The 72,089-nt window shown below is 38.3% G+C and overlaps 1 protein-coding gene across 10 annotated transcripts; it reads left to right on the top strand.

The window, feature by feature from the left end:
- The first annotated feature begins 12,585 nt into the window (after positions 1-12,585).
- WDR20 (WD repeat domain 20) lies at positions 12,586-58,294 on the top strand. Of its 10 annotated transcripts, none has more exons than XR_008965321.1 (5): positions 12,587-12,895; positions 40,561-40,743; positions 45,495-46,772; positions 48,504-51,489; positions 57,555-57,597. XR_008965321.1 is itself a non-coding variant. In XM_057365772.1 (5 exons), the coding sequence occupies exons 1-4, from the start codon at positions 12,647-12,649 to the stop codon at positions 51,762-51,764; spliced, it is 1,800 nt and encodes a 599-aa protein (XP_057221755.1). In that variant the 5' UTR covers positions 12,587-12,646; the 3' UTR covers positions 51,765-51,805; positions 57,555-57,618. The 10 variants fall into 10 exon arrangements, 7 of the variants coding, with proteins under 7 accessions (XP_057221759.1, XP_057221760.1, XP_057221755.1 ...); XM_057365772.1 differs by lacking the exon at positions 48,504-51,489 and adding an exon at positions 51,675-51,805 and having other exon boundaries at positions 57,555-57,618; XM_057365775.1 differs by lacking the exons at positions 12,587-12,895; positions 48,504-51,489 and adding exons at positions 13,056-13,099; positions 51,675-51,805 and having other exon boundaries at positions 57,555-57,618.
- Positions 58,295-72,089: the final 13,795 nt, after the last annotated feature.

Raw genomic sequence — 72,089 nt, 5'->3', positions numbered from 1 at the left:
GTAAAAAAAGGGCAAGAAATTAATTTAAATTTGTCCATGTTTTCTGGATAGACTTTTTTTTTTTTTTTTCATATTCCAGATAGTACTTCCATTTTATTAGCAAGATACTGTTGGGATAAAAACCAAGGTACTCAAATTATGGAGTGCTTTTCAATGATCACAGATTATGTCTTAACAGCTATCTGTGATGAATAGTCTGCTTAGGCACAGTTTAATGTTATTTTCTTGTTGTGTCAGACAGATAAAAAGATTTATTTCTTGTGAAAAACCAGGAGGGCTCTGAATCCCAGCTTCCTCTCCACAAAAGACTGCAGAAAAAAAAAAAAATAGAGCAGTAAGATATTCTGATTAAAGCTGACTGTGASTAGGTACTTGGAGAAATTTTGTCAAGAGCTGTGTAAGTACTTGATTAATCATTACAAATTTATCTGTGGGCTACAGGAACCAGGCATAGTGAATTAGAGGGAAAATCGGTTCTCATCTCTTTCAAGGAGATGCTTCCTGCCACACTGAGGCAAGGCAAATCTTCTGATGTAACTTGGCTCTCTGTGCTGAAATCCTGCTTTGCAGTCAGCTGAGCCGAGGGTATTCTTAGCCAGTTAATATGCAGGTCAGTATAATGCAGCTGCTCTGCACTGTGAAAGTAGGACAGACCACAGTTACTAGAAGACACCAGGTTATTTCTCAACCAGAGGAGTGCTGGCTAGCACTTGCCAGAAGACACCTCTGCCTTTTCCCCCACATCACTGACAAAACAAAACAASAAAGAAAACCCCTCCAGAATGGGTCTTTCAGCACTGTGGGAGTTGCAATGACTCTTGTGATTGACAAACTTAAAAGTACTTCAAATGCTGGCAGCCTAGGATTTCTTCATTTCTGCTTTATTTGGATTAGRTATATCTGGAAGAGTGAAAGTACTTTTACTTTGTCAGATTCAAGTCACTTTTTAAATGTCTAGAGTTTAAAATAAAATAAGCAAATTCACTCTAACCAGCAAAGTTCTTTATTATAAAATAAAACTACCAAAAAAAAAACCCCAGAACAGAATACATTTTCTAWGTCTTGTTTTGACTGTCCTTCACAGGAGATGTACAAAGCTAAGTTGCAGGAAGGGGCATTAAAAGGGATAGTAAAAGAATTGATTTTTCAGCTTTTCTTCCTCAGGGCATAGCTGCTCTTTCTAACGACTTACCTAAAATTGTGTTTCCTCAGTCCATTTGTTCAAAATGAAATMTCTCTCTTAGCTGTGATTCTACAGAACTGTTCAAGTTTGTTTCACCTTTGAGACAGAAACACAGTTCTGCATTTATACTAAAAGTRATCATGATGGCTTGGCTTCCTTCTCCTTAGCAGTTAAAGACAGAAAATTACAGGGAGCCATTCTTTTTCTAGAAGCCTCTGCAGTCACATTCCTATTATTTAATTTGCATGTTATTTCCATCTTGATGAACGTCCCTGCATGTCCCTGGTTTTGTATGAATAAACATAATTACAGGTCATATGAGAAGTATTTCCAACCCTGCTTTGCAGTTTTGTAGAATTAATTCATTAAATAGTACTGATGCACCTGGCATTTGAAGTACCTTTCTAAATTGCCTTCTGCTCATCTGTTCTCACTTTTGGAACTAGAGCCATGATAATTCTGGCTTAAAAACCAGTATTACCAGTTAGTCACTGCCAACCAGACCTCTTTCTAGGGCATATCTCTATATGTGTCAGAAGATTTCTTTGGCCCTGAAAGTACAACTTCAGAATCTATCAATTTAAAATGCACAATCAGAGTTTGTTGCTTCACCTGCATAATTAGGAACTTCAGCTACAAGCATACATTTTCACTGTCAAGTAGTCCAGATTCGAACAAAAGCATGAACTGTGTCTTACTAAATTCACCGAGATAAATGTTGTCTTTATAAAGTGTCCTCTGGGTTGGTGAATGAGAGGCTCAGCATCTAGACTGATACATGGTAAAATTCTTTCCCACACAAGCAGTACTTTCCAGAGTTCATTARGAAAGCAAACCAAGAAATTACCACACAATATAGAGTCCTTCTTGCAAATGTTAATTCTGGCTTAGTTAATGCTGTACTAGTAGCATCTGGGAATGATGCAAGGACATTAGGTATGCAACTAGAGTTTCAAAGCGTGTACAATTAGCATCTCAAACAAGGCACTTACAAAGAGTGTAATTGGATAGCTGATGAATTGAGAATGCTTCTTCACAATTTCTTTGATTTGCCTTTTCCCCAAGTATTCTCTTTGGTCTTCCTTCAGATATAGGATAATCTTTGTTTTACAGTCATGTGGTTCCCCATGAATGATGAGTTTTAGTGTCAGCACAAATGGATAGATAGCAACCTTTTTCTGCAATTAAGAGTTAATATAATTGTAATAAGAAATTCTTAATCATCACTGACTACCTGATGATGCTGWGCTGGTGTTTTATCCCTGTTTTGTGCTCCAACAAGTGCAACAACTAAAGCAATTATGCCATTTCAATGTATATTTCCACCAGCTTTCAAAACCCKCATGAAGCACTGCAATACAACATATGAACTGCAAGAGGGAGTCTATAATGCAGAAATTCATTAAGTTTGACCTTTCTCTTTAAATGTTACACATACTAGAAATGGAACACAGCAGTGGTGCTGTATTGTGTGATGCACATTCATTCTCTGCTACACAAAGTTCAGTCGATGGTTATTAYSCAGCCAGGCAAATTTGCTGCTCAAKGCAGAGACCCTGTGTYATCAGATTGTGCACCTGTGCTCTCACWCTGTTCTGCAGAAGGTTCACTTGACTCTCAGCAGCCATGAGACAGACAACAGCGAATTCTGTGCACATTTACCATTATCAATGACAGCAGGAAGCCTGAAATGAAGGTACAGTCGTGCTGCCTGTCCTTGCTTTGTGACCACTGTCACGTTTGCAACCAGGGGGGCAGACAAGAAGCTGACCCCAAAGTGACCATKCCCAGAGACACCAGCACAAGCAATGTTTCTATAGAAGCTCCACTGCTGGACCCCACAGTAGTTGTGGCATCAGCTTTGGTCATCCTGTGCCTGAATCCATGATGGTCAGAATGCAATTGTGCTTGCCAGGCCCATCATTCCCAGATTCCAGCTTGCTTGGATCAGTCACAGCCTCAAGTCTCATTCTGTCCAGGCATGACAACAGAAGGCTTGAGCATTCTAAGGCTACACTTAGGAACCCATGCAGTGTTTTACTGGCTGAGTCACATAAATAACCACATTAATAGCCAGTGATTTGCTAACTGCCTCCCTCAGAAAGCTTTTCTTGCTGGAATAGAAAGTGTTAATAAGCAACTATTTCAGCCTGGAAGGCAARAGTCTTCTCCTCTTCATGCATGGGCTGATATTCAGTTTGCACAGACCCAGCTTTAATAAAGATGCACAGAGTTGAAATGTCACTACAAACCCAAACATACACTTGACTATGGCACATGTGTTTTTAAASTGAAAAAATASAAATAATTTGTCTTGAGAGCATAGGCAGAGAAATTTAATGATTGTTTYAGGTGTATCATTAACAATCCAGTAYACATTTTAGATTTTTCACTTGTCTCTGCTTACTTAAGATGAAGATAACATGGGATGAATAATTGTTTAATCAAATCTATAGGCTTTTTAATATATTCATGCTAGATTGTATTATGAAATAAGAAAAGTYATCACAGGATTTGATTTGTTATCACAAACTGATTTCCCATATACATTCTGGGACATCCCAGAGATAAAATTTTGYGGTTATGACAAAATAATAAACATGAGAYTTTCCCACTCCTTTAACTGAAACACTACCTCAACAGAAATACTCTGAGGTAACCCTTTAGTTTTAAAAATAAGCTTGAAACTTCTTGGGGGGAATGAGAGATATTGGCTTAGTTGGTATAATGATGAGACTRATATAGATTTGTTTATAGTCCCTTCAAGTCTGAATAACACTGCAAGGAAACACAATTTATTGATGGAATACGTTATAATGTAAAGCCCTTTTTTTGATCATTTAACCAAGAAACCAAGTCTGAAACTACTTCAGGATGTCAATTTCTTCCTTAAGATAAGCTCTTATTTCATGTTCCTATTTGAGCTTAAAGCCCCCTTTATTCACCTYTTAYGAAAAAAGACCACAGGGCCCTTGTGTCTGGCTACTGGCTGCTTTTATTTTGYCCCAATTCTTTCCTGTCACAGCTGTGGCAAGAAAAGTAGACAAGAAACAGAATAAATTATAATTTAAACTGACTAGAAATATTATGATGAGATTATGTTCGAATTTTCYGAAGGGAAGTGATGGAAAGAAACAMACTGTAGCCACATTTCAGCTTACATTAGAAGAGCAACTAATCTTCATCAGCTAAGTCTGGCARTAAAAGAATCCCTGCCATCACTCATCTTTCTGCAGAATTTATTTAGGTTACCTTCAAACCACAAAAACAACCAAACCAAACAAACAACTGAGAAATTGAACAAGACTCCTTAGGCATGGAGCAAATCAAGACGGCCAGGCAGAGAGTCTTATTGTGACCTATATATCAAAGGCTGACTGGGTTGGCTAACCCATATATTAGAGGCAAGCAGCCTCCTCATTTCTTGTTTTGAAATTAACATCATGATCCTGCACTTCAAAAGAGCTTTTATAAAAAAATTATTCTTAAAGAAGGTAAGCAAGATGTTACCTACTCAAAATAGTGTTGATTTATATTAATATTGCACAAATATAAATGACAATGTTAAGGGTAAACTTACAGAATCACAGAGTTTTCGAGGCTGGAAGGAACCTCTGGRGGTCATCTCATCTCTCTGTGCTCAAGCAGGGCCAGCAGGATCAGGTTGCCCATTACTGTGTCCACTAACAGCTGCYCTGAAATGAGCTAATTGATGGGTGACAGCCCACTGCAATTACAGAAAGTGRACCACAGCTCTCCCAGAAAAACACTTAAAGGTGAAGTTTTTATAGGAGTAGTTGTTTTAGTCCTGGGATATTTGGCCCTAGCTCAGGCTGCACCGAGGAAGAGAAAGGGAACATTTCTCTGTTTGTGAATGGGGGTGACTGAAATGCACCGATGGGCTGTGCATGTTTCTGGATGCAAATKCAGGGAGTAATACCCTGACTTGGGAGATTAATCCGTTAAAGCAACACAGAAGCTGATGAACCGTGTTACTGCTTCGCTAATGAGGATTCCTCCTGGGTGTTTGTGCTGCTGCTGCAGTGGGCAAAGGGACTCTGTACAAGCCCCACCACCCACTTAGAACTGGGACGTGAGAGTGCAGCACCAGGTCTGTTCAGTTTGCAATGCTGGTAGAATTCACCAGATGGGGCTAATACAGCAAATATAAATATTCTCTATAGGAGTCAGACTGAACAAATATATAGAGATGGGTAGAGAGAGCAATATATTTGTGCATATGGCTTAGAAGTTTTAACCCTATAAAAGTTGTTTGGGTTTTTTTAAAGTTGACCCCTTCAATAAGTCCATTATTTTTAATAGCTATTTTGTTGCATTGATTTTCTGGGAATCGTATGTTTAAATCTTCACCCATTCCCTCTGACCCCACAAACCTATAGCTATCTCAGGAAATCTGCAGGTTGCTTATTTTAAAATTTTTGAAAACTCTAAGCAACTGTAAAACCACATGCATAAAAGCTGAAGGTTTATGTTGAGATCAATTCCTAATTATTATGCTTTTATCTATGTTTAAATAAAAACATAAATGAAAGATGTAAAAATCAGTTTGTTTATAAATATGCACAGTTTTCCCTTTTCCTGTGGTATGTTGATGCAGACTGATCCTGTCACGTAAGTCCATTCCCCAGATTTATTTTCCTGTAGGGACTCTGGACATATTCAGACATCACAGTAAAATTTCAGTTAACTGATTAAAAAAAAAAAAAAGGAAATACCTGTATGCCAGTCAAATGTCCTCATCTGTGTCAAATCACTGAATCTGGAAGTTAGTATTTGAAAATTGAAAGTAATTGCCTGTGAAGGATGTCAGACTGATGCTCTCTGTATTTTACCATGCCTACAACAAGCAAGTCTATCATTTTTACTATTGAAAATGATGAAAATGTATGAAGGTTTAGTACACATCTACCTTATATTTGATTTTAGCTTGTTACACCTACTCATGAAAAGAAAAATGACAGTGAACAAATAGACTTCAGATGGGATTTAGCTCAACCAACAGGGCAGCTATTGGAAAACAACATAAATCATGTTATACCTAGCACATGGCCTTAGAAAGATGGAGGCTAAAGACAAGGCTGTGCATACTTGATTACATGATTACCGGTAAGTGCATGTTACATAAGAACTAAATTGTGTGAGCTGCATCACGATGACAGTTTCAGGTAAACCAGAAAAGCAGGGCCCAAGAGCCACAGATAATCCTTTAAACCACACTTTTCTTTAATAACACCATYCCCTGCTTTATGTATGCAGCAAGAGAAAGAGAGCAGGGGAAACTGAACAAGTCTCATTAGSCATGGAGAAAGTCAGACTTCCCTTTAGACAGGCATTTAGGCTGCTGAAAGCCTGAGTGAGGATAATTTTTTATGATGAACTAAATTTTATGTGTGATGAAATTATAAGGTGCATATGGTAATGATGTAAGAATAGATACGTCATAATAATAAATACCCTCTCTCCTCAGCCAGTCTGTCTCGCAGATGACAAAACCCCTATCATAAATAACTCTCCCACTTTGATAAAAAAACTGTGTTGGGAAGTTTTGTCTAAAAAGTTACACACAATCTTCCACTTCCTATATATGAGTAAGTTCTGGACACCAGATGGATAGCAAAGCCTTGTGAATTTAACTTATGCCCTTCTTGACTTGCAAATGAAAATCAGTGACCGCATGACCATAATGAAGCCAGCACATAATGATGACCAGAATGGAGCCAGCACATAATTCAGAGAAATAACCTCTCCTTTCTTTAAATGTGCAATGATTCAACCAGCACTGAATGAACAGCCAGTGCTATGCAGTATCCAGAGCTCCCATGCTTCAGTGAGCTTATGGAACAACTCATAAAAATTCCCATTAGACGATCATTTATCTAAAGCTTCAATGCTTCATCTAAAACAATTTGGAGACAGTCATTCCAGCCATGGAAATGAAATTATGCTTATGACACTGATGGAGAATCTCTTCCTATGACTGGACAGAAAGCAGATAGCCATGTTTTTTCTGGAGCTCTCTGCAACCTTTGAGATGTAAGAAAGGTGATAAGGGAATGAAGAATATGCTAACAAGTTTCCAGTTTCTCTTTGAGTAATACAGCACAGTAATAGAGAAAGATCTCACTATTATCTAGGTAGATGACCTGGGGGAGACCAAAGAATCCAGGATGAAGTTGAAGTATACATGCACATACCTGTCTTAAATGCAAAATGTTCAGAGGCCCCTGAATCTGGTCAGTTTTAAAACCCAATCACTTCTTTTGTGTTTGTTTTTGTTTGTAATTTTCACAGGCTGGTATGGCTTCCCTTTTCTTGGCTGTTAAATTCTGTTCTTTCCAAGGACACCTTTCCCAGCTTTCCTTACCTCTTGYTCTGCTTAGGGACTCCTAAATCATGCACTGGCAGCCCCTTTTCTTGCATGGGTGACTGTTAACTCATTGTTGCTCACACCAAATGCAGGTTGCTTGGCTGAMCTGCAACAAGCATCAATAACCAAGCATGCATTATCATCACTCTCATCACCAGAAGCTTCCCAATGAAAACAAGCTGAGTGAAATAGCCAGTTCTGATGAAAGAGAAAATAATTTTGAAACACATATTTGCAGAATCTGTTGTTTCTYAAGTTACAGACATTCAAGAGCCTATTGCAGACCACACTTTAGGAGTGCTTGTTTTTCTCAGTGACACTACATTCTCACACTGCAACGCTGTCTAGAAATTCCAGTTTTGTGAGAGATTGAGTCATTGGTGCTGGCCAACAATCAACCCTTATTTATTCACAGGTTGTCATTACTCAGCTGATTACAGCAGTACTGTATGTATGGATAATACTTATTCCATATTTAGGGAGTTTTGAGAAGTACATAATGCTGTAGCACATCTTAGAAACACAAGCTATTTGTAGGTATATCAAACYAATCTCTCCAGCTTTCCATAGGATTTAAATTAAATTCATTATCTCAGTCTTATCTTCAAAGAATATAATTTCCAGGACAACTACAGCCTCAAGATAATAACTGTTGTTGACAWGAACAGCACTCTTGGCTATGGAGGCAAGGTAGTTTTTTTCAGGAGACAACTCACAGRGAGCTGATTGCAAACAGAATGAAGTTTTCCAAAGACACAACAGAGTTCACCATCATAGAATCCCAGCTGCAAAGCAGACTTCTTTTATCTTGCCTTCCTCAATCCAAATGTCTGTTTTTAGGAATATCCATTTGTTTCTCAGCAACTAACCTCCCAGCTACAAAACAAAAATGTTTCATATGCTCTTCCTCCTCTTGTGGAGGGATGTGAGTACAAACAACATGCAATGTATCCTAGGAGTGCAAAGACTTCCTTGATAAYACCCTTTCACTTTATAATACATAATGCATTATCTCATGCATTTTATGTTAGATGTATGCAGTRGTTAAGAAGAGATTCCTAATGCAAATAAGGAGCTATGAAACTATGCCAGAAACAATATTTTCTCATGATGAAAGCAAGTACTTTAAAGACCATGTAAGTACTTGGAAACATATTTCCAACACTGCCATTCTTTTTCTTTTCCCCATATTAAGTGRAGCTTGCATGCCATCCTCTCACCAGCACCAATCTTTTGCCTAGTTCAGATGTGTCGCTTACATATCTGTGTACCTCTGTTAGTAACTCACACACATCTGAAAGTTGCTAAAATTTGACACGTTGCAGAGCTTTTGACTCTCTTGACTCTTAAGCCAGTCACACACTAAATGCCTAAATTGGTTTGGGCATCAGAAGTCCCAGAAAGACTTGAGAGGCCTGCTATAATTGAYACAGTGCAGAGATGCTCTCCTGATTTCTGCAGCATAATCTGCAGGCAGTGCATGCTAGAATAGATAGTTTGACTGATGGAGTATGRGTGTAATCACCATCCTCTTTTTTTCTTTTTTTTTTTTTTGTCTCAGAAAAGCTGATAAAAGCATCACTAATACCAGTTGTTGCACTTTCTGGGAAGTAACAGACGGCGTTCAATTTCAAGCACAGGAAAGTTTTGTTCATAACTGTACTTGGATTGCAATTTTCTCATGTCCAGTAAAAGCACTATTACATTCTGAAATACAATATACAATTGAATACAATATTACATTCTGAAAAGATGCAGGACCAATTTATGCCCTGCATAAAGCAATCCCAAAGGACCACACTATTTTATTGCTGTTAGTGAATTTTGCTCGTGTCTGTTTTCCAATTTGCCAAAACAATTTGCAAAAAGTAAAGGCACGATACAGCAGTGATTGTGACTGACTTCAGTTTATTGGTTGTGTGGTGCATACAGAACAACTAATCTGGGATATCCTCATGGGATCATTTCAGAACTATCATCTTTGGTTAGCTTGAAACAGAAGAATTTACAAGCGGTACAGGAAATTTTTTCATAAGACTTATCTCTGTAATCTCTTTTTCCCCTAGAATTTGATGAGCATTGTTGATGGGGCTGTACAATAGTGTTCTTGTGACTTGCAGCTGTGTTTTTCAAATGAATATTTGTCTTGGATTCTCYGTGGAATTTCTCAGCAGCTTTTATTGATGTTTCTTGTAAATGTTAAACACTACATCAATTCTTTGACTTTCTGCACCATCATGTACTGCTGATAACCAGGTACTTGTTAACTTTGTTTATTCCTTGGATCACACTCATTCCATCAGTGACAGATGGCCTGCTGTGGTTGCAATGTGATTTGCATTCCACACAGTCACTCTACCAAAGTTGCCTGCTTTCTTCTTCAAAGTGATCTATCCAATGTTGTCAGTGGGTAATGAATAAGACATACTGTGTATGCCTGCTTGGAGCAACACTTCTTTTTTCTTTAAATATTGTTGTTGTTGTTACATTCTTATCTGTTTTGAATATTGCTATTCAGAGATCCTTGCTATTCTGGCTCTTTTTGGGTGGCTGAAAATATTCTGATGTCTCTGGAAGTCCATTAATGTAATTTCTGGGTGAAGCAATCACTCCTGATATGATTTAAAAAAAAAAAAAAAAATTGCAGGTCTGCTTACCTACTTTATGTGCTTTTAGGAGGTCATCAATACCATCTGGCAGGACTGGCTGATACACTGACAAGATCTATTGGTCATTATTGATTTGCTTTATCTTAAGGATTTCAAGCAAGTCTTCAATACCTGGCCATTTAGAAGTCTAATTATCTGTGCTTGTTCAGATATTCGGTCAGATACATACTCTGTTCTGGAGATCTTTCGCTGTTTCATGTCTCTTAGCTACCTTGTATTAATATTTTGATGGTCAGCAGCAAGACAGTATTCAGCTACAAACAAAATCTCTTTGAACTAAATTGACTTGAAACTAAATCCCTTTAACCCCCTGCAGTCTGAGTGGACTTCTTCAGCTGAGCTGMTCTAATGGAAAGAAGGAAAGTCCCACTTCCCTCTGGTTCTGCTCTCCATTCCTGCCCCCTCCCTTGAGTGCTTGGTGTTTTTAATTTAACCCTATTCATTTCACATTTTCAAGGAGTTTAATTCTCTATCAATTTATCTTTCAGAAATGGCTCCTCTTGAGGTCAGGGGAGCACTGCTGCTGGTAAAGGAAGGAGTACCAGCAGACAGTCATATCCAGAAAGAAAAGAATAGGACAATGCCTTTGGAAGCAGCCACATTAAGGCCACACAGCTACAGCAGGAAACTATACCTTGAAAATGTGTTTTTGATCATTAACATAAGATGATCTAACTCTGTSCTGCTTATCTTCCCCTAGCTGCAAATTCCCAACTCCTTACTCTGCTCCAGCAATTCTGTGGTGAATTGGATCAACCTGGTTGCTGATCACCACTTTGCTTACCTGAGAACTCATAATTTCTGTGTGTGTGTTAATTTTCAGGTGGATCTGACTCACCTTTTGGTTGCATGATTACTAGAACTGATGCAAGGCAGGTAATGGAAATACCTGTAGAGGAGAGGTCAAAGCCTTTCTTCACAGCTGGAAATCAGTCTTAGATCAGTTTGAGTCAGTCACGAGGCAGATTGTAGTCAGAYAAACTTAAACTGCTGTCAGAAGCAAGAGTCCTGCCCCCCTGCCCAGCAAATACAATCCTTCCCAACCTGGTGCCACCTCCACCTGACATTGATCTGGTTCACTATGCAACACAGCTGCCTCTGTGAGTGCAGGATGATGAGAACAATGAGCTGAGTGATCCAACAACCAGTTTGTCAGGTTCACACCTCAGGCCAATTCCCAGGTCTGGCTCTGCCTGCAGCAGGTTGGAGGCTGGTGCAGAGCAGGAGGGRTGGAGATACAATCCCCATCAGGGACAGCATGAGCTTGGCATGAAGTGTCAAAGTACAGCACACCTGGATTTGCTGTTCCTGAACTGACGGACTCTCACAGCAGAGTACACAGCACACATCACCAGGCTTCCAGGCACTTTACCATGTGGGCAAAGCTGGCCAGGGCCATGGCAAACGAGCCAATGCAAGTGGCCAGGATGGTGATGCCTTGCTTTGATGGTCCCATGGCAAATGGGGGCTCCCATTTGGGAGCCCCCAAAACAGTGCTGTCCACTGCACATGGACAGCACTGTCTCTAATTTGGCACCTCCAGCAGCGGGCACCACCTCACCCCACGCAGTGTCAGGGCAGACACCCACATCCTGAGGTGGCAGGTCCCTGTGGGCACACAAAACCCTTGTCCCACTCTCTCTCATCCCTCAGAACAGCTGCCCTGTGGAGCCACCACGTTGGTGACCCTGCTGTGGCCACATATGCAGGGCTGTGTCCACTTYTGGGTTCTGCAGSATGAGAGAGACATGGAGCTCCTGGAATGGCTCCAGCAGAGAGCTACAAAAATTATTTAAGGACTGGAGCATCTCTCTTATGAGGTAAGGCAGAGGGAACTGGGCCTGCTCAGCCTCGAGAAAAGCTGACTGAGACCTCAACAATGAGTGCAAATATCTAAAGGGGGCGTGTCAGAGGATGGAGCCAGGCTCTTCCCGGTGGTGCCGAGAAATAGCACAAGAGGCAATGGGCAGAAACTGATGCCCAGGAAGTTCCACCCGAAGATGAGCAAGAATTTCTTTCCTGTGCRGTGACCGTGCACTAGAACAGGCTGCCCAGGGAGGGTGTGGAGTGTCCCTCACCGGAGACATCCAAGAGTGCTGTGGCTGCAGCCGGTGCTCCGGGCTGACCCCGCTGGCCGAACACTGTGTCCCACTGCTGTCCCTCATTCCGGACCCCTCGGCCACTCCGCGACACCCTGGCCCAGGCCCCGCCCCCAGCGCCCAAGCCCCGCCCCTTCACCCGCCCCGCGGGTGCGCGAGCCCGGCGCGCGCGCAGTCGCGCGGTAAACAGGCCGGGCCGGCCCCGCCCCCCCGCCCCGCCCCCGCGCGCAGGAGCCGCGCGCGCGCCGGCGGCTGCGCAGTGTCGGCACATCCGGGCACTGGGGCAGGATGAGCGCTCCTTTCCAAGATGGCGGCGGAGGGAGGTGGGAAGGAGATGAACGAGATTAAGACCCAGTTCACCACCCGGGAGGGGCTGTACAAGCTGCTGAGCCATTCGGAGTACAGCCGGCCTAACCGCGTGCCCTTCAACTCGCAGGGCTCCAACCCCGTCCGCGTCTCCTTCGTCAACGTCAACGACCAGAGCGGCAACGGGGACCGGCTCTGCTTCAATGTGGGCCGGGAGCTCTACTTCTACATCTACAAGGGGGTCCGCAAGGTACCGGGGCTCCCCCGCCGGGATGGGGCGGGGAGTGGCGGGGGCTCCGCGCCGCCCGCTCGCCGGAGTGTGGGAGCCCCAGGGCCGCGGGGCCGCGCCGGGGGCGGGGGGCAGAGGCCGGGCCGCCCCTCCCTCGCTGTTCCCCCTCCCCGCGGCCCTGGGGCCGGCAGCTTCTCGSCTCCAGCCGATCTCCCGATTAACCAGGTAGCGGCTGGGGAGGGGAAGCGCAGGCCTGGGCCGAGGGCGGTGTGAGGACATCGGCGCTGGGTCGGTACTCGGGGCTGATCCAGATACGGTGTCACCGACGGGAGTTGTGTGTGTGGGCCCTGTGCAGGGATGCGATCGCTTGGGCCTTGTGCGGGAATGAGGGTTGGCTTTCCCTCTCTGGGCCTCCTTCAACTGCTGCTTCAGGTCAGAATTTGCTGGACGCACTAATGCCTGTTGTGATTATGGTGGTGTCAAATCCCTGCTCCCAGGATCTTTCTAGCTTTGGCTGCATAGCTAAAGCATTCGCTGCAATTTTAGGCCTTTGTTGTGACTTGGAAGTGTGGGTTGATTTTAGGATTGTTTCTAAATGGGAGCGGTGCAATGAGATGAGTCTTAAATATCAGATARTTACCAGAGAGAAAGTTTGCTTTGCAGGAAAAAAAAGAAGGAAGGATTGATTTATTTGAAAGAGAGACTCCTTTGCTGTTATTATTGGAAGCAGGACAGTGCATGCATTTGATCTCTTGGGTCACCATACTTATGAACAAACGCTTGGTTTTACGGGATTGAGAGAATAATTTGGAATTTGTCATGTCAGGTGAACATGGGTCACTCCCAATAGGTGTAAGCAGTGATATAATGAATGTCAGCTGTTTTGTTTTAAAAAGTGGGTGTCCATTATTTTACATGTTTGGGCCTCAGCTGCTGTCATGTGAGTACCTTGAAATCGTCCTCCTCTTAGCCCTCTATTCAACATGGGATGAGGGCACAGAGAGCTTGAGACTCACACAAGGTTGTGCAGGAAGCTCGTGGATGAGCAAGGAATTCTACCTGAATCTGCTGTGTCCTAAGGTGGTGCCCCTAGCACTCCTTTGTATGAAATGTCAGCCACCAGCAGGAGTTTAATGTCTTCGTGGTTATTTGTTGACTGGACCTAACAGATCTGATATGTCCTGTATAATTATATAAAGAAGTGTGTCTGTGTGTATTTTAGTTTCACTCTTTAATGAATTTTAATAATCTGGTTAAGTTTCAGATAGTGCTTGGACAATGGCTTCTTTAAGCATACAAGGAGTATTTAGCATCAAACTGTATTTGCTATTTACAGTTGCTGTCTTTATAAGGTATCCTGAGGAGTACTATCTCTGAAAATCTGTATCTTAAGTTGTTGTGTTTGGGTTCTGCTATGTTTGTTTTTTCCATGCAAAGTAGCTGCAGTGTTCGCTCAGCTCACAGAGCGGGCCTTTATGTAGTTTAGTAATGGTACATGTGATTCTTGCAAGTTCTCTTAGTCATYTCTTGCCACACTTCTGAAAAATAAAAATCTAAAGCCTGGAATTTAATTGAAAATAAGGAGCAGAATAATTATATCAAATTATGGAAATCTCCTTGAGCTGAGTATTTGGTTATGTTTTTAGATGCTAAAAGCTACTGGTATGATATACAGTAACTGAGAAATTTGAGTTTGTGAACTCTTGAGCTCTGAGGCATTTATACCTATTACAGTCTGAAATGCGTTTTCTCTGAATAGAGTAAAACATACAGGTTAGGACAGATTTAATCTCAATGACTTTTTACAGTAYTAACAATCTAAAATAATACTGTGTATTCTATATGTGTAATACATTAGTAAGGTGAATCTAAAGAAAGAGCTGAGATGGACTGGCCCCCTCTAAGGAAAATGCTTTAAATGAGAATGGGAAGATGGTCTGTCTTAAATCTGCRTTACGTTTGGAATTTATTTGGAAACTTCATTTGGAAGTAACTGTTTTGTCTGTGTATGAAAGTGAAACAGGAGCGGGCTGACAGTCTGTCAACTGATCATGTGAACTTTTCAGGATCAAAAGTTCTATTTTGTGGCTATCATAAAGGGAAGAGACCTATTGTTACCTAAACAGACAGGATGTAATTCTGCCTTAGACTGAGCAAACTATCACATTCTGTGTTCCTTCCTGTTCCTGRGGGCAGGATGGACAGAGGGACTTGATCTGTTCAAGACCAACCTATTTGTGCTTCTCTGTGTAATACGGATGCTGATAACATCAGTTTTAACTGTTAGTTCATAATTATTTAAGTATACCTTGAAAAACTTTCCCTGATTACTTTAAGATTATGATTTTCATTCTGGCTAAGTCATAYTAGAGTATTGAGTTGAATGTAATGAATCTGTGCTGTGTGAATATATCAGCTAACTGTGATTTTGTGCTTTTATTTTTTTCTTTTTAAGTTTTTTTATGACTTCTTTTCTTGATGGGAAAATGCTATATTTTTCCTAAAATGTGTGAAAGAACCACCGGGACTTTATTTTAAGTGACTGTCTGTTAGCGATAATTCTTGCATCAGTAATCTATTTCATATCWGTACACATTAGGGCAGAGTAACACTTAAGTCATGGATGAGACTTAAGAATAAATAATGTAATATTGAGTCAAAGATGCCATTTGAAAGGATATTTCTTGACATCAATAATGCTAATCTTTCTTGTTTTAATTTCCCTTAAATCCTAAATACSTTGTGTCTTCTATGTCTGGTTTGTAAGTCAGCTTTTTAAGTGAACTGCTCATGTGTGTGTTGTATTTAGGAGATTTAACTTATATAAAGAAAAMTGTTTCCAGGTAACCTTGATCCTTCTTCCAAGACACTTGGTGGAGAAGTTAGATCTGGCATCCAGGACAGTAGTGTGGAGATTGGAGTACAAACAGACAATTRTAATGGTTTGGTAGAGCGACAAGAGACTTTTGTACAGCATTTCAAGCTGTCTCTAGAGACTTTTTGATACAAAAAGGTATTTGCTCCCAATTTTGTTCTTCTCCTCTTCAAGAAGGAAGCTGAATTTTTACTGTTTAATGTTTCCATGTTACTACTGAATTTTACTATTGTCATGAAACGTGTTACTGTGTTTTATGTTTTCTGTGTCATAGAAAGCACATCAATTATGAGCCAGTGCATTATTTTTATAATGAAACTTCCCAGCTCTCTTTGTGTTTGTAAAGCAATGCAGACTTCCAGAAAACTACTGTTTTCTGATTTTTTAGAGAAAAAAAAGAAATGGACCTATWATTTAGTAAGAAGTTAAACTGTGATGGAATGGTATGTGGTTGCTTTACTTAGATAARTGTATAATTGTTCTTAACTGCACTGATTGTCAGTAGGCTTTCCCTTTCAGTCCTCCTTTACTTTGGCTGTAAGGTTAGATGTGTGCCATGAATCTCATATTAACCAGAAGGGGTAAATTTTCGTGAACTCARCTGACCTAGCGACAGCTGTAAATGGTGGACTGGCAGTATAGGATCCTCTTGGCAGTGTGTGCTCCTTCCTATCTTCTTGTCTTTGGCAGTGCTTAACCTCTGGTTAAGCTGGTTTAGCTTGCTAAACAGCAGCAAAGAACTTACTTGCAGTTTTTCTGAGCAGATTTTCTCTTGATTTGGTGAGTTGATTACTGTCATCTTGGGGTTGATTATTAGCAGGTACAGTGACAGCAAGGAAAGGGTTGCAGGGGCACTACCCCATTCAGTGGCCTGGACTGTCTGCTTGGATCCACTGTCTTATGAGTTCTCTCCTGAATAAAGCCTCTGCTTCAGCCTTAAGTCAATTTTGGAATGATCTGTTCCTGAGGGATCAGTTTGGGAAGGATCTGTTCATGAGGGATCCTTAACTTAATTTAAGAAAGTCATAGGTGTTAAAGGAAGCTTTTTTCTGTTGTTTTAGGTGTTTCCCTCTTCATGGTGTGAGGTTATAATGTAATGATTCAATAATTGTTCAGATTATGATGGTCCGATGCTCTGGGCAGGTTGCTTTTTCCTGCAGCCCCTAATCAGGAGTGAGGGCTGTTACTTGATTTTTGTTTATGAGACAGTCTTGAAKTACTTAAATATGGTTTGTGGCTAGCTTTGCAAAATGATTTATTAGTTGATTCATTAGGCTGGAAAAGGAGAATGCTGTATCATCTTCCTTGCCTTAGGAATGACTGACAAGACAAAGCTTTCCAGATTGCTGCTGACATTAACCATGAAGTCCTTTTCCCTTCTTTCTAGGAAGCTTGTGCATTTTCCTTATATAAGTTGTGTGTGTGATGATGTGTTATTCTCTATATGTCGTAAAAGTTCTTGGGTGAATTAATCTGTAGCTGTCATTGCAGTACAATTACATATTAGCAATAGTGTTGCATGATGTGTAGTCCTAGTATTTATATACTATATTGTCAAGTTATGAAATTTTAATGTATAGTTTATTTTATTACTTGAMATAAAACCTTTTGTATTGTATTTAAATACTCTTTGGCAATGTTTAGCAGACTTTCTTAATACTGGTTATTTCATTTTTTGAAATCACCTTGTTGCAAGAAGAGGCTTTGTCTTTAGTTCATCTTTTTCTTGCAGCTACCTAAAGCAGCAATTTGTTAATAACTATGGAATATTATAATATGTTGCAGTAGTTTGGATATATAGGTGATAAGCACAGGTTGATGGAGACATGGAGGGCAGAATTTGTTGACTTTTTAAGTTCATGTTGAGCAGGTGTCTTGGAAATGATATTTGTACTAAGATGAAAATAATCTTGTATGTCAACTTTTATTGAGTGTTAGCATATTGGTAGTCCCTGCTTATCAGTAAAATACTGATGTTGTAAAGGATTCCTTCCTTTGCAGTTCTCAAAATTGCTTTTTTTGTAATGTTTGGCTTGATTTGTTGTACAGTTGAGGAATGTCATCCTTGGTGGTGACTTTCATTCTATAGACGCTCACCTGGGAACTTGTTCAACAACAGCATGATACTGGGTGATGTTTGTCACTATGCTTAATATATTGGTATAGGAAGAGCAGTGCAAGGCAGTTCTGGGTTGGAAGCTGGGATCTGTGRAGAAAACCATCGTGTTTGGTTTTGCACAGAAATGTGCATTTTTATTATTGTATACTTAGAGATCACTAGGCTGTGTCAGGCCTCTGAAAACTATGTGTATTTTAATAGCATATATGAGCTGTAAAAATACAGAGGTTTGGAAGGATCTTGGAAAATACAGTAGCTCTGAAGCAGAGAGAAGTGCACCTACATACTAAGGACTAGTTTTTAAACTTGCGGTAACAAGAATTCCACAGTTGCCTTCAATAACTTTTTTTTGGTGTTAAGTTCTCTTTCTTCTTCCTCCAATATCTGACTAAACTTGTTCAGGGAAAAATGAGAAAGCAAACCAAGTTGAATTCAGTTACTTACTGTGGATGTAGAGAACAGTTGACTATTGCCTTTGGCTTTTGCATATTTAAAAACTTGTTAATTTGTCCTCTCAGTTTTCCTAAGGTAAATAAATCCAGCTCTTAAAATGGTTCTTCTCAGATCATGGGTTCCAAATGTTTCATTSCTCTCTTCTGTTGGCTTCTTTTCTGTCCTGTATTTGTGGTACTTAAACTAGACCCAGTGCTTGTGCTGTGGGTGCAGTACAGAGCAAGGGAGAATTGTTGCTGTCTCTGTCTTCTAATATTCTCGTTAACATATTGAAAAGTGTTGACATTTTTGAATCCTGCTTATAGTGATGACTCACTTAGATTGTTTCTTATCATGTTGCTGCTTTTCTCCATTTTTATCCATGCCTTAAATTATGTTGATGTTTATAAATGCCATGTAGCATTTTCATGGAATTTTGTTCTATTAAGATTATTAGAAAGTGGTTGTATTTCCAGTTCTGTGCTGCATAATGCAAAAAATCCTTCCAGTCTTGATGTTATTTACAGATTTGATGTGTACTCTCGTCTATTAATGAAAATCTCTCATAGAACTTAAAAATCATGTCTTGGATTTGCTGCTGTTGTTTTGCATTTCTCCAGTCTGTTGGATGTGACTCTTTTGTCCCTCTTTAAGATGGTGTTGTAGATTTCTTCAAGGATTTTTCCCTTAATTTCTTGCTGAGTTTTTTTTCTTCTCTTTGTTGTGGATATTAGTTGTTATTTTGGTACTGGATTAGCYAGTCTCATGAAAGTATTGTGGCTAGATTAGTAATGCTTTACCTCTTGATCTGTGGTTGTGAAGGTATTTGAGAGCCTCTTGGAAATTTGTTTTAGGTGTTTAATGGATGGATATATTTACCACTTTGAGTTTTGTGATGCAGATGGATGCTTCCTTTCTGAATTCTAGCTGGATTGTACTAGGGACAGACATATTACAAAATACTCTCAGAGACTTTTCTGACGGGTAGAATTTTTAATAACGCTTTATTGTCAGTGACACTGCTGAAGGAAACACTGAAGAGTTAATGTAGATTACAGATGTGTAGGCAGCTTTCAGTGTTTAATTCTGTTATAAGGCTTATGTAGAACAGCAAGGACTGGCTTGAGTAAGAAGAAAGACTAAAAAGCTGCTTTAAAATGACAGTTACACTGTTTAATGTTTCTTGCTCTGGAAGAAGGTGAAATATCTATGGTTGACAGAGTTTGCAAGATGATTTTTATGTAGGAAGTGGTATTAGTCTATAGTGCTTTTTCTTGTCCTAGTCTGTGCATCAAGCCCATATCACAGCCATTTGACTTCAGTAAGCTCTTGCAGTGTGTTCGCTGAAGGATTGCTCTCTGAGGTAACTCTTCATTTATCTATTACTGCCGGTTTAGCTGGCATGTTTGACTCTGAATGCTGGGCTGTGCTGGCCAAACGCCCACACTGGGGTGCAGTTTTTTATAGGCAGTGAATTTCTGTGTGTGTATTTGRTTGGGGTTTATTTGCCACAGCAGTTACAATTTTGGAGTTTTTGTTTTGTATTGAAGTGCATTTGTGGTAATATCGCCCTTACTTGAATTCAGTTGGGGAAATTTAAGTTAGTGTAAAGCCAATAATTGTGGCACTAATTCTTTGCAGATTGACAAAATTTTAGCCATAATGCTTCACAGATGCAAATAGTGGTTATTTGTAACAAACACTTCAGTGCCTGTGGTGAGTTTTATGGGGCAGCTTTGTCAGAATATTTTTAAAGTGTTGTGCTATGTGCTTAAATTACAAGGAGTTTGTATTATACGTTGACATCCGGAGTCTGTAAAACAGTTAAATAGTTAACTGTTAATAGTTAAAATGTACATTGAAGGTGCCTCAAACTCTAATTACAGGCTGTCTAGACCCACCTCTGAGAGGATTGCCAGCCATAATTGTCTTGTTCGACATTCTAGAATCAAATTTAATGCCCTAGTTTGAAGCATTATTGTAGTTTTCTGGCTAAAGGGAACCATCTGAAGTACTTTATTTGAAGGACATGTACCCAAAGACTACTTGCCATCCAGTTGTCATGACTATGAGTTGACACACATGGACAAATTACTATTTGAAAGTGGTGCCATTTAGTGCAAATAGTGCCTAATATTTGCATTAACTGTCATCTTAGAAAGCTTAAGGAAAAGGAACAGTAACATTAAATGTGCTGTACTTTAAATAATAATATTTCATTGTGTCCTGGGAAATATTTTTTCTTTCTCACCTCAYCCCACTTTTAGGCCCAAGTGTATATGCAGCCCATTTTTTAGCATCTACATCCCACCCAGTTCTTGCTCTGTATAACTTAAAACAAAGCAGCTGCTGTTGCCTGTTCGGCTCCTGTTGAGCAGCTGTTGGTGCAATGCATGCAGCCCTATGGTCTTTGTGGGCAGGACCACCAGCTGCTGCAATTGAAACCTTTCCAGTGGCAGTGTTGTAACTTGCACTGGGATTTCTAATGCATTATTCAGTCCAGCTGTTCATAATGGAATGATAGATTTCTAATAGATACTTTCTGCAAGTTAATTTCAGTTTTGGTTTATGAGCTATGCTCAGTTTTTAATTTCTTGAGTAAATCATAATGTTTACATGTGGCTGTAATGGTAAAAAGATATTTATAGTTTTTTATTATTACTTTTTAACTCCMTGTGAGATTGGAAGGTATTAGGAAGTTTTTGGTTTAGTAATGTATAATTTTTGTACAACTAGAGATTGTGAAGTGCTGTTAGACAAAATATTAGTCTAAGTAAGAAACTTAGTTTAGGAGCATGCTGGTGTAGGGACAAACCATTGCTTGTTATGAACAAACTTCATTATCCCCAGTTTCCTGGTAATTAAAAATGTTATTTAGCAGAAATTTTAGATATATTTTTCAAGGAAGAGATATCTGTAAGTTGGAGAGGACTCAAGTTTATGCTGTTAATGCTTCCTTTCAGCTAAAGAAAGGGGGAGCAATGACAACAGRAGAGAAAATAGATAGTAATACACATTGAACTGTGTGTTAAAAATCCACAATTCTGGTGAAAGAAACTATTCGAACAAAGCCTTAAGGATGCTTTAGCCTACACAGGGCTACAGTCACAGGGATAACTCTGTGAATCTGAGTAACATGTCTTCTTTTCCTAACTTACAAATGTAACCATAACAAATGCAGAATCATGAAAGTTGTAGTCTCATCCTCTTTTAACTGTGGCAGTTTGTAAGGATTTTTTAAATGGTTCTTTTAAGACATCCATTACGGTTTTTTCCAGGTTTTCTTGATATTTTTGAGGTGGGTGTTGGAGCATGTCTGGGATACAGGTTTGAAGYTGTCATTGAAATGACATTTTGGTGGAAGTTGTAAAGGATTTTTTTGTTGTTGTCTTGATTTTTCTAGTTTTCTGTTGGTAACTGTCAGGATTACAGAAAAATAATGTTGCAATGATTTGTTTTTAAAGTCATGTTGCTAAGATTTAAATTATAGTCTAGGTGTTTGGATTTGCATATTTTAGTGGTTTGAATAGCAAATATTACCTCTTACCATCAACTTAATACTGTATTGTGAAGCCATAGATGAAGGCTTAGTGTGCATTTTTATTCAGATTTTTGCCTTTCCTGCAGAATAGCAAATAGTTGGATTTCTTTTTCAGACTTTATTTTAAAAGGAAAGTGTTTAGAGAGGTTGTTTTTCTTTAGCCTTTTTAATAAGAGCGTGGGCAAGAGACCTTCAGTAGCCAACATTTTGCACTTAAGGTGTTAGGAGGGTCTGTTTTTAAAAAATAGTTTATGAGGGCAGGAATAGTTGCATGGTTAGGCAATACTACTTTTGAAATTTGTTATCATATACTGCTAAATGCAGTAATTCTTACCTGTTTTACAGCCCATTTTGCATTGTCATTTTGCATGACTTTGAATTATTACTTTACTGCCCATAAATAACTAAATAAGTCTTTTTAACTGTACCTGTTCCGTATGATATATTGATCCAGGAGTTTGTTTTTCTTTTTCCCAAGAAGAAATACAGGGTGCAGCTTATAAGAAAAAGATGCTTGTGTTGATTAAAGAATTATTGCTATTTAATAGCATTAGCTGTATATCTCAGCAGGTGACTTCAAAAATGTCTTGCTGTTACTTAGTGTGAATTTACTTCAGTATGAACTTAACGCTGCCTTCCCTCTAAAGGTAACTGTCCAGCTACATTCRCATCAGTTTAGCACACAGGATGGCCTCCTGCCTTCAGCAGTGGAACTGTGGTCCTTTGTTACAGAATAACTTGTGTCTGTGTGTCACGTACTGTTTGCTAGCACCTTCAGAGTTTTAAGATGCTGTTCCTGTTGATGTTTTTGGACTAACAGTGTTGGCAGAGTAGCTTCTGTGCCAATGGAAGTGACTGTTCAAGTGTAGTTCTGTGCTTTAGCCAAAATGCTGCCTCTGTAAATTCAATAGATGGAACTGAGATGGTTAAGCATGGGCACATATTAGCTCTTCTAAATCAGAAAGGTGAGGCRAACGACTGTTCTGAGGAACTCAAACAAATGCCCAGGTTAAGCTACCTTCATAGTGATGCTCAAGGTGATCCATAGTCTTTATTGTTAGCAACAAAGTACTTGTTACCAATCAGCTACTGTGGCAGCAGTCCAGTGGCAGCTTGCTCAGCTGCTCTAAATGTTGCTTTCTTAACGTCCTCTGTGAACACCTTGTATTGGCTTTGCATGGCCAGATTTTGGGGGGCTTCAGTTAGAAGCTGCTGTGAGAAGCCCAGGATGGACTTGCTGCTGTTCAAGGCTGAACCAATCAGGAATGGTAGTAACACTTCTGTGATAATATGTTTAAGGAGAGAAAAGTTATTGGCAGATGTATTTGCGGCCAGAGAAGAGCAGGGTGAGACTGCGTGAGAGGAACAGCCCTGCAGACACCAAGATCAGTGCAGAAGGGGGGGCAGGTGCTCCAGGTGCCAGAGCTGAGATTCCCCTGCAGCCTGTGGTGAAAACATGTGAGACAGGTTGTACCCTGCAGCACAATGAGGACCACAGGCATACAGAGATCCACCTGCAGCCCATGGAGAAGACCCACATSGGAGCARGTGGATACCTGAGAGGAAGCTGTGAACCTGTGGGATACCTGTGCTGAAAGAGGCTCCTGACCTGTGGACCCATAGAGGGAGGAGCCCGTGGAGAGCAGTTTCCTTGTAGGACTTGGGACTCATGYTCCAGTAAGCTGTGCCTGAAGGACTCATATGAGAGGTTCATGGAGAACTCAATCCTGTGGGAAGGACACCATGCTGGAGCAGGGGAAGGCCTCCTCTCCCTGAGCAGTGGCAGGAACATGTGAACTGACCATAACCCCCATTCCCCATCTTCCTGTGCCTCTGGGAAGGAGGYAGAGGTGGAAAGAAGGGAGGGATGGGGAGAAGGTAGTTTTAAGGTTTGTTTTTACTTGTCATTATCCTGCTCTGATTTTGTTAGTAATAAGTTCAGTTAATTCCTCCAAGCTGTGTCTGTTTTGCCCATGAYAGTAATAGGTGAGTAATTTCTCCTGGTCCTTAGCTGGTGAACCTTTCACTATATTGTTTACTCTTCTGTCCAGTGGGGGAGGGAGTGGTAGGGCATCTTTGGAGGGTGTTGGCATCCAGCCAGGGTCAACCCACCACACACCTTTTGCAAAAACATGTTGGACTGTCACTGTTCTGGTTGATTCATGCATCGTGTTTTGTTAGTCCTACACTGATAGAAGTTTTGTGTATACATAAGAGAGAGCCAAAGGGGARTGTTAGTGAGATTAGGGCTTGAAGAAGCCCAGTCTTAGGCTAGAAAAGGCTTTCACTGTGCTTTATCTTCACTCATTTGGGAACCCTTTCTTCATTTCTATCATYTCCTCTGATTAGTAGGTGTCTTGCAGCTGTGGCACTTGCAGTGCACATTGATATAAAGGAGGATTTAGATTTGGACAGTGTGGTGACATTTAGTGGTGGTTAAATGTATSATTATTTTTGACAGCAGAGATCCCTAGCATGCCTGGTATTAGTATGCCCATATCAATGGGTGGGATAATTTAATAGCTGGGCTGTGTTGTGTGTTCTCACACAGTCTCCTGGGAGGACCTTTAGCAAAATGCCTGAGACGTGGGCAGTGGCCCCTCAGTGGGCAGCCCTGTGTCTCTGAGGTCTGTCGGTGACAATAGGCAGTCTGATCACTCCCTCCTACGCTTGAGACAAAAATCAGCCTGAGGAAAGAGACAGTGTTGTGTGACCATTTGGTATGTGGAATACTTTCAGGCCTTTGATGGTAATTTTAAAAGAAAATCATTAAAAGCAGGCAAAAGGTTGTGGGGCTTTTTTTCCAGGTAATATCTGTACCAGTGAAACTGCCAACACTTATTATTACTTAAAATATCTTAATACTTTGCTTACTTTGAAAGAATACTGTGCTTACTTTTTGATTGAGGAAGCTAGTGCTGRAATTGTGAACATATTGCCTTTTGTTCTAAAAATTCTGAAGGAGAATTCTGCTGTGGAGACTGGGTGATATCCTAGAACTTGTACACATGGGATTGTGGGAAATCAGAGTTCACTGTATTTGTGTTCTGGATTTGGTCCCTGATATTTGTTTTCTAATAGCTGTGCTCCTATGCTTGTTTTGCAACACTTTTCATCTCGTTGGGCTGGCTTGTAAYGAAATGTCTTCAACTCCAGAAGGAAGATGCATTGCAAATTAACAACTGCAGTACAATAGTTAGAGCAAATACATTTCATCTGTCTGTTACTGTGTATGACCACAAAAAGCATATGGGTCTCATCCTGGTTTTGGAGCACAGGTAACACATTTGCTCAGGATTTTATTCACGTAACTTCTGTGGGACTGTTCTGGTGCTCTTAGGATAAGAGCCAGCTCGATCTTATTTTTAGTACTAAAGTAATTAGGGCTTTGTTCTAGTAATATTTTCTTAACATGCTGCAACATGATGGAATTATGGGCTTGATAAAAACACTGTATCAAAAATGTCAAGCATTCCTGTAGGGCTTGCTAAGTCCAACGGTAGCCAGAAGAGATACAATTTGGACTTGGTGGACTGACATGACAGTGTTGAATTTGACTTCTATTGAGCTTTGTAATGAAAAATTATAAATTGATTAGCAATTAACTGCTACGTGAAGTAAGTTTCTATAGCAACAGGGCAATGCAGGGTACAATTATTCAGACTRCTTTCCTTAGCAGATAATTTTTTCTTATAAGCGCTGAGTTTACACTGTTGGACTAAAGCATTGTTTTGTTATAGCAACGGATAATCTTCAGCTTTTGCTGCTCTTGCCTTTTTTTCTTTTTCCCCTTCCTAAAGAAATAACTTTCCATCTTACAAGCTGAAAAGGGAATGGGGGAAACTTTCTGCGATAGATAGCAGTGCAGTAGACTGTAGAAACTCAACCTGCAACTATTGCCTGTATGTTGTTAGAATAATAAATTGAATATATTGTTATGCAGYATGAATTTACACTTCTACCTGTTGACAACTCCACCTGAAACTGAGCCTGCTCTAATTTAATAATAATGGTGATCATATAATAGCTTGCAAATTTCAAGTAAATCAATTTAAATAAATTGTAATGCTGATTCCCCGAATCAGCCCRAATTTTTGCTATTTGTTCTTTTTGTGTTTGAAGTGTCTGTGTTTGTTTTTTGGTTTCAATACTTCTGAATACCTTTAAAGAGGGGAATATTCTACTTTAGGCWTCACTTAAAATTGGGAAACATTAGGGTTTTGACAAGGGACTGCAAGTATTTGGGTTTTTTTGCCATAGAACATATTCATAAAGCCAACTTTTAAGTGTTACTACGTTTTACTTTTTCCAAGTTAGAGGAAATTGAATTTGAATAACTTCAGTGATGAAGCTACAGCAGTCTTGCTTTTTTAACAGTACACATACCTTTGTGTTAAGTATTTTAAAGATACCTCAGGTGTCTGATCTCTTGAAAGAAAAAATAAAAGCAGTTTCTGCTTTTGTCAGTCAGCCTCAGTGTTTGCTGTTGATAGGTGTGCATGTATTGCACAAGTGCATTTTTCCAATACCGTAACAAAACCATACCAGTGTTTTAGAAAAGAAAAAATAGGATTCAAAGGTAAAGTGAAAGTAATGGCTGTGTGAAGGTGTGACTGACTGAGTAGAGCACTGGTCCAACAGGTCAGGTAACTTTTGTGTGTGTGCGCGTGGGGAGGAGGTGAACTACTCAGAGATGACACTACCATTAATCATGCAAAGTTTCCAGTTTGTTCCATTTTTTGGGTGCCATCTAATACCAGTCTGCCAGGCTCTTATTTAAATAAGTTTGGCCTTTAACAGGTGTGATTTTTTTAACCAGTTTTGTTTGCAGAGCTGAGCCAATTTAAACAATTTCCCAGTGAAAGTAACTTAACTAAGTGTTTTGTAAGTATTGCAGCTGAGTATGTGAGCTGAATGAGAACAGCTGCTGAATTGTGCCAGAATGTGTGGTTTATGTGGAATCCATTTGATATTTACATACTTACTTTCCTTATTTTAATTTGTTTCTTATATCTAGTACATGTATTCTTATCTCTGTTAAGCTCATCTGAATCATGCCTCACTCAGCATTAAAAACAGGTGAGAAAGGATTGACTATAAGTGTAGGCAACAGTGTGACTAGACTGTAGGAGTAGGAGGAAAAAAAAGGGATCCACTGGAGAATAAGGAGCAAGAAGATCAGAAAGGTAACTATTACTTTTTTACTTCAGAGCTATGAATCTGTTATAAGGTGCTAAATTGTAACTATTGAGAAGTGAATTATAGTTAACTAAGCATAAATATTAAGTGAGGCTTGCAGAACTTWAGTGTAGTTAAGGAAAGAGATAATTGTTACGGTACATTTTCTCAGTTCCTCAAAAGTGAAGAGCCTAAAATGTGTTCTTCGCTGCTTTCCAGTCTTTACAGAAGGTGATATGTTCTTTACACAGCTTGTGACAGTCCATAAGTAGTATTACAGCATAAACTTTATTTAGTGCCTGTGAATATTTGGAGTTCTCTGTGCTATTCTGAAATCAGTTACTTTTTAATTCACCGTATTCCTAACAGTGAAAATTTCTACTAAAAACCTTTTGACTGCTTTTGGCTCAGTGACAGGCAGGTTTTTTYTTAAGTCTTTTTCTTGATTGTATTCAGATAGAGAAAAATATGCAGGAGTGTTATTCAATACATACCCCACCACCATAACAAAAAAAATAATCCCCTTTCAGTTTTAGCTTTTGAAATTCTGACATTGTACACTTCTGTGTTAGGGTTTGTTATGCTGAAAGTAAAACATTGTCTCCCTGTGGTGGGAAAACATTAATGTATAATGGGTATATATAGACAGCTTTATTTGAAGTTCAGGTGCTCAGCGTTTCTTGTGTGACACTTTGGTAGTGAGAGAGAGTTGTAATTTACTATGCTCATGTCATTGCGTGAAATGGCAAGTTCAGAGCCATATAATATTTAAAATTAGGGAATTTTAGAACTTGGAAATTCTGTTACAAAATGTTGAAAGAGTAAAAACCTTAGTTCTTTATATCTGGGACAACCATTGGGGACCAACCTTCAAGCTGAGGTCTTCTAGGAGTGGTTTTGGAAATTAATTGGTCACACTGATACAGGGAAGCAAGAGCACATACATGGTGCTCATAATAACTTTGGGAGACATCATTGCTCATAATTAGAATTACTCTATAAGGAGAAACAAGCTGACATMACAATCATAGACAAAGTGAAAATTCATTGAAAAACATACATAGATAATTTTTGCTTCAGCAACAAAACTTTGAAAAGATGATAACCAGAGTGTAGTGTTGATTACAAGCTGAGCCAGCTTGTGATACAGCTGTTCAAGGCTGGAGGAGATAAATGCAATTCAAAGATGTGTCAAATGAGATTTACCAATAGAAATAAGGAATGTCTTTAGTGCCATTGTTCTAGGCATTGAGAAGATGGCTTTAATATTGTATGAAATTCTGGTTGCTTGTGTTGAAGGTGATTTTTAACTCCTGCTACTAAAAGAGGATGGTGTCTAATGTAAAACTGGAGAAAGAAGTGTGTGATTTTAATTTTCTGAGCAAAGCAGTTACCAAATGTCCTTTTAGTCACACTAAAAGGAAGAAGAGAGGAAAGAAGGGAGAGAATAAGTAATACAAAACCTTCCCTGGATGTATGACAYATTACCAGATCTCCCTCAAATTCCAATTGTGCAAAATTTACTATTAATTTAGAAGGATCTTGCTCTTTGACTAGCCTTGCYATAAGCCATTACTAATAGTTGAACTGCAGAATGAAAATAATGTGGTGTGATGGGCTGCAGACCCTAAAGGAACTACAGGTCATGTTTTAAGAAGCAGCAAAAAGATTCCTTCAGAAGCTTCTTAGGGCTGAGCCAGATGAACAGAGTGAAGAAAATTTATTTTTAGTGATACAAATCCAACTCTCTGTGTTGTACCCAGTGAGGCAACCTTTATTGGCTTTCAGATCAGAAGAGGAAATGACTGTGAGAGACTGAGGARCTGGAGGCAGTAATGTTCAGTGAAAAAATGAATGTACAGCTCACTTGGTAGATATCATGGAAAGAGCAGGTGATGTTTAAGGGTGACTAAATGGATGCTGGAGTATCTCAGTAGTTCTGTGGGGAAGCGTAGGGAAGGGGTTTTGTATTTTGTGTATTCTTGGAGGTGGTTTGCTGTATTCTTAAGTCTCCATTTATATAGMAGGCATTGAAGGTCAGAACTATTTCATCTTATCTTTAACCATGAGCAGAGTAAAGGATGAGATTTTATTAACTGTAACATCATGTAATGCTATGTGCATTAATTTATTACCAAAAGTGGTGACCAGTCAACCCCTCCTTTAATTTTTTAAAATCATATGGTATACTGAAAAAGATGAGCAGTAAGCCTGGGTTTTATTTTCAGGTTTTCCTAATCTGTTTTTTACTTAACTTTTATATAAAATTTTATTATTCTGAAGTATTTGGTAGATTTTGTAGGAATTGGAAAAGATTCTGTGTGCATAGAACAGATGTTTTCTAATTCATGATCCTGTGTTTGAGAGATCCTGTGAAGAAAGATCTTTCTTCAAAATGGAAACTAAAAGGAGCAAGCAACTGTGCTATGGCTTTGTCCTGCTAGTGTTAACTCTAGAACTTCAAGTTAGCCAGTTACCTGGCCCCTCTTGCACTGGAATAAAACAGTTTTCACTAAGGGAACAAGCTTTAATGCAGGAGACAGTCTTTCTCATTCAAATGCACTCTTGGAGCAAACTTTCCTTTCTGACATGAATGCAAACTCTTCATTCACAAGAGAGAAGATAGTGTCAAATACAGACTCTGCTGTTCTAATGTATATTGAATATATAATGTATATCTTGTATATCGAATGTACTCCCTTCTTCACATCTGAGTGCATTGTCTTTATTTGGTAGCTATTTATACACATCTTTGGCAATGAAGTTTCCCTATTACCCTGCCATTTTAAACAACAGCAAAATCCTTTAAGGTTTGTATTGTAAGGTGATTCTCCAGTATGAGAATGGCTGCTTCACTCTCTGAAGTACATTWGGATGTTAATGTATCTTGATCGATATGCAATGCTAAACAGTTAAACGGAATTTCAAGTAGAAACTCAGGCTGCTTGGTTACCATGGCAAACACAGTAGGAAATTCAWGCCAAAGTTTGGAAACTAAGATACACAAAAGAAAACTTGTAAACTGAAATAATCACTTTGGAGAGCAAATGTACTTGTTTATAATTTATTAGAGGCTGTTTTCCAAAGAATAGAGTTTTAAAATCCTATTTCATCAAGCAAATCTTAATTGCCAGTTTGGAGTTTTGCACAAAGGAGGCAATATTCACAAGCAGGGAAGAGTGAGATTCTTTGTTAGCTTGCCCTCTAACTGTAAGGGCATTGAGTGAATAGAGTAGCCTCTTGGAGACAGAGAATTGCTTAAGTACTGTAATCAAGGTTGACATATTTTCAGTGTGCAATGCCWTGTTTCACCGATGACTCAGATAGTCTTGTCTATAAAATTTGTCTGTGTGAGTGATTATTTGTRTGTTAGATCATATATGTATGTGTATATATATATGATCTGTATATATTTAATGGTTTGTCTGTGTTCCTGATTGCAATAGATATGTTTTAATTACTTGTGTATGTTAAAGATCTTGCCATATTTAATTCACTTCCCCACAGTTGTTTGTCTTAAGGCTTGCYACCTGTAACCAAGATCTATATGTGAATATTTTAATGGGGTGATTTTCAGTTTGATAGGTTTCCTGTGTAAGCAGCTGTTTGGGAGCACAGTATTTGGTATTGCAGTCCTGTCAGGATGTTGTGGCAAAAACTGATCCTTGTGCATGTGACTTTYTGTACAGTTTTCCATAGGTGTGGTCACATGTAAATCATGCAGTTAATTTTCTCTTTCTGAATGTGAATTGGTTTGTGTATTTCCRTGCTTCTTCTCCAAAGTCTCACCCCCAAAGGGGAAGCTGTTGCATAGAAAGGCCAGTCTGTGGTTAGAGGGAGGCGCTACTAAAGATTTTCTTAAGATGGAGGTTAGAGCTGGAGTTGGGCATTGCGATTATGAGCACCTACTCGAACATGTGACTCTACCTCATCACTTATGCATTGCATAACCTGGATTGGAGATTATGGTAGACAGTTGGAGGCTCAGGGAAAGCAGTTTAGGTTATTATTGCGAAACTATGATGAATTTGCCTCTGTCTTTATAACACATGGTCTCTTGGGAAGGGAGGCTTGATATCATTATAACTGGGAAGTAGTGTTAGTGGAACATGGAATGTTGGAGGTGATGGAACAAACAGTTTATGAAATGGTGTTCAGGAGTTCTTGTTGTGAACAGTAACTGTTACATTGAATTACASGTTAGTCTGCTTTTTGCTGACCTCTTTGAAAAGGACTTACTGAACACTTCATAATTAAAACAAAAGTAGAACATGAAAACATCTGGAAGATAGTACCAGGGCTTAACTCAAAGAAAAGTAAGAATTTGGAGGCCACAGGAAGAGAAGAACTGTGCCACTGATTAGCCACAGTAAATAAAACTCTTTAATCCCACTAAGTTTAACATGTGGCAATTTATAGTTCTGTGGTAGGTCTGTAACTTCAGGAACAGAAGTAAAAGGGGAAAACCCACAGAAGTTGAAGGTGGACTGATTTGACTGACTGACTGGCAAGATSCAACTGTAAGAGACTTGGGAGATAGAGTTAGGCTACTTGAATGAGCAGCAGTAAGTGTTCCCACTAATCTCTTGGTGGCACACAGTGGAGCAAAATGCTTGAGCCAGTTTGGAGCCACTACCCAAACATAGAGGATTGATATTTRTGATTGCCTAATTGATCAGTACTTGAGTTCTAATAAATATTTGAGAACTGGAATGGCGATTAATGTTAGAAATAAAAATTGAATAAATCATTTTGCATTGTATAAATCAGTATGTCCATCTCCTCATACAGGTCTATAAAAATGTAGTATTACATTGATATTCAGCAAAGCGGTGAAAATTGTCACGTCTGAAAATTTGTGTAAATACTGGGGGCAGGACTGCTTATTCTAGTAATCAATATAATTGCTATGTATATAAGGAATGTTAGACATCATTGTCTCTTCCTGGGAATAAGACAGTGTTCAGTAAAATCAGAGGGGATTGGTAGTAGTAAAATTCAGAAAGGATATTCCTTCCACATGTTAACTTACCAGGATGCCTTGCTTTGGTAATAAGTGAATAATGAACAGATAGTGGGCGTTAAAATCTGGCAATATTTGCAATTTCGTAGAATAGTTAATGCAAAAAAAAAAAAAAAAAGCAAACCCCAACCTGTAAGGTTTTTTAAACTTCCATATTTGCAATTTAAATGGATTCATGAAAGAAGTCTAGGATGGACAATAATCCATTAATGCAACTGACATAATGAGTTTACTTCTGGAACATGTTATCTTCCCACTGTTGAAGAGGTGGTACTGGAATAAAAAGTCCTGGGGAAAAAAGTCCAGTTTGGATTCCATGATTATGAAGTAGCTATGTGATATGATTTAAATCTAGGTCTTAATTGTTAAGACCAGGAGGGRGACACCAGTTAAAAAATGTGACCTGTCACCCATGGTTTATAAATAGCCCTGAGAGATCRTTATTGTGAACTTAAAACTGCACAGTGAGATGTCTTTCTAACATATGTTCTTAAAAAGAGCTGAGTAGGGGGAGAAGAGGAGGAAGGTGTCTGTATCACATGCACAACATACGTGATTCTGAATTAGGTTTCTGCTGGAGAGGTTTTCATCCAGCAGGCTGAGCTACAGTTGAGCCAAAGTTCTGCAGACCAGGCACTGGGAAGAGACAATAATGCTGATATCACAGCTTCTTCTCCCTTCTTCCTATTAAAAAAAAAAGGCAACTAATTGCTTAAACCAAAATAGCACATCTAATTCAGTTCATGTCTRTTGGGACTGTGTGATACAGTGATTTTATTCAGAGTTGTTAAATTTTAACCAGCCTGTTTGCAGATCTAGGGTGACCAAATGCAGAAAACTGGAGTCATAGTCTCAATTTTTACCTGAGTTGATKATTTCATTAACTGGCACCCACAATGAGGGGAACTCTGCAGAAGGAGCTGTGGAATACCGCTTTTGTTAGCTTTTCTACAGTATGGGTTTGTGAGGGCTTGTTTAGAGGCTGGAAAGCAAGTTAAAGCTCATACATTCTTTTTGTCCCATTTTTATCTTATAGTAAAGCAGTGTTGTGTAAAGTATAGTTCAAATGTTTCTAGTGTGCAAAGGGAGCAGATTTTCTTYTGCAGGTGTAATAAAAAATTGTCTTAGTTAAATATGGAGAAACAAACACCTTTTGAAAAGTTACAGTGTCATGTCACTTGCATGAMGCTTTAGTGGTTTGACTATAGTGCTGCTGAACATTGCCRKAGTTGCTTGAAGTGCTTCCAGTCAGCTTAGTGGAGTGGATGKGCTGTTTGATTTATTTTGGAGATGCTAAATTCTCAGACCTTCCCAGGACTGACCAGGATGTGCTCTGGAGAGCTCTGTCATGGTCAGTTCATTAGAACAATTTGGGTCTGACCTGGCTCTTTGAACAGCACTGTCACAAGTTGTGTGTTTTGGTCTTCCACTCAAAAGGAGCAGTGTCAGCATGGGTGAAAATTTTACCAAATGAGTAACCTTGTATTGAAGATGCTTTAAATTTCTAAAGGAACAGTTTCAGGGACTTCAGACCTCTGTTGGGTTGTGACTGGTGGATGCAGCGGCAGTGTTCTGTGCTCAGAAGACAGAGGGATTTTTGTGTGGAGGGGTTCAAAACCTTGTTTCAACTTCTCTTAACCTCCCTGGCCTGYGGTGGTTCAAATGTGTTAATATTCCTGTACTGTTTTAGTGCCCATTTGCTCAGTCTTATAAAAGAAGAGTAAGTTGATGCTATATRCATCTGTGAAGTGAATGGGGACTAGCAACCAGTTTACCAGTTCTTTTTTTCCTCTTTTTTTTTTCCTGAGMCTGCTGTTCGGGGGTTGTGAACACTTTTTAAAAGTAAAAGTAAAAATAGTTACTTTTTCTAGGGTTACTGGTAGACTGGTGCTTTCACCTTAGGTGACTTCCAGAAGAATGTGTCATTCTATACTGTAACCACAGAAATGTTTTGGTTTATAGCTTTACTGAAGTGGAGTTAACATTGTTATAGTAAGCTGTAAATCATGCAGTCCTTTATGTGCATTCTTTATGGTGTTCACATCTACTTTCTTGATCTTGCCAATTATATAACCATCGGTTCAGTTAATATGACATAGATTTATTTCAAACCAGTGCGTGCTCTTTGCTCTGTTTGAGTGCTTAGACTAATTCTTCTGGAAACAGAATATGATTATTTTRTTGGATCCTTCATAAAACTGCAGTGATCTCTGCCTAAATGTGGATTTATGTCCAGTGATCTGAACTAGAGCTTTTCTCTACATGTAGGTGGTCATAGTTGTCTGCTGTATGAATAAATCTTGTTAAGTAATGCTTTCTCCTTTCAAAACTCATGTATGTCTTGTATGGCCCCAAGTGGGAATTAAATCTAGAAGAGAGAAGAACATCAAGTAGCTTCCCAAATTTGTAAGCAGCTTTGTACAAAATTGATCTTTAAGACTTTGTTATGGATGAATTGTGTGGAACACTTGAAAAAAATTAGGTTAAATAAAATTACTTGGTGTCCCTGTTTTACTAGCAGAGCTGTTCTTACAGAGTATCCTAGAAACTGTCACATGTCTTAAGTGTTCCTGTTCAGCATTTAATCAAGTGCTTTGTAACTTATAAAAAACCTTCTGCAATGATACGGGAACCCAGTTATGAGGAAYGGTATTGCAAGTGGCAAGCTATTGATGCTTCAATTCATGGAGTTGGAAGATCAGCCAAATTTTAAATGCGAAACTAAAAGTATTATTTTTATTGAGGTTTACAAATGTGACTTTAATATAAAGCAGGTGCATTGAATGCAATGCTGCAAAATAAAAACCTAAAATTTCCTYAGTGTTAATGGCTTTGCAAGGCTCAGGAGGCCTTTAAAACTACTCTGTGTACACACACAACACCTATTAGGCAATCCTTGAAATTAAGCATATCACTCAGGTATGGAAAAAGCAGCTCTCATTTATTTAAGAAACCTATTGTGGCTATAAATAGGGTAACTTTACAAATGGTGTTTGTCTACTGGCTTTTTATTGAATCCTAAAGAGATTGTTACTTTTTTTCTTTTTAGTTTCTAAGTGAAAGCCAAGAAGCTTTTAAACTACTTTAAGTTTTCTGGGGGGCTACTCAAGTGAATGTGTGTTGACTTGTCCACTACCTGAAAGGTTTGTGAATCTGAAGGGGTGCTGGAACTGATGTAAGTTCTTGCCAGACTTTAAACTTTCTACCGAGAAAGCCAAGTCAGCAGTCTGTCAGCTTACGTGCAGTTATATTTGTAGAAGCCAGTTTGTTACTGACAGGCTGTGGCACTGTCAGCTGCACTGAAGAGTGTTTTGTTAGGGCTTTATACTTGCAGGAAGTGTTGCCTGGACTTTTTGTTGTGTATTTTATATAAACTGAGCAGAACTTTTGCCCTACATCAGTTATTTTTATAGGGAAAGACAACCAACTTGTTCTTGGAGGTTTTTTTGCTTCCTGAAGTTTCTTTAAGTTGCAAACCAGACCTGTTAAGTAAGCTGGGAGTGGCCCTGTTGCTGCTGCTTTAGTTGACCATAAGCTTAGGATTCCAGAGCTATTCAAATTGGAGGGACTTTYGGGAGTCTGTAGTCTAACCTGCCCAGAGTAGKGTCAGCTGTGAGATMAGACCAGCTTGAAYAACAGTGCTGTAACTACAAATTAYTSTGTTGCTAATATTAAGTGATCTGTRTTTGGGCTATAAAACAAAAAAATCTGGAAGTCTACTYCTTTGGTAATAAAGTAATTAGAGRGATTTCCAGTGAAGTATTGACRCTGGTATTTCTGGCAGAAACTTGTGTACAGAAACAAGGAACAGAGTTGGCCAGAAAATTCTACAAAAGTTCCTGRGATAACTCTGCTTTCTTGTGTTCCTCAGCTTTCTTTGTCCTTCACCTAGCTCTGCAGGAAGGAGAGGGAGACCAGAGCAGACATGGAAGAAGAATAAGCAAGTTTAGTTTTCCCTGTCCTTGCTMATACAGTGAGCAGTCCGGGAAGGCTCTGTCCTATTCACAGGAGATTCTGTAAAACAAGGACTGCAGCAGGGGTTGCCTTGCTTCTTTAAAGAGCATCTGTGAAGTTGAAAGAAATTCACTTGGTAATAGTTTTAAGAGTTGATTTGTTCTGTGTACTTTTACAGCATTATTAAAAGCACAACTTTCTCAAATTGTTCTGTTTCTAGACCAGGGACCGTTAAATCCCTGGACCACAAGGTATTGAAGAGGGAGCAAGTTACAGGTAATCAGTTGTGAATTCCAAGCTCCAGAAATGCCGAGGAARTTGTTTTCAAAAACACGTTTTCAAAAGTACATTGTCTTGGTTTTTGTTTCTTCTCTTTTATTGTGCACTGGAGCTGTACATACATAACTAATCTGTAATCTGCTGTTCCAGATCAATTAATTCTCTGGACAAGAGAGATTTTCTTAAGAGGATTTTTTGCAGAAAAATTTTTATTAAATGTTTGCCTGCACTGGTCTGTCTCAATCTCACTCACAGCTATGAACCATTGAAAGCCAGTCTCCTGGCAAATGTAATATTAAATACTATTAAGTACCTAAAGAAAGCATTTTGATGACTATAGTTGAAATTAACTGAAATAATAAAATAATGAATTTCACATCTTGGCAATGTTTTTCGGTTTGGAAAGAATTTTAACATGTAAGACACTTTTCATTCAAGAAAAAATTGCAGAAAGCTGCAAATGTAAGTTAGGAAAAGAAAAGAGATGTGAAGAAATAACATCTGTCAAGGAGTGTGATTAAATGCTGACTTGARATAATGTGATTCACTGTTTAGGCAATCTTATTATGAAAGCCCTAAGTCTTGGATCAATAAAATAAATCTTGGATAGATATTAATCTTTGGCTTTGACCTTATGTACGGCTACAGAACCATGGTTATTGATGCCCATCCTAATCAGACATTTCAGACGTCAGAATCCGAAAACTTAAATATTTGCTTCAGACTAAAATGACTGGTTTTGGTTGAGTTTTTTCTACCATTTTCTTTCTAATGTTGTGCATTTAAAGCTGTGAATAATGTGTTCCATTTGACTGCCCTTCTACTGAAAATTATGAATCCAGGGTGAATGGGCTACTGTTAGACTGTTAGATTTTTTTTTCCTCCCCTCCCTCCCCCTCCCTGGCAGAGTGGGAGTAATTTTGCTAAAGTAGTGTGCTGTGAGAGTTAACTGAATAAGATTAGGAAGTCCCCCAAACAGTTACATGGTTCATGTTTTATTTTTAGGGTATGAATTAATCACAAAAATGTAGATTTTCAATTTTTCTTCTGTGAACAAGTGTGAGGTTCTCTTAAGGTAGTGTTTTAATCTGTTCAGAGACAGRACTTGGAAGATGTTGATGCCCAAGGTGCATCAATTTTGTTCAGCTGTATTGCTGGCTTGTGTGAGGTTCCTGTTGCCTAAAACCTGTTAGTCCTTGTCTCTTTGCCCCGGGGGCACTTGCAGTACCTCTGTATGTTGGAAGGAATMGACTTTTAGCACGGGTATCAGTTGGCCAAGGTGCCAACATCAGAGCCTTGATTGGCTAAGATGTACTTCARGGTTTGCCCAGGTAATGTATGATGGTCTTGATTCCTTGCCTTGCRTCAGCCTCCCCATTTTTCTTTCAGTTGTGATTACTGAAAGTGTTGCCCTCATCATGAATCATCCACAATTGAGTAAGTTTCTCAAAGTGGACAGGCTGGAATAGTGCTGAGTGTTTTTCAGAAGAAAATTTTAAAGGGATTGGGGCAGGAAGTGTGCAAATAGCTTGATGCCAGCTGCCATGGTGAGGGTGCCTGCTCTGTGCTTTTAACCTCCACGTCTGGCAACACTTAATTCCAAGATCTTTCTGGGTTTTTTTCAAAGTACATCACCATCCTTATAAGAGGGGGCAGTTTGTATCACCTTGTTCAGGAAATAGTGTCAAATCCTAGGATTTGGCAGTTTTTTATGGACCCAGATCTCATGTAAAAAGCTTTTCTCTGAGAATCACAGCTTCCACAAAATAGCAAATGGGTTTAGTGGTGAGCTAATGAAATGCAGAATCCCAGGCGTGATTGAATTTTATGAGTAAGCACTTTTCTTGTTCTTAGCAAAATCCAGTAGCAATCTTCAACCATGCAGAAATAAAGAAAATGTCTCCTAGTTCCTGTGCCCATTGATTCTACTCTGTCTTTCAATTAAGAGAGCTCTAGATCCGAGCATACTTGAGTGCTTGTAGATTTATCTCCATGAGACAACTGTGCTGTAACTGAAAGCAGTAGCTGCATGTAAATAAAATGCAGGGCATCCCTGTCAGTAGAAGCCTGGTTAATTCTGGGTTGAATTAGTTTATTTATACTTCATTTAAGTTCAGACAGATTCTCACTGCCATCTGGTTTCCAGAGAACAGCTAGAATAAGCACAGTGAAGTCTGTGCTAAGATTTAATTTATCAGAATTTCATGTCTTGCTAGATCTGTTACCGCACAATTTCATGAGATGGAGAACTTCAGTCAGACCAAAGTCAATGGACAACTAAGACAAAAGCTAATCATGTAAAACCTCACCCAGACAAAAAAACAAGGTATAGTTTGAACACAGCCACCTGTTGATTCCTTGCTGCTTAAACAGTGAGGATTCAGAAGAAGGTGGTAATGCCTGTGTCCTCTGCTGGCTGGGAGAGTCTGTGATTCTCTGGTCATTCAGTATGATTCAGGCCAAGTTGTATTTATTTTAGAATGGATCTTCGTTCTTAAGCATYGAGTCCTGCTGCAACTTCTGTCCAGAGGACAGAACCTTGAGTCTCATATGTTTGCTTTAATTCTGCCTTTCTGAGGTATGGAAGGATGCATGTATGTGTTTGTGTAGCTTGCTCTAGAAATGCTACTCCAATTTTGAGAGTTCTCTCTTGACATCACTTTTTTGTAGTGATACAGGACAAGAGAATGTTACACAGTGTAAGATGTAMCTGCAAGGCCATCAAGATTTGATCTTTCACCTTCAAATTACAGGTTTACATCAGCCTGTGAATGTTCTGTGACAGGCATGCGCGTTATCCTGGCATCTCTCAGTAGAATTAGTATTCTATTTAATTTCTCCTTGAAGAGGTATTGGTAATATTCTTTTTTAGCTTACAATGGATCTCTGGACTCTGGGGAGGAACTTTTTAGTTTGCTGGCTTTAGAAATTGTAATACATCATCTCACTTCGGAGTTTTTAACCAGGAGGCCATACACCTGATTATTACAACTRGTTTGTAATATATGCTGCAAAACATAAGTGCAACTTTAATATTGTTGTGTATATATGGTTATCATGCATATCCTGTAGTTAAATTTGCCTTGGAAATAGTTCACCTGTGTAGCTAGTTAGGATTTTTCCCTACTGACAGGTCTGGTTTCTTTCTGTGTAGCTCCATGAATACCAAGGATCTGCTGTTCTTCAGACCTTGTCCTCCACGGTTTAATACCCTAGAGCAATTCTATTTTATGTGAAGCTTGTTTACTTTCTCTTTTATTGCTGGCCTGATTTCCTCTGACTAAATATACTGAAAAAGTATATTTCAAAATTAGAATTGAAGCCTCAAATCACAGCTACATCTGAGACCTGTAATATTGTTGAGTATCTGCAGCTTTCTAATTACAGACTCTGACCCTAGTAAATAGGGAGGTTAAAAAACAAGGTTTAACTTAATGTATGATCTTGCATATTAAATGTGTGGGGTTTAATCTCTGGATGATGAAAGATTTAGTTGTCTGTTCAGAAGTGATATGGGTATAAACACGGGTGGCACAACTTAGAGAGCATTTTAAATTGCTTTTCTGTTCCYTTTGATTCTTCTGACACTTGGTGCTAGATCTTAATTTGTTTATTTTGAGATTTCTCAGTGTTGTTAGCACTTATTTTATCAGCTATATTTGAATTCTGTTTTCAGAAGCAAATTACTTTCTAGCTCAGTGGTGTAAAATGTATTTTATAATTGAAGAGTATCTTGAGATAGTGATTCCTAGACCAGGATTTCCTAGGATCTGGTTGACAATTTTTTGTGGTTATGGAGAACAGTGTTGTATGTTTGCCTTTTGTTAAAGGATAGACTTACAGTTCAAGGATTGTGTGACTGAGAATATGGTATTTTTAATGCAAAATTGGTTGTACTCTATACTGAGGAAGTGCTACTAGGAAAGTAGAAGATACCTTGTCTCTGTGATGGCTCTTGTGGCAAGAGAAGCCTTCTGGTATCTTGAGGAGGACTCACAGGAGCCTTGGTGCTRCTGAGTGGTTGATGTTGGTGTGTCCCATGCTGTAGGTGCAAAGGCAAGGGCAGGTGTAGTTTGYAGCAAACATGAAAAACTCAAGTGTTGTGTAATATAGAGAAACATTTTGATAAGATCTTGGATGTCTTTCRTAAATACAGAKCTGCCTTTTAAAGYAGGGTTTTGGGACTGCATAAATTGCTGTGTAGTGTAAACATCTTTTTCAAATAGATGTGGTTATGTGCACACATTGTGATAAACTGTCTGAATTCTGTTTGCTCTCTTTGCAGGCTGCGGACTTGAGTAAACCAATAGACAAAAGGATATACAAAGGAACACAGCCTACATGCCATGACTTCAATCACTTAACAGCCACAGCAGAAAGTGTGTCTCTTCTAGTGGGCTTCTCTGCAGGCCAGGTCCAACTTATAGACCCTATTAAAAAAGAAACTAGCAAATTATTTAATGAGGAAGTAAGTAGAAATCTTACTATTGTTGCATGCATATTTGTGATATTGAATTTCHTAGATTTTCCAAGTTCAGTAGATGTGGCTCCATTTGCATGTATAGCTTACTGTTCAGTCACTGCCTTTGTTTTTCAGCTGTTCTATGGGTTTGGAATACTCACACTGAAATGTTATTYATCTTGCAAAGATGAAGGCATCTTGTGGGGTTTAAGATTAAAAATCAGGATTTTCTAGTTTGGGTAATACTCTATCTAGAGTCAATGACAGTTTTCTGATAGAAGTAAGGTCTACAAATCTAACTGTTGCTGTGTGTGCTCTGAATTCAGTTGTTTCTGAAGCTTCTGGTTGCCAATGAAGAAGAATACATATAAGCCCTTATTTAATATATTATAGTCAAAATATCAAGTAAGTTAAAAATACAAATTTTTATGGTGAGGACATTACAGCAGAGATTGCCTATATCAAGTATTTCTGAAGGCCTGCTTGGAGAACAATAGGATATCAAGCTGAATGTACAGAAGAAGCTGAGGGCTTATGAAGTCTTGGCCATGTGATRTTCTGAAGGAAACTCTCCATCTGCTTTTTCTGCTGCTGTGCAATAAGGAAAGATAGAAGGAGCACTATGGGGGGCACTAATGCCAAGTTACAGGACCACTGGCTCTGACTGTCTGGTAGCATTGGCAYCCTTAGAAGAGTAGGTGTCCAGAAGCTAATAAGGAAAGAAGTCTGGTAACTGGGACAAGYTGTGACAGCATTTTCTGCAGGGGATAGGATATGGGAATTTGGGTGTCTGGGGAAGGTGATTTTCTTTGGGGGGCTATTCTTTTGCTGCTTTTTTTTGTTTTAATCCAGCTCTTTAGACAGGTTTGCAGGTCTCTTGGTTGYTTTTTGTTTGTTTTTCAAAATTTCAAATCTGTATTAGAGCTTTACAGATGAAGTTAAACCTTGCTCAGCTTTCAAACTATACCTTTCCCACCTCAGAGAGATGTRTTGCCTTGCTCCTTCCTTGTGCAAAGAAGATTGAAGTATTTTTCTCACTGGGGATGTTTTATAATTAGATTTAATTCCTCCTTGGCTTTCTAAAAGTAGCTACAYGTAGATCGGAAGAGGGGCGTTTTTCTCCCTACCTGGCCTTGTCCCAACTGCTCTATCTCTGATTGTGTTAAGTGGGAAACAGTGCTGCAGAATCTTTTAATGAATCTTTTGTCTGTTGGTAGAAACCTCTGTATAAGTAGTATAATGTTAATTTAAGTGTTGTCCTACCACTCCCTCCACCTCTGGAAACAAATAATCCTATTTATTCTTGTACGATAATAGTGTATTACGAAGGGTAGCAGACATGCCCCCAAGAGCCAGTTTTGGATCACAGAGTAGTTCCCACTCCTGCAGCTGAACTACAGTTCCTTTGAGAAAAACTTCTGGTGGAATACATATAAAAACCCAGTGCATGTTTCCAGGCCTTGTTGGTGTTTACTCTCTGGTGTCTAMAGTGCAAAGCTGTGTTGCAGGCTGAATAGTTCCTGTAGTATTCCCCAAAAGCTGGAASCATTGAAACCACTTCCATGAGACAGTTATTGACCTTTGATTACTTCAGTGTGGTGGGAATATATCCTTTGACAGTTTGGTGGAAATTTAAATGAGGTGATTTATTTCTAACCAAGCTAATGTWAGGATTTGGTCAGTACTGCCAAAACTACACACACAGTAGCTACAGTTAAATGACAAATTTTTATTTCCTACACTGACCTTATCTGCAGTTATAACCAACTCTAAAATTTCTGTATTTTTTTATTGTGTCAATTACAGTATTGAAACTTGCCTAGGTGTGTTTGGAAGTTCTAGCTTGTATTTAAAGCCCATTTCACAGAAATATTAGTGAGCACTGATGTTTGAACCAGTTCATTTGCTCCAAGATGAAGGTGCCTGTTGGRTTTCGAATATATTTTGAGTTTAGATACTGTCTGAGAATAACCATGGGCATAAATAAGGTGGTCTGAATGAGCACTTACATTGTTCTACAGATGCAGCACTCGTGGTAGAGGTAATAGAATTCGCCACGTGTCCTCTGAGTAATTTGGTACTTCAGGTAGCCCAAAGCTCTGTTTTGACTATCAGCTGTGGTAGAGCAGTCAGAATAGGAATCAGAATATATGTGATACATTAAATAACTCAACCTTTTATGACACAGAAGGTTATCTTGAACATAAAATGCAGTGACCCTAGCATAGACTAACTTGTTACTAATTTTTTTTTAAATTCTGTTGATGAATAGAGGATGATAGGGACTTGAAAGGCTGAGGTGAGTGATAGATACTGTGCAGCTTGTGGCTGCCTACATGAATCCATCTATATCCCCAGTGGTATTCCTTCCAGCTGTGTCAACATTMAAGTAGTGATATTTCTTACTCCTCAGACTAACCAAGTATTCCTCACAGATTCAGTTGTTTCCAGGTGGTAGTTGGTTGTTATCAAACTAGCAAGTGCTTTTTCATCTTACTTTTTAATCTTTTCTTAAAATATAACGTGAAGCCTTAAGCTGCATTTTTTTCCCTAATAAACCTCTCCTTTACCTTTGTTGCCGAAGGTTTGTCAGACCTTAATACATAGTCTTTGATTGCCTCAATCCTTTGTGGCCTGTAATTTTGTCCCTTCAAGTTCTTCAAAACATGACCAAGATAATCTTGGCTCGAGTTTCTGACTAGTGACTGAAGCTTCTTCACTTACTATTCTTGCATCACACTGAACATAAGCTCTTTATCCCACCTCCCTCACTGATTTGCTGATACTGCATTCAGTCCATTCTTGTAATGCATCTGCTTGTCCTACTGACTGCAAGGTCTTGCTTTGTTGTGCTGCAGAACTTAGTGAGCCCAGTTGAAAGCTTTTAAAACTCCCATTAGTCTTAACTCAAGAGTTTTYATCTTGAGAAGGGGATGCATTGTAGTTGCTTGTTACATGTCAGGTTGAAGTCTCATTGCATCTTGTCTCCTTGGACTGATCTGTTCCCATTGCAAATTATAATCTGTTTCTCTCTGTTTCTCACAGCCTCCTTGAAGTAAAGRTCAGGTTTGCATGGTTTCTCTGCAGTATTTAGGATCATGTAGCCCAACATGATTATGGACATAAAGTGCCATTTCTGGTATAGAAATTGAGCAGATGCTCTTATGCGTAGAGGTTGTATGTCAGATTGAGCTGCTTTAGTAAAGGATAAATGTTTTTGTTGCCATATTGGCAATGAGAAGACTGTTACCTAGAGGAAACTGGGCTGGTGTTCCCTGTCAGWGTTCTCCTGGTGTGTGCCAGGTAACTCTCTCCATAATATTTCTGATGTCATCATTACTGAGACATGCATGATACATATCAGTGAACACATGACAAACTAGTTAAAATATTACAACAGAATCATAGACTATATCACAACAGAATCATAGACTATATTGTTTTAAAGCTACCCCATGTGAAGGAACTTTGCCAGGTTTAGTTACGTCTCTCAGCTCTCAAATACACCATGGCTGATTTAACCAATGAGAAATTACAGGAGGGAGACTTTCTGGTTTTATGCTGACATTGACAGCAGCAGAAGTGTAATCTAAAGTGGCCGGGTGCTGCTTTCCAGTGACAGTTCCAGAAMAGATAACAGTCAATGTATTTATTATCCATTAATTTGAGGTTTTTGTGTGTGATAAACAGCATAGCAAGGTTTTGGGGGRATACTTTCTTCTTCTTTGTTTTTAGGGCTTTTGTAACTTGTTCTCGTATTCCTTAGGCTCTTTATATTTGCACTCTTGCCTTTTATGTTGCTCTGCTCTCCTTTCTGCTTATAATCAATATGCCAAATACAAATCTTGAATGTGTTTGTAAAGAATTACTTGTCTGCAAGTTGCAGCTGAGTGGTGCCATGGCCAGCATGGTAAGTTGTGGAAGTCCACCAAGACTACAGCAGCAAACTCAAGGAATCAAACTTTATCTCTCAGTTCTTAGAGCATTGAAGACATTATGATCAGGAATGTTTGTTTAATGTGTGTTCATTCTTTTATAATGATGAACTCTATTAAAATGTTTTGCTTTAAAGGAAAGTGCTTAATCAATGGTAACAGAGTATTGACCGATCCTTGGCTATTGTAAGAAAAGAATTGGAGGTTGGGGATTCCAAGGTGAAGTGTATGTGGTGCCTTGTGAATTTACCCAGCCACGTATTTACCTACTGACTTACCAGCCATATGATAACAGGGTCACTGTGTATGTAACCTTTGCTCCCTGAATCAGTAAAAGCTGGTAGATCTTTTTTCAGAGGTTGGATTTTATTTGTGATATCAGATGAAATCAGAGCCTAAATTTACTGTTGTTGATTTGTAACCTGTTTGCTGTGTAATGCAGATGAGTAACTGCCTTTTTTCCCTTTAGCTCATTCAGTGTTTTCTTGTTTCCTTGTCGTGCTCTTCAGCCTACACAGGGAAAAGTAAACCAAAGAGCATTGCCTTTAGATTCATAACAGATTAGCTTGATTGAAGTATGGTCTTTGTGGTATGTGACTGGACTATAATAATAACCTTTGAAAGCACTTTGTCTGAAAATAATTTCCTCTTTACTGCCTGATAAGTTTTTGCAAATACAGTAACATAGTTCCTGTCTAGAAAGTTGAGTTCACTTAATATTTAAGTATTGTTCCTCATCCCCCAGAAAGCTCAGATTTACAATTAATCATGAAAACTTTAATTTTCAGACTTTCTGATGTGTATCTTCTTTGTTTTTCACAGAGACTAATAGACAAGTCCCGAGTAACCTGTGTAAAATGGGTACCAGGTTCGGAAAGCCTTTTCCTAGTAGCTCATTCCAGTGGCAATATGTACTTGTATAACGTGGAGCACACTTGTGGTACCACAGCCCCGCACTACCAGCTACTTAAACAAGGAGAGAGTTTTGCAGTGCACACTTGCAAGAGTAAATCCACAAGAAACCCTCTGCTTAAATGGACAGTAGGTGAGGGTGCCCTGAATGAATTTGCCTTTTCCCCTGATGGAAAGTTCTTGGCATGTGTGAGCCAGGATGGTTTTCTTCGCGTGTTTAACTTTGATTCAGTGGAATTGCATGGTACAATGAAAAGCTACTTTGGAGGACTGCTGTGTGTGTGTTGGAGTCCCGATGGGAAATACATAGTGACAGGCGGAGAGGATGACTTGGTGACAGTTTGGTCTTTCGTGGACTGTCGAGTTATAGCGAGAGGCCACGGCCATAAATCGTGGGTCAGTGTCGTTGCGTTTGATCCATATACCACTAGTGTAGAAGAGAGTGACCCGATGGAATTTAGCGGAAGTGATGAGGATTTCCAAGACCTTCATTTTGGCAGAGATCGAGCAAATAGCACGCAATCTAGACTATCCAAAAGGAACTCTACAGACAGTCGTCCAGTAAGTGTTACGTATAGATTTGGTTCAGTAGGCCAGGACACACAGCTCTGTTTGTGGGATCTTACAGAAGATATCCTCTTCCCCCACCAACCTCTCTCAAGAGCAAGGACACATACAAATGTCATGAATGCCACAAGTCCACCTGCAGGAAGTGGTGGAACTAACCCAGGAAGTAATGGAAACAGTATCACAACACCTGGAAACTCTGTACCCCCTCCTCTTCCACGGTCAAACAGCCTTCCACACTCTGCAGTCTCAAATGCTGGCAGTAAAAGCAGTGTCATGGATGGTGCCATTGCTTCTGGCGTTAGTAAGTTTGCAACCTTATCGCTACACGATCGGAAGGAAAGACACCATGAAAAAGATCACAAGAGAAACCATAGCATGGGACATATATCTAGCAAGAGCAGTGACAAACTGAACCTAGTTACTAAAACCAAAACGGACCCAGCTAAAACTTTGGGAACACCTCTCTGTCCCCGAATGGAAGATGTTCCCTTGTTAGAGCCTCTTATCTGTAAAAAGATAGCACATGAAAGACTGACTGTGTTAATTTTTCTTGAAGACTGTATAGTCACTGCTTGTCAGGAGGGATTTATTTGCACATGGGCAAGGCCTGGTAAAGTGGTAAGTTTTAATCCTTAATGCTGCATCAAAGAACTAGAACTCTGAATAGATAGTTTTCTTGAAATATAATGAATGTTGAATATAAAATTTCTTTATGCTTAATGTAAAAAAAAAATTATCCTCAGAGCCATACTTTTGGATACTGCATGCCATATTTCTGAATGATTTGAAGTGTCTTGGATACAATTATTAAATATAGTTGCCTTCCAGCAGAAGAAATAAATACTGTGCATCTAAACTATTGATCAGTGTTCTTATACTTAAGCATAACCACAATATGGTGAAAGCTATTTATGTAAAAATCAAAGTAAAACCTGTCAAACACTAAAATAMTTATAATCCTTCTAATGTTTTCTACAAAATAAGCACTCCCAATGAGAGTAGCTTATGAAAAGTTGCTGCTTTTAAGTCTAATGAGAAACGTGAGCCTCTGAAAAAATTAAGACCAAAGTGTTTTATTCCTCCATATTTTTCTGTGGTGGCCTACCATTAATGTGAAACCACTTCTTATTAGAACTTCAGCCATTTTATGCACAGATTTGTGAGCCCTGTACTGACTGTCGTTTAATGCTCTTGAATTGTAAATCAGTATTATCAAGGAACTCTAATTTTAGCCAGGTTTTGATTTTTGTGTTTAAGTTAGGGAAAATCCTGCAAGCTTTTTCTCAGTAGTTTCAGTGTTCTGTTCCTGTCAGGTTTGTTAGGCAGTTCAACCACTACAAGCTCGTGCTTTTGATGGCACCTGTTCCATCAGCTGAACATAMATTAGTCTATTACTAGTTTTAACTCTTCTTGTTAATGCACTTGAACACCTATAAAATTTTATTTTCCTTCTGTCCAATGTATAGAGAGCTTCAGTCAAAATTTAGCTAAATGTGGTGATTCTTACATTAAAAAGTGCTGTGTGCTACAGTAGCTCTGCCTGCCAGCAACAGTTCAGAGGACTACAGCTATGAAAACATTACCAGAGTTGATTCTCCAAAAGGGACCATTGTTTTTGTGAAAAATTCTGAAAGGGGATGTAGATTATCACCTGAAGTAAAAGAAATGATCTGGTAAATACATGAATATTGCCATGTTGAGCAACTTAAATGAAAAYCTGTTGTTCATTAGGTTTTAACCATTTGGTTCATAAATCTGACTTTTGAAGTGGAGGTACTGTATATATTTAGATRCTACATCTTCATTGCTATAAACTTGCAAGTAAAACTCAATTTTTCTTAAAACTGTATCATGTAGGTTTCTTTAAGATGTTATCAAATTTGTCGCATCCTAGGTATGCATGGAGACCTGTGTCTGCTCTGCATCTTAATGCATACGTAAAGGTTGAATCTAAAACTTAAAATTGAAAATCCCTTTATGGGAAAAGGGAGGAGGGTGTTACCTAAAAGTATTTTTTTGCCTGAGAACTACAAATCCAGCATTAACTGAAAAAARCAAGCACTCCCTCGAAATACTAAATTATTTAAAATGTTTGCTCAAAATGAAAGTACTAAAGCAGTTATACTTTTGTGACTCAGTGCACTTCACATCGCACTAATTACAGCAGTGCCTCATATTGCTATTGTGAGCTACATTTTCTATTTGTTCTAAACTCCTTTGCAAACTATTGAACACTACGCTGTCACATTTACTTTCAGTGGCTGAGGTGGGTTTTGTTAGACTGAGTTGAACATAAATTTTTTTTGTGTATTGACTTTGATTTGGAATATGACATTTCAAATATTTCAGAGATAAAGTATGCAGTACCAAAAATCAGGATTTATGTATTGGCCAATATGGAAAACTTTAACTACAGGTAAGTAATTTTCATGCTGAAGTTAACACTTTCAAAATTAATATATTGCACACTGATGTAAATGCCATATTCTTTAGGATGTATTTACTTAGAAATTTTCAAATCAATTTGTTTTTCTGATTTCACATGCATTTCTAGTGAGCTCACTCTGCTGGTAAAAACTAAATTTTGGTGGCATGTTTACAGGGCTTTGATAGGAAAATATTTGTGCCAGAAGGACGTTATGAGCATTCTTTTTGTTTATAGGAAAGCACTTAATTTTATTTAATGAGAATTGTCAAAGTATAAAACACTCATGGTGATGTCTTTCTTACTGGGTTATATACCATCATTTCTGTTCCACCAACTCTTTTATCCTAGGGTGTCCCATTACTCTGGGGTTTAAAGTTGCTATTTCTAGTCTTCCTTTGAAATGTGGCTCCCCAAGTGATCTTAAAGCTCTGTCACTTTTTTTGTCTGCCAACTCTATATGAAAGCCTCTGAATCTTGCTGCTGCTTCCATCATTTCCTCAAAAGGCTTTCATTAAATTGATGCCACTGCCAGCCTAAAGAAAGATTCAGATGGAAAAGCGAAGGAGGCTTGCAGTGTCTAATGTAATTTCCATTGAGCCAGTGCTACCTTTCCCTCTCATGTCCAACAGCCATCAAAAGATGTGCTGGATAATTGGACAGTGTATGACAAGTTCTGTTTATTTTTCTAGTTGGGCTGGTGCTGCCCTGAGTGGAAAATAAATCCAGAAGTGTCTCTTCTGCCATGATCCTTGTGATAGTTGATAGTCYGCACAGCACTGACAGTGTCCTGACTGTTTATAAACTTTCCACATTACTGCTTCAGTTTGTACAAAATCATACCTTGAGCTTCCTCACGGGATGTACCGTTCTTGCATTGCACTTCCAGAACTGCTCTGCCAACTCCCAGTCAGCGAGGGGAAGTGAATGGCAAAATTCAATTAGAAACAWGTTGGATGAGCCTCAGGGTTCATTAGTTTCAATTTTTTACTCTCATTTTTTTTTGTTAGCCTGTTTCTGTGAGAGAAGGTTCAGGGCAGTGAGAAAAATAGGTTGCCTTAACGAGAGTATGAACTTTTCTTCTCAACATGGTGACAATTAACTGTCATCTGTAACCCCTGTCTTTCCCAAGCCCTGGTGAGAAACCTAAATGGGATTATAGAACTGTTAGATTAATCTGGAAACATAGAAAAAGAAATTGAAAGGAGCAAAAGTAAACTTTACTGCGCTGTCTTTATAGCTACATCAAACAGAATTACAGGATCTGCAGAAGCAATTAAAAAAAAAAACCAACAAAACCAACCCACACGTCCCCCAAGAACCCASAGTGGTACTTGGATATGTAAAGTACGTTTTCTCTGAACTCAGTGGTCAGAACAACTACTTACGTGATTTCTGTGTTGAACTTTAGAACTGACTATTCACTGTCTTGGACAGTGACTCCATTTTATGTGAATGAAAGTTGCTGATGAGTTCCCTGTGTAAGAAAGCTCAAGGTAAGATTGGCCAGAAGTTCCCCCAGGTGAAATGGCAGTGTATAACCTAGCAAGAGAAATATCCCACCACTTTGTAAAACAAATGCACATGGAATTTATTTATTTGACTTATTGTACAGGAAAACTTAGACTTAAATTATAACATCCTTGAATTTTCTAGTTAACTACAATTGTAGTACAGTATCATGTTTTAGTATGACTTCTGTTTTAGTGAAAGTACTTAAACATTCATGTACTATATTTGAGTGAGACAAGCAGCTATACATACTAATTCTTCCTCAGTGGAAAGGAGCATTTCATCATTACAATTGAAGTTCAATTGCTGGTATTTAAGTACTATCAAATAGATTTCTTTCAACGTGATACGGTATCTGTATAAACTTCAGGGATGATTATAGTTAAACTGAAACACAGCTATACAACTTCAGGTTACCATGCTAAAATTTGAAGCTTTCTGTAATGTGCACAGTAGCAAAGTTGCACATGGCATACCCGCATTATCAGGGTGAATTAAACCTAGAGTACACTGGTGTGATATTTATAGCAAGGTATGTGTGTGTGCGTGTGTGAGGAGGTGTGACAAGTGGCTCCAGTAATGCCAGGAGAGCTCATAACCCTGTAAAGGCTTTATGATGAGGATGTCTGGATTAGGAAATAACATGACTTTTACTAAACACTTTCTAGAAAATCCATGTTCTGAATTATCACCTCTAAAAATTTGAGTATGTACTTGGAATGACTGTATATGTCTGCCCCTTTAACAACATAAAACTACTAAATTAATATTTAAAATGCTGGCCTCCTTATGTTACAATAATAAAATTTGTGTCAGTTAATTTACTGTCAATTTACATGTAAAGATTAAACTATTTTTTCTGCATTTTATGATTCTGTATACTGGAGTTTGTTAAAGATTGACATGTTAGGTGATACTGTACAAAATTGTATTGACTACCTTTAGTGAAAATCAAAAGTAAAATTCATATGTATTTCCTTTTTACACTTCCATCTAATTTCTTGACAACTTGAATAAATTTCATAGAGCCTTTCTAACATGACCTATTGTTAATTTAACTGTTGCAATAATTAAGCTTTAAGAAGTATTGTTGGTATATTTATAATTTTAAGAAGATCATGTTTGTTTCATAATGCTTATTTTTAGCTGTTCTATTGTCACTGTTACAGCTGAAGAACTTTACTAAATACTTGACATTACAAAATAACTTGCTGGGGTTGTCCTCTGTATACTGATGTTAAATAAAAATGTGTGATTGAACTGTAAATGTAGATAACTTTCAATAGTCCTTTCCACATTTGAGTTTTAATTTATCTTGCAGTGCTTAGGTGGTCTTACGCTCTCACACTGTACTGAACAAATGGCCACAATGAAACTGTTATCGTGCCATGCTTTAAAGTAAGAAATTGATCACGTCTGTAACCTGCTCTGAGAAAAYTTTCACTTCATCTCAAGATCATGCAGATGTTTCGATGTTTAAATCTTGCTGATAAGGTCACATCTCATGGTAGCTTTTCGTTAGGACTAGAGTAACAGTAAACAGAATACTTATCAAACTGCTTTTCAAACTTGTTTGAACTCAGATTCAGCAGAACACAGACATGGCTGTATCTAGATTCTCTCTGCACACCTGTCCGGTAGGAGCTGGGGCAGAGTATCGTCATTCCATCTAGGACTCTACAGGAGCTCTTTCCTCTGTGGACTCTGGTGCAGGGTACGTTCTTTATTCCAGCTTTAGATCTTGGTGTTTACCTAATGACTGCCGAATTTACAACCCCAAGGATATGGCTCATACACATGATTCAAGAATGTTCTGTCTAGAAAAAAATGTGGCTGGTCTAGAATAAAACTCAACTGAATTAAAATTAAACAAGTCTAAGACTTTGGCTGCAAAATTTCTTGGAGMAAATTTAGGTGAAGACTTTAGATGTTGCACTTCCATTTGAGGAGTTAGGGAATTGTCTCACCCTTACAGCAGTGGTTCTTTATTAACCAAAGAAGAGCCAAACAAATGCTATTTACTAAAGTATTTTAGAGGCATTTTTGAGGAATTTCAGTGTAAAAGTGAGTTACTTTGGGTCCAGTCTGACAGGGAGGACTCTTGTTTGTCTCTTATGCARAAATACTCTGTAGACTAAAGCTGAGGCAATCATCTTACATAAGCTGGAGAACTTTGTGGTACTTCAGAGGTATTGACTGACCACTGTGATGACCTATATATAGAACACAGATGTATATTTGCGAACAGGGGCTAGTGGAGGAATAAAATTAAATCTGCTTGAAAGCTTCTGGAGCATCCAGTTATATCAAATGATGCAAGAACTGGTTGGTCAGATCAGTTTCTCAACCATCAATGTGAGCCTGAAACAAAACCCAGCTTACACAGGTTTGTAGTAAGAGAAGATATTTGGCAAAAGATGTCTTGAAACACAAAGGTGTGATTTTACTTGTCTTTAATAATGTTGCGCAGACTTTTCAAGGAAATACTTTTCTGGGTTTTGAAGCTGGATTTTTTAGGTAGGTGCTGATGAACTTTACCAAATTAATTTGGTTCCTTTATTCTGCTAAGACCACAGTCACTTTACAGCTAACCCGCATGGGGTTGTCTTAAGTCATATGCTTTTCCCTGAGGTTTTCCCTGTTTATCGAAATTTCACTATTCTCTAAACTGAAAATTTTACACCTGACTTTTGTCAGTTTAAGGAAAGTAGAGTAACAACTATTTCTAAGCATGTGAACACTTGCTACTTGAATGAAGCCCAAAGGTCCTATTGTTCAAGCCGGGCGAGATTTCTGCTGGCAAAAGAGTTTTTTTCATTTCCAAGCACACAAATAGTTCCGTCTTGATTTTGTTTCTCCTCTTGGACCTGCATTCCATTCACCTAGTGCCACGTGCCAGATTTTTAGTTACTCTGATGGTTTGCTACCAGCCTTGAATTTTTTTTTGTTGACTATGGCCTCTGCTAGGAGAAAAACTCCTTTATGTACACAGAGAAGTTGCAAGTGAAACCCTGAAGTTGCCACAGTCTTTTATAAGGTCTGATGTCAAATGGTTTATTTATTTATACTTTTGTGTAATGCTATCAGAACAGATGGAAAAAAAAAGGCAAATGGAAGACAAATTTATAAMCCCCATTTAGTGAACACACAAATTGTGTAATGATAGGTATCAACTTTGCTCTATCTTCCTAAATCCTGTGCAGAATATTTCATTGTAGCATGTTACATGAATGTATAGCATGTGCTTCTCTGAGCATTTTTAGTTAATTAATGTTATGTCTTCATTAGAGATTAATATCTGACTCAGTGAGTATATGCAGTTCAGAAACTTTCACTTGTTATTCATTTGGAGATTTTGTTTAACCTTAAAACCAATTCAGCTGATTTAATGACTGAATTTTAAAAAAAGTAAGAAATTTCATTCTGGTTTTGGCATAGTATTGCTCAAGTACTATAATGGTCCATGGGCTTTTTTCTCAAGCAAAGGTGTCTGTCCAGATTACTTAGTAACCCTAATTAGTCCAGAAATATCACAGTTCTGGACAAGAATAAACTACTGGAATATTTTTCAAATAATATTCCCATTATTTTATATACTGGAAATAGTAGAAATGGTTTTAAAAAACAGTTCCATTCTTGTATGGGCATTTGTTAATTCAGCCATATTTTAATTTGTTTAATTGCATTAGTGAAGTGTACTATGAGACTTCTTTTTTTTACATAGGATTGTTACATTGGACCCTTTCCTTTGTTTTTTTCTACCTTTCAATTTCGAACCAGAAAGTAGAAAGATGAGCAGGGTTGGACATCCAGCCTGTTCTGAGTGTCAGCAGAGCTGTTTCTCTGATGAAAACATGCACTGTCTGTATTCTGCTCGCATGTCCAAACTTGCCCTTTATTATCTGGATTAGTGAAACTATGTATGATTGCACCTTTGGCTCCAATTAAACCTCTTCTAATTTAAATTAAGAAAATATTAACTCAGTAGCTACTGTTGACTTTTTTTCTTCATATTGTACTCTCTTCCTGAATATTTTTTTAATACAGCAGTTACATGCTGATCATTCACAGAATTAGTTTTCGTTGTGAAACCTTATGTTTCATGTCTTTAGAAAAAAGCCCCAGACTTTTGTCTGGATTGTATGTGGAATTTTAAAAAACATACTCACCCCTCTCCTCACAATTCCACAAAGGGGGAGGAGGGCTTGTGTTCATGCTGCTGCAGCAAAAAGACCCCAGTGATGAGTGCCACAGACCTCAGGTGTAAATGGCCTTCCTGACTGTATTTGTTATGGCTTTTCATTCCTACCCATGCCAGCCTGTTTTACCAGATGTGCAAAGCCCTGTGCATTTCAGGAAGTCAGCGAACACATGGATAAACAGGACAGCCCTAGCAGCTAGTGCTGAAGCAGCCTGTGTTCAATACTCACAGCACTAATTGACTTAAGGAAAATGGCTCCATCTTCTGAAAGCTGYATCGCTCAGCTGTGGAGTGTCCCCTTAAGATGGCAGATGGGACAGCGTCTACTTGGAGGACCCTCTCCGAGGTTGGGATGAACATTGTTTTACTAAATTCCTGCCTTGGATCTCGTAACTCTTCCATTTCCCATGTCCTGCTAGACTCATGCTAACAAAATACTACTGTTAATAAAACACTACATTTATTTCCAAAACTTTTTTGAGCAGTCTCCTAATTTGTTCCTGCTGCTTGTTCAGTGGGATCTGCTTATCCTTAAGCCTGAAGCTGCTGCAGCACAAGCTGAGCTGTGGCTGTTGTGGCTCTGTTCTTCCATGTTTCATGTCAGCTGTTGAAAGGGCCTACTTGGATGTTGCCCTAATAAATTGCTGCAGCTTTTGTTCCATCTTTTCCCACCTGGTTGACAAGACTGGGTGGTTCCATCACAGAAAGCACTGCATGTTAATGGCTTTATTCTTTATTTACAGGCAGGAACTTTTTATATTTTTTCTTAACCTTACCCATTGTATTATTCCAGGGAATGCAACTACTGCTGTTCTAATCCCACATCCTTTGTATCACAGATGAGACTCTTAATGGTGAACTTCAGTATCAAAACAGTAACTTTGAGCCCTCACTTGCTTTTCTAGTGTTGTTTTCCTTTATTTCCTATATTACACCAAATGCAACCTCATGAATAGCCTTACTTGGAAGGCTCTGATATAATGGCAAAATTCTGTAGAATTTTAGCTGTAATCAGGACCCACCAAGAACTCACACCACTTTGGTGAAACTTCTGTGCCTAAAAAACAAGTTAATATTCTTGCTTTTCTTGTATGAACATCTAAGATGTCTTCTGAAATCAGGTACTTGGAAGAACTCACAAACTTTTTGGTCTTTCCCATGGGAGTGAATTTCTGAACCGCTGTCATAGCCTAGTCCAGGTTTTAAGGCAGTGCTTAATTTTTTTTTCCATCTGCAGGAGCACAAGGATGTTCATCGTATTTCCACTTCAGTGTTTTTCTGGCTTTCCTTCTCAGAGTTGCAGAGTTAATTCWGAGCAAGGACTGAAATAAAATAAATTCCTAGTACTCAGTGAAAGCCATCTGCRCTGCACTGCTGCTCTTCAAAGCAGAGGGAGCCTTCATGGCCTRTAGATAAAACCAGGACTGACTCCTTGTTCATAGTCTTGGAGCTTGCATTCTAGAGTGGCTGGTAGTTCATGGGGAATAAGGCACCACATTGAATTTTAGTATGTGCTGCCAAGTTTCTGGAGGAAATCTAGGAAAATTAATGATTCTTCATTTTGTTTCCCAACAATTGGTTGTGCTCCAGTGTAAGTCCAGCACTAGAATAGTGCTTATTTCTCCTTCTGTATAGGGTTATTATGAGCCTGTTGAAAAAGACTTGACGTTATGCCATCCCTAGAGCTTCCTGTGTGCTTATAAAGTTAACTAATAGCTAGGAAACTCTTTGTTCTCATGAAATACACAGGATCCTTGCACATCMTGAATGTCAAGTGTAAAGAACAACCCACTTCAGTCTACCTCAACAGTGTTTGAATCAGATACTCCCTATATAAAGAAGTGCAAATAAAAGTGTTCAGGTTCCTTGAGGTGACATCTGTGGAGGGCACGTGCTTTGTTATATATAAATGTGATATGGACTATGTACAGATATATGCACACAGTCTGTTATGCACACATAAATCCTGCAAACTATCCATGTTCATTGTGTCTGAAATGATCAGATGGTTTTTTAAAAGGAAGAGCTTTCGTTTTAACAGAAMCTTGATGACTTGAGTCCAGTCAGTCCAGCCCTCTTTTCCCCCTCCACCTCTTCTGAGGTCACGGTTTACTTCTATCACCACGACCTCTCAGTTCTTGGATCCAAGTGTGAAAGAGCTCCTGTAGATTCTGAAGTGACACAATTCTGTCTTGCATGCTAATTGCTGCCTGATCTTGTCTGGTTTGGTGGATCTGAGTACCAGGATCTTAATTTTGAGGTAAGAACCTAAGCTGGGAGCTATTTAGAGGAGTTGCTGAAAGCGCATATATCACACAAGGTGAGGAGTTGCAGGGGAAAGTTGGTGGTATGCTTCCAGCTGCCAGTGTGCTTCCAGCTGCCAGCACGCTCCTTGGCCTGCTGGCACTCAGTAGAACTAAACAGTGACCTTATAAGAAGGCTAAATGGTTTTGACATTAAGCTTTTCCTAAATAAGCCTGATAAACAGTTACTTTTATGTGTATGATGAAAAAGGGGCTACTGTGCATAAATCTGAAATGGAGTCTGTCCATTGGAATCCATGGGTCTGTACATAAGGTGCAGTTGCCTTAATCCAGAGCAGCAGCCTCTGTGTAGCAAGGAGCACCACGCAGTCACAGGGCTGTGTGTGAAATGAAATGTCTCTTGATTTGAATGGCAGGATAGTTAAAAAGAGCTGGTAACAAGTTTTCCTGAATATGAACTTAAATTGTAATGGGAAATCTTTACTGAACTCTCATCAGCGTTTCATTCTGTTTTAAAATTACCAAAACAAATATTTAGTTAAATGATCTGTTTTTCTATTCAAAGCCTGTAATACTCAATCGCATACAAGAGATGGAGTGCTTCCCTGTTATSAGGTCAGGTGTCAAACATACTGATACTGGAATAGTATCAGTATGTGTTTGCCATCACCCCAGTAAAATGCTGATCACTTTTTTGGTGTATGATTTTTAAAGTTTCAGTTCACAATGACTCCAAGTGCAAGGTAGATTAAACCAAATGCTGGGATCAGATCCATTCGGTGTCATGAATGCACACGTTTCTTCCTGACTGAGAGCTCTTTGTGTGCTGCTTGGCTGAGACCATGGCTTAGAGCCTTTGTAGGAGAGAAGGTGTTGATGTCTGAAGTAAGCAGGCATTGGTAAAAATCAATTGTACTCATTATAGCTTCAGATTAAGAACTTTATAAAATTAATGTGAGGTTCTCTTGCTGGATTAATGTAAACTGCTTTGTTTGCAGGGTTTATTGTCATCCCAAAACCAGGCCAATTCTCCAAGTGGAACTGTAGTATAGCCATCACACTACTGCTAGCAAATCTCTGAACGCAGGACAAGAAGTAATGACAGTGGAACCAGGAGCTGTTCTTCAGGCAAAGAGCATCACAAATTATAATGTGGCAGAGTGTAAACATGGAATTATGTGAATCACATAGTGACTTGCAAAGGACAAATGTAAGGAGTTCTCACTACAGCTGATCCTGCTAGGCTGCTCACCCAAGGAAGAGTTTGCATTGGAGAAAAAGCAAAAAGCTTCCTTTGGTGCTGCAGGAAAAAGTAGTAACATTTTTGGTTTTCTTTATACTTTTCAAGTCCAGTGTAATTTAATCTCTCTATAAATATATAAATAAAAAATATATATATATATATAGTGTAAAATAAGATATGTTTCTTAAATTCAAGTAAGTTCAATGGTTAAACTAGTACTTCACCATTGTTTATTTTGCACTGATTTTTTTAACCAGAGATGGCTAGAAGACAGCCTGGAATGCACTCATGGAAAATGAAAGTCATTACTTTCTGGCTTCAAAATGTTTTTCAGGAAGATGGATGCTGCAATCATAGATTTTTTTAAAACAAAATTGTTTTGCACTTAAATAGTTTAATGCTAATAGAGAATTACTTTAAAATTGGTGTCCAGACACCAGAAAAAACTATGTTGTGGAGAAAAGATCCTTTGTATCTATTAAACATTTATTTTAATATTGTTGTTTCCAACTGCAATCGACTCTGTATTATATGTATAAATAATGTAATTCAGTGATGGGGGAGGGGAGTAATGGATCATTACACTAGAAATTCTCATTCATTTAAGAAAGTGATATTTCTAATTCAGAAAATACATATTAAACTATCTTGAATATGCATTTTTGTTTACTTTCTGTTCAAATTCAATCACTTTTGATGTAACCAGTTCTTTGTTGAATTAAATGTTTGGTACAGAAATACTATCCAAACTTTGTAGAACAAATTCCTTTCAAAAATATCTCATCTAGAACATTGTTTCATATTTAATAGAGTTGAATTTCAATTAGGAAAGTGAAATACAATTGTTCTGTTCTTGTTCTTAATGGCTTATCTCCAAACACATCCTGCAGTTTAAATACATCATATAGCAGCAATCTCCCAGACAGGCAACTTCACCGGGTAAGGATTTTGTTGTCATGTAGTCCTGTGCATTTGGAGTTGGGAAGTGGAAGATCCCACAGTAGTAGCTGTACATATGTTCTGACTTGTCAGTCAGAAACTGGGTTAACATACTGGAGTAGCATTTCAGAGACTCATTTGTCTTACATCAGGCATCTCATTTATAATTCAGTGATCTTAAACTGGCGTGATGGGGATAAGGATGTCCATAGATTTGCAGAGGTTAATGCTGCTTTTCTAAACAATTGTCATTTTTTATCAGTCAGCAATACACCCCTTAAATTGTTTTCAGTAGTTCTTGCAAAGATTAACCCCTTATATTCAGCCCCAGAGTGACAGAAAATAGAAGTATCCATCATATGCTTCCCTTTATCTGTGCAGCAGTGTTCACAGTTGGGATTTGCAGAATCCTGCAGGCAGAGAGGATCAGAGGCTGCTCACCTGGGACCATGAGCTTGACCGAAGGTGCACTTGCTGTATCTGAGGGCATATGCTAATGCCCCCCCTGCTCTCCAACAATAAAGCCGGGTGGAATTTTTTTAATTACAAGTAAACTTTCAACATTTTCTGGCACCAGAAGTCATTTGTTTTCAGGAAATGAATGTACATTTGGGGAGAAGCAACTGCAGTAGCTTGTAACYAAGTCTTATCTTTGCAATGTGGCCAACATGCAGAGAACTGCCAGATAGGTTTATATGCCAGGAATTAGTTCCCTAAAGATGGAGCTGTGCTTTACAATTCTTATCTTTTTCTAAAATACAAGGAATAATGGGGAAAATACTGAAACTGAGCAGGATTATTTTTCAGAAGTTTTGTTTTATTAACATAGTGGGTTTAACTGTTAAAATACAGATAAACCTCATCACTGAAAACTAGTGTAGTTATCTCCCCATAGACTTCTTTTATGTAAGTGCTTCATATGGTCTGAGTCAAAATGAAACAATTGAAAAAAAACGCAATAACTTTAAAAGACTTTTTGCCTTCAGCTGGAAAAGTACAAAACCAGTAGGGAAAGAATGGCRTATCCAACATCAGCCTACCAACAACAGCTACTCACATCAGTCTTGGCAGAGTACATCCCTGCCACACATCATAGTTCAACAGCACACAAGGAATGTGTGTGTGTTTTCTTTTTTCAGCCYCTTTTTTACTGTTAGGGCATTCATCATGAAGCTTGAACTGCCCATATGACACTATTCTATATGGAAAAAATTATTTTAGTAAGGAATAGGATACTAATAACTTACCTGAAAAAAACTTAGAATTCTACCGTAGATACAGCTTTTAATAAATTTTTTTCCTACTATGTTAAAAAATAATTTAAAATGAGCAGAACACAGATAATCTCAGTATGGAATTCTAACTGGAAGTATGAGGGTAAGAACAATACTTGCCACTTCCTGGTTTAAAGCTGGGTGTATTTTAACTATAAAGCAGGTGGGGAAACTCAAGTTTGCCTATTCATCCAACAGAGAAGTGGAAGTTGTCTCCAGAGGTTTAACAGCAAAGAACTTGTAATGAAATGAATATCCTTGAAACACTGTATGTGCCAAACTCTGTAAGATCCACCTGAAAGCGTAAAAGAAATGAAGAAAAATTCTAATGTGGCCCTTCAGATCTGCAATTTTATAGCAAAAATAATCTGTTGAACATGAAAACAGCATTCTCATTGTAACAGCCTGACAACAGCCCTAGATATGGAGTATGTGACAATACACAAGATGTTACTCTGGTAGCCTTTTCTCTCCAGGTTAAAACTTTCCAAAAATTCTGACTTCATCTTTTTCCTGGTGTATGAATAATCACCTACCTGTTATATTAATTAGGGAAGCAAGCAGTTGCAGTAACACTTTTGAAATTAGGTATCTTGTGCAAACAGAGTTTGATGGAATTCTGTATTTTTTAGTTAAAATACTTCAGCATCTGTGGTTTGAGGCTTCCAGAAAAAGATTACAGGAAGCAACCGATACAATTAATATATCTCCATCAGGAATATAGTTTTGATAATCTAAGCTCTGACCTACTGTATAGTGCTAGTTAAGTAAGCTCTGAGTCAGAACAATCCATTAAATTTGGGTAGTAGGATTTGTYCTCTTTTTTGTAAGAACTTAAAAACAGCAGAGAGTAAGCTCCTTTGGATCCAGTTAACTACCTATTTTTAGAYAGCCAATTTTAATGCTACTCATTATGCTCAACTCCAAATATATTAGTACTAAGCAACTCATCGTCTTCCTCTCTGGAAAAAACACTGAATAAGCTCATGGCACCTTTTGCTCTGAGGTCCAAAGGAAAGAATTTGGAGGTTACTGTCCCACTGTGTTGCCTATAGATGTGCAATTTTTAATTTCATTTTGCAAGTGTAGCTTCACACCTTTCTCGTATCTATCTATATATAAAAAAMCCCTATGGCAGGTATTTAAATAAATACTCTCTTGACTTGTTGAAGTTCTCTGTTCTATCAGTATGAGCTGCTAATATGAAAACATGACAGAAGTGGAGAGATGATTCACTGAAACATGTAACAAAGCAGGAAAACTCACCTGGTCACTCGTTTTACGTACCTTCACTGCACTTTGAGATACTCTGGTCATGAGCACGTGTTTTGCTTGAAACTTGGARCATCCATGCAGTAGGAGTTTCAGTAAAATGACAAGGAGCAGTTAGCTGTACCATTGTGTTCTGCTTTCCCTTTGTTACAATGTTTTCACTCTACTGTGAGAGTGCGCTTCCTCCACTAAAACTTGGCTTATGTATTTGTTCAGGCAAAGTGAGAGAAATCTGCTCTTCCTTTGGCATACCTAGTCCAAGTAGCTGCAGTACAGGTTTCCCTAGAGAGCCTTGTTCAAGTGCTTTAGCTTTATTTTACAAGAATTCTTGCCAGGGCTGGGAAGGTTTTCCATTCGTGCTATTGAGATTCTGAAGTTTGCTATGAAGAAATGGCATAAATTGAGCAAAGGTACACGATGCAGGTGTATGATATTCAACTTGGATAGTCAAATTTGAATCAGTATCAAATACTCCCACAGTCGGCACCCTATTTACCCTCTGAATATTATCACATTTTCAAGAATCTCCTTAGAAATGTCACGTTGATCCTCAGTACAGTATGTGATAATAATACCAGCTTCTAAACATGAAGATAAGGTAGACAAGTGCTTTTAAGCATTAGATGTCAAAAGGACTCATAAAGAACTCATGTTTCATGAGCTTCCCCACACTGAAAAAGCTACAATGTGGAATTTGGGCATGCTTCAAGTTGTCCAGAAACTGAATGGAAACAAGAATTAGGATCTAATCCAGACACAACGGAACCCTACAAATGCTGAGATGCCTCATCTTAAACAAACCACATAAAAACCAACAAAAAAAMWAAAAAAAAAAAMCCAAAAAAACCTGGAAGACAACAAAGTGGGTGAGAAGAATAATTATTTTCACAGATTCATAGGCCTATGGAATTTCAGAAGGAGAGCTGAGAATGTAACAGGCATAATTTTTATTCTTTACAAGACCTTTATGTTAACCTGTATTTTACTGCATTGTTTGAGCTGCATCTTAACTGGTTAGAATAGTTTATCTGGATCTAGAGCATCAATCTCAAATGGGTGCCTAAAGGTTGGCTTAGTGTCTTGGATGTGATGTGCTCTTCCCCAGTGCCCCATTTTCCATGGTGTGTTCCCACAGCAGTGCCTTGCCTCCTGCTCATGGTYGTGTTTTTGAACAGCAGCACTAAAGCCCAGTGTTTGGTTATGGAAAAAAAATGATGATAACTTCCCAATTATGAGCAGAGTAACTTTTATAACTATTAAAACCTCCAAAAAAGTTRTTTGCCAAACCTGTCTTGCATGCATGCTGAGTAGGCAGAAGGTGTTTAACCCCCAGCCAACGCAGAGACTTTTATTTCCAAGTAACAAAACTATTCTGTAACACATCATCAAATTTAAGTATTACAAAATAATTAATGCAAATTTTTAGATCTCAGGAATTTAAAAATCAGTGGTATCAATTTGGAATAAAGATCCCTTCCTAGTAAGAATGTTGCCTTTTAACTCTTTACATAGCAATAAGAAACATTCTATTAAATTGTTACTGATGATCTATGTGCCAGATTTCTGAAGCATGATTAGCTATGTGTTTTTAGGTACTCTTAAACAACTGGCTGTAATATCAGCCTRTTAAAACTTTTGATTAATGTTAAAATCAATGGCTTAAAGCAAASTATGATTAAGTTTTACTTGCTTTTGAATCAGATAAAAAGTTGTTTAGCTTTTAGCTGGATTATAGTTGCATAAAAATATTCAGCAGTTACAGAAACTGCATCAAAATCAAGTATCTTGTATGATTCACAGTTTGCACATTCTCAGTAAAAAACTCAAGTAGAAGATACTGAATACAGGAGAGGAATAATTTCTAGAGCTGACCAAAAAAAACCCACACCAAAAAAACCTTAAATCTAAAAAAAAAAAAAATACAACAGTTAGCTGTCATTTGTAATACAACTTGAAAACTAAATTCTATAGATAACATTCCATTCCTAATACTTGAGCTCAAAGAATCCTTTCATGTTATTTTTAACCAACCTCCTCCTCCACCATGTTCTAAAAGGAACAAGTACTTAGGAAGTTCAATGCCAAATACTCTCTGTGCTTTGCCAGAACAATGCTTTAATTAAACATTGACCCCTTCAGAAACAGTCTCAAAGTGGTAGGAAACCCCTCAAACCTTGGGGGGTTTTTGTACAAATTGTCAGAGCAACACAAAATCAGGCACTGCTGTTCTTGTTACATCTCTAACAACAGAAGCATGACAGGGTCTCTCACTGCATAGCCAGGCTTTTCCTCACTCCTGTTCCTTCTATAGCAGGCAAATGGAAATGTTTCAGGAAGACTGAAGTGCCTTCTGTTTCTTAGACTGTTGAAGAAACAACAGAAGTTTCAAATGTGCTTCAGTGGGCAAGTGAGAGTCTACACCTCAATATCTGATCCAATAAATCTGACAGACTGGAACACACCTTCCTTACATCCCCGSAAAACTGAATGCAGTGTAGGAGTAGGACAGGAAGTCAATTTGGCTACTCCAGAAAAATTTAATTTTGATAATTCTCCCAGAGGAAGCCCATGTAGTTGGCTTATTTCCTGGACTTTCTTAAGAGAAAGCTTTTAAAATAAACAAGATCCAATTTTTTTGGAGAACATCTTAAGGAATAGAATTAAAAAAGAAAACCCAAATAATCAGAAACAAAAAAAAAAAAAAACAAACAGCCAAATATTACTTCACCTCATTCTTTTTCAAAACTTACCTGCCTTACTTGATGTTTCTTGAAAACTTGCCTAAAGGAACTTCTTAGGAAACCTACACTGATAAATACCAGAACTAAATTCGTAGGAAAAGTGGCTCCTCATATGGCAGCTCAGTTTAAGCTTTCAAAGCTGAATGCACAGCATAAAATAACTTATAATTGTTCTTTGCTAATTTGTGGGGGGTTTTGAGGTTTTTTTTTTTGAGAAAAACCTGTATTTGAAAGTTTTCCATGTAGTATTAACTTCCATCTCACCCTGTCAATACAGCAAGTGAATACATTGAGTATTTTTCACATAGCTGGTATATAAGCAAAGTTTTAGTTTGCCAGAATTTTGAAACAGATTTTAATTATTTTTTATTTATTGTCAAATGCACATTTAGGATTTTCCCAGATGTTATCTGTATACAGAGTAATTAAGTTTAAAAAAAATACTTTTATTTGCTCTAAGGGTAGACTGAAGCCCTAAAAAGGCAAAAGCACACTTTCTCTCTCTGCCACAACTTYGCCTGGAAAACTCTTTAACCCCAAGGCAGACATCAAAAACGGGATGATGATATTTAGAAATAAAGGTAGAGCTGACCCTTTAAGTAACAGCAACTTTAACAGAGTCTACTGAGGGGATTAGGAGGAATCAGAGCTTCTAAATTCTAACTCGTGTATGTCAGGGATTTGGGGGGGAGGGGGAACTGCATCAAACCAAATAAAGATCTGTGTTTAGGCAGACAGAATAAACCCAAGTAATCAGCTTAAGTAAAACATTTGTTTCTAGCTAACAAGCTCAGTGCTACAAATTACTTTCTCTAAATGGGTTGACAATTCCTCCACTTAAATACTACCTGTCTTGGACTTGCCTTTGAAATTTGCCACAAACACTGAGGTRTTTGCCCTGACATATTTCCTACAAATCTTAATTTTTTTGTGCATGGTTAAAGCTTGTGTGTCAGCTGTCTTTAAAAGGTTGSGGCAAAAAGAAAAGTATAGACAAACATCAGTACTGTTTTAGTTAAGGTTTGAACTCTGTGTAAAGAACTATGTTGATTATTGTATGAATTATGTTCATTGTATTACAAGCCAAGGACTACCACTGGAAACATATTTAATTTCACTCCACTTGAAACATGGCCACAACACTCCACCCCCCACTTTTGATTTTAGTTTTCAAAATTGAAGTGATTTGAAGTCACTTGCCAGAGTTCTTGAAAATAAGGGTGCTGTAATGCTTTATGGGCAGCAGTTCTCTCCTTTGGATTATATTTTATCGTGGCACACAGGAAACAGAAATCTCTGAAAGGCAATTTGTGCACAAGAGAAGGTTTTCCTTTTCCTTTTTTTAAAGGGAGGACTCAAAACTCCAAATTGACCTGTGTTAAGCAAGTTGAGAAAAACATTTATTCATGCATATTCAGAGAAGATTACAATTTATTGAAAAGAAAGAATTAATCTGATTTAGGTAATCTTTCATTAGGGAAGTAGTACTTGAAAAAATCCCAACTTTTCTTTCCTAAAATTTATGTCATTTGCCTTAAAGATACTATGGAAATAAAAGGCCAAATAAGGTCAACATAGACTTGGATTTCCTCTGCTCTGCCTGTAAAGTTCATGAATGGGTATCTGTCTGTGGATGKGGATAGAAGACACTGCTTTTGGGTCAGCACAGAATTAGGTTTTTGTAGTGGTTCCCTGAGCAGAAATTGCACACAGCTGTAGAGCTGTATTGTGGATATTGAAACAGTGAGATTAGTAACTATGCAAGTGCATACTTACTGCTTGAACTTCTGAGTTTTGTTAGCAGGAATGCCTGTAACTTCATGGATTTTTGAAATGTGGTCCAGCTCATTAGATCCAAGAAAAAGAGGGTGGAAACTGCAAGGTAAGAGATGGTATTAGCACTAGAGAAGACACAGTTAAACTGTCACTTTTGATTTAAAAAAACCTTCTCWTATGAGGAAGAGAACATGTTAGATTTATCCATTTGCAGACATCAGTTTAGTATCTGTCAAGAACTGGAGGGCTATGTGAGCAGCAGAGCAACACAGCTGCTGGTTTTGAAGGAGTAGCTTGGGTTATTAAATGAAAATCTGTAGCTGCCCTCTCCTGCTGATTTGGGCAAAATATGGAAAGAGAACATCCTTTGTGGTGAAGGGCAGTGGATCTGGGATTGAGTTTGCTTCTAGTAAAGTGATAGATCCTACAAGACAATGTGTTCTCATTGTCAGACATCAGAGCCAAGCAGTCCTCTTGCTGTGTATGCACATAGAAATGTATTTATAACACTCCATTCTGAACACACAGGTTCTTTGCAAGCCGCAGTACTGGCAAGATGGTAATTTGAACTGCATTCCTGAGCTTGATCCTCAGTTAATATAAAACTTGCACAGAGTCCTTGAAAACATTGTTATCATAATAGAGCAATCTGACTTCAGTCAGGTCCACTAACATTTATTTCCTGCACATGTTGCTTTTTTCCTTGGGCTCATAATATAAGAAACACTTCAGTAGCACCACATGACTCTTGAAAGCAAAATACTCAGCCCCTTTGTAGACATGACTCTTTTTAACTGTTTGCAAATTCAATCAAGCAGCTGGCTGCATGCTCCTCTCAGTATCTTCATAAAGCTTAGAGTAGAGGAAGGAGAGAAAAGATCAGATTCACATTGTGCAGCTGCATCAAGACCTAAAGCTGGGACTAGCTTCTGTGTGAACTAAAAATGTGGTGTCTTTGAATATAAAACTGTAACAAAATGAAGAACAACTGTGCAAGCCACTTAAAACTGCATTCCACGAATCATGATTTATAGGTAACAGAAAGAGGGAAACAAGATTTGAAAGATCAGCATGGCTGAGTAGAAGACTAAAAGTTCTTACACAGTGTGGTGTAAAGCACAAAGGCTGAGGCAACCATTCCACAGCATCAACTGCAGAAGGCACTGAAAAAGAAACAAAGTGGTCCATAACTTCCTTTGGTTTGGCAACATTGTATCTTTTGATTCTGTAAGTTCAATAAACATCCCTTCTTTCTCTCTGAACCTGGTAACGTATCTGAAAACATGCARTGGTTGCAAAATGCAAATAATTTTTTACATTAAGGTAAAACTACAAGGAAGTATCTTTTAAGATTTTTGGGTTTTTTTTTTTCCCTAAGTAAACTTGCAGCATATAATTTTCTTACAAACATACAAAGCCCAGCTAATCCAACTGAAATGAAAAAAATGTGGCATTCTTAAAGCTTTAGGTCCCAATTTACTTTGCAAGAGTACTGCCATATTTGGGATTTTTCTTTTAACAGTTTTCTGGCTGGAGAAGTAGAAATGTTTCTACAAGTTAGCAGGCAAAGCATAATGGTTGTCATTTAATGTGATGGTGATGGCAGCAACTGCACTTGCCATGTGGAGGAGGAAAGAAGCAAAGCAAATGTTATCAGTCCTGGTTGCAGATCAGACAGCAGTGTGGGAGGAGAATAAAGAACTGCTGCTGTTGCTAGGGCACAAAAGATATTGGAGAAATACTCGTGGGTATTTTTCCTTTTTTCTTGAAGACCAGTGACAAATTTTTTGAGTTACAGTTTCATCATTACCAAAAATCTTAAAAGACTTTAATTCATGTTTTCCTGAACTCTTCTTCCATGAGAACCCAATTTCAAAATATTCCAGCACACAAGATCTTAGTAACACAGGGGTCTTAGATGCACTATACTATAAATCAAAGTCGTAAATCAGAGGAAGCATATTTTCTAATCCTCTGTTTTTGCAATAACTATTAGTAAGCCCAAAAAAAGAGGAAAACATTTTACTGTTAAGTGCATTAACAAGAAGGAGGATAGTTTGTGATGCTCATGAGAGGAAAAGTGCCATACTCTACACAGAGATAAAGCAGAAAAAATAGATTTTTATTAAATATGAAAGCCATTGGTAAAAAAATGTTCAAAAATGCTTCTTTGTAAATCAGTTTTTTGTTTGTACTGTGTTCCCTTAAACTGCTTTATTACTAACCTGCCATAGGATGAAGAGTGCMAGACCAGACTGGATTGCTGCCTCATGAACCCTGCAGACTAAGCACAGAAGAAGCTTCCACAAATCCATGGAAACCAAGATCATATTACCCAAACCATATGTTTCTAATTTATTTACCTTTGATTATCTTGATTGACAATAAGCAAAACCCTCCACTAAATACTGTATCTTGTGATTTCACAGAAAACACAGCCAGGACTCCACATACCCATTCTGTAACTGCAGTGCCCATTTGTAAGCAAACATTCAGGTGCTCAGTACCAGTGTGGCAAGGTACACTCCCTGTGTGCCTGCTGAGAATAGATACTCCTACAAGATTCAAAATCTCTTAGCTTCAGGGTGTTCTGATGCAAAAATATTTCCACAAATTACAAACAGTAAAATATTCCAGCAATGACTGTAAAGTAGCCATAATAAAAGAAATCACTTTAAGATTACTTTAAGAAGAAACTTTCCTAAATCCAGGGGTAGTAGTATCACAGCAGTAAAGCTGCATTAAAATAGTAAGTAGCTCCAGGCATGAAGATATCTGTGTCCATAGTATGCAATGCAAATACTATTYTGTACATCATGAAAAGAAAGACCTAATAGCATACGGACAATCACAGAAGGAAAGGTTGCTAAGTAGGACACCTAGATTAAGTTATTTGAGTTCTATTTAGCAGTGACCATATAACAGATGGTTTTGGCTTCTCTGTCCACTTCTACAACTTAAAAGAAAAATTAATCTCCAGAAAGTAAAATTTCATAAACTGAATTTTAAAATCTTTCCTTTTCAAACATTAGCAACATAGCTTTCTGAAACTATCAGGAGAGATGGTTCCAGTGAAACCTTCTGAATGTAGAAAGAAAAGAGCTGCAAGACAGAGCCCTATTCCTTCTGTCTAGATTAACACACAAAAAAAAAGAAAAATAGATATTAATAGAGGATAAAGAACAGGGTTTTAGGCTGGAAGGAACATACATAGGATGTAATGCATCTGAGTCATTTCACATTTTAGCCAGTAACCAACTTATTTGTTCATTCTTCTAGATGAGGAATATAGTAACTGTCCATATCTTTCTTAAAATATTGTACTTTTATTCATGAGGAAACATTACCTCCTCAGAGAGAAGAGAAAAATACATACTTCACTTCTAGTTAAATATCCTCACATAAAATTGATTACCTTTGTTATTAAGTTTYCTGGTTTCCTATCTCTCCGAAATACCCCATTTCTGTACTAATACAAACTACAACAGAAAGAAGAATTCAGTATAAAGATAAACCTCATCAGTGCTTCCAGTTATTTGTAAAAACAAATACATAAAGAAACTAGCACCTGTTTTAAACATCAAGAGAAGAGTGAAAAAATGAAATTTTGCCATCATGRTGAGACAACAGCTACAGATATGGGAATGGGGAATAGGCAGGTCCAGAAAGGAGAGGCCAGCTTTCTGTTTCTGCTCTCACCAGGACTGCCAGAGCATTGCAAGGGCCACCCCCTCCCAGGAGGGCTTCTTGCCGGAGGTCCTAAAGCTCCTTTGGGGTGCTGACTACCTGCTGTCTCCCAGGGCTCTGCTGCAGAAAATATCTGGGCCATGGCCTTTTCTCTCCCTGCAGCAGTCTGCTGCTGCCCCAGACAATTCTGACTCTGCTTAGAGATGACCCTGAAATAAATGTATGCTACATTTGCTGCAAAGCTGTTGCTGAACCAGGCATTTTACCTATGTATGCAATCTAGAGATTTGCATAACTGGTACATGTTGTTCCTAATTTTTTTTTTCCAGTCAATGGCTTTCTCCTTCCTAGAATAAAATTTCAAGTTGTATGAGTCCTTTTTAGTAAAGAACATAATACAAATACCCTACTCTTCAGCTTCTACAGGAGCACTGATATCACCTTTTTCAATTACACTATTTGTGTCATTTATAGCTGTCTTTGTAATTCATTTTCCACTCAACTTCTGACATAATTTATGTTTCAGTATGCACCAGAACAGCTCATCTAACAACTATCAATACTCTGTAAGATGCCTTAGTTTTTACTGCATGCATTACTTGCAGTATCTATTTCCCCAAGTTCTAGCAGAACTGCAGTATTTCACTTCTAAATATCTCATTTCCTCTCTACTCAAAGTAATTGTAAGGTTCAAGATTCGTATCAATCACCTCAAGTTACCRCAGTGGTTAAATGACTGTGATTCACATCTGAATTGCAAATTAAAGGTTAACCTATGTAGTTTAGCTTGCTGTTGCTGTTAGGCAATAATTACAGTTAYAAAATTTATCTATTTTTCAGAGCCATTCAGTAACTGCTCAGCTTCTTTCTTTTACAGGCTCCAAAGGCCTTTTAATCTTGCTGTAATGCCTTTATGTAATGCTGCAATGCCATCAACGGAGGCAGAAATGATCACATTTTTGAAAAACAAAGCAGGTACTGATCTGCATGATGACAGTAGTATGAGTAATTGGCTGGGAAGGAGGAGGGAGATTATCAGGACAGTAACTCATTGAGGCCAGAGCCCCAGCAGCCAGTGGGACTTGTGTTCCCAACTGATTACAGTGCTCCTCCAGGCAGCCACATAATCCACTGAGCAGGATTAGATCACAAAGCACTTGGAACAGAGTACCATTTACATMGGCAATTGTAGTAGTAGTGTCCCCATAGAGATAAATGGTGCTTCAACAACAGGATTTTTGTTATTTATAGTGGAAAAGATATTATAAAATGCTGCTGTTCAAATCAATTTAGATTATTATTCCCATTTAAGGAATTGGGCCTTCATAAAAAGAAGTCATGCTCAATTGCTTTTTCATTACAAGTCACTCGTAAAATCTGGAGCAGATGCTCTTCTACTTTCAGATTTATCATTGGAGAAACCTGATTTGGCAGTAATGGTGAAGTGAATCCTAAGACAGTGGCACTTGAGGCTTCTATMATTTTTCTTAAGAGATCCTCTACACCTCTCACTCAGCCAGTTTTTCCATTGTTTTAAATGACCAAACTGCTGTTGAATAAACAAAGGGCAAGACACTTTTTCAATTATTAAATGCTTCCACTATAAATTAACAGCAAGAGAATTATGACTTCRTGTAAAGACAAACAGCCTTATCTTGATTGAAGTAACATGGATCTAACATGGATCTCTTGTTTTTTTAAGGAAAGAAACTAAAAGTATCAGCTTTCCACATTAGTAGCATTACAGTAAACTGTCTTCCTAATTACAGAAGTGTCTCCATACACCTTGCCAAATTAAAATTCCTTTTCAGTCCACTTCATTTCATTTCCTATTATATTCCATTTGACAAGCTCCACCCCATGTGCCACCATCTTATACAACATTAAAAATAAGGCACTGTATCATGGTAAACACAATCCAGACTCAAAATTCAGACCATAAAGAAGAATCAGCAATTTACAGAAGTTCAGGTAAAGTCTGATTAATATTCAGATAATTCCTAACTGCAGCATTTCAGATCACTATAGAACACAGATTTCATTTTTAACTGATTCACCACACCATAGAAAAGGAGGTTACTACAATTAAGTGATGAGAAAAAGAATTTTTGGAAAACTTAGATAGAAATTGTAGTTTAAAATATAAAATTCAGAACATACAGAAATGATTATTCTAATTTCCATCTGAATACCATGCTAAATATAGCAAACTCAAAATGTCTTATTAAAACCAGTACACACTACTTCAGCAATCAGCAAACAACTCAGTTTTAATCTCACATTCTTATCTAGGTCAGAAACAGAGTTACTGCTTTTGTTAAGAGATCTGAATACTCAGTGTTACCAATGTCATGTTAAGGAGCAAGTCATTAYTCTATTACACTGAATGACAGTTGCATATTCAGTTATTTAAATTAATCTCCCAACTCTTATGACATTACAAATTCTAAATTATTAATTTTTAAAAAATCCTCTTTTACTKAAGAATTGTAAGCCCCTTCATTAGCTGTATCCAATTCCTTTACTGTTAATATAAGAACTGGTTTTAAATCAGCTTTTGTTCTAAACTTTTTTGTAGGAACTTTTCCTTAAGCTTTATGG

This window comes from Malurus melanocephalus, unplaced genomic scaffold (genome assembly GCF_030028575.1).
Source record: "Malurus melanocephalus ecotype Western Australia unplaced genomic scaffold, MMel_1.1 scaffold_57, whole genome shotgun sequence".
Taxonomy (NCBI): domain Eukaryota; kingdom Metazoa; phylum Chordata; class Aves; order Passeriformes; family Maluridae; genus Malurus; species Malurus melanocephalus.
The sequence above is the reverse complement of the archived record's forward strand: the minus strand, read 5'-3'. Positions and strand labels throughout refer to the sequence as shown.

What these genes read in the sequence shown, in the direction of transcription:
- WDR20 (XM_057365772.1), top strand. Translation starts at nt 12,647, where the DNA reads ATGGCGGCGGAGGGAGGTGGGAAGGAGATGAACGAGATTAAGACCCAG. An exon ending in GCAAATTATTTAATGAGGAA is followed by an intron (nt 40,744 to 45,494) that starts GTAAGTAGAAAT and finishes TGTTTTTCACAG; the next exon opens with AGACTAATAGACAAGTCCCG. An exon ending in GGGCAAGGCCTGGTAAAGTG is followed by an intron (nt 46,773 to 51,674) that starts GTAAGTTTTAAT and finishes GTTTGAACTCAG; the next exon opens with ATTCAGCAGAACACAGACAT.